Source organism: Miniopterus natalensis, chromosome 4 (assembly GCF_054644295.1).
Source record: "Miniopterus natalensis isolate mMinNat1 chromosome 4, mMinNat1.hap1, whole genome shotgun sequence".
NCBI lineage: Eukaryota > Metazoa > Chordata > Mammalia > Chiroptera > Miniopteridae > Miniopterus > Miniopterus natalensis.
In genome coordinates, this window is record NC_142084.1 from 77,686,618 (window position 1) to 77,746,717 (window position 60,100).

Sequence of the window (60,100 nt, forward strand, 5' to 3'; positions counted from 1 at the left end):
GGTAGGGGCACGTGCAAGGGTCAACCAATGAATGCAAGGATGGGTGGAACAACCGATAGCTGTCTCCCTCTCTCAAGTCAATCAATAAATTTTTCTTTAAAAATATTTTTTCCTGGCGAGAGTGCTCAGTGGTTGAGTATCAATCCATGAGAGAAGAGAAAGAAGGGGAGAGAGAAACACTGATTGGTTGCCGACCCTATGTAGCCCCAGCCCCATGGGGGATCAAACCCAAAACCTGGATATGTGTCCTGACCGGGAATCAAACCAGTGACCTTTCCGTGCATGGGATGACACTCAACCAACTGAGCCACACTGGCCAGGGCAATAAATAAAATTTTTAAATTTTTTTCTTTTTAAATATATATATTTTTAAAATATATCTTTATTGATTTCAGAGAGAGTAAGGGGGAAGGAGCGAGAGAAACATCAATGATGGGTCATTGATCAGCTGCTTCCTGCTCGCCCCCGACTAGAGATTGAGCCGGCAACCCGCGCAGGTGCCCTCACCGGGAATCGAACCGCGAGTTCCTGGATCCTACGTCCACGCTCAACCGCTGAGCCACGCCACGCCAGGCTTAAAAAAAATTTTGACGACCATTGCCTGTTTCTTTCCAAAGAGGGTGCCCACTCAACACGACCTCTTCAAAAAGAAGCGTTGTTTACCGCCTTTCGAGGGCTGGTGACGGGACGGAATGGGATGAAGATACCCATTTTGCAGACGAATACACAGGCCAGGGAAGATTTTAACCCCGGATCTTAACGCACAGACTGCTAAAACTGCCCTCAGTTTGCAATTCCGCCACCAGGTCTATTCTGCTGTCCAAGACCGCCACAGATCGCAGGCCCCGCCCCCTCACTGAGCGCCGGGCGAGGTCCCGCCCGCGCTCTCGCGAGAGCTCGGAGGCGGAAAATGGCGCCGACGTGAGCGCGAGACTGCGGCCGCCCAGGGAATCGCCGCAGCCTCAGCTGGAGCCGCGGGAGCTGCGAGAACAAGAGGCCTAGCCAGGCCGAGGATGGTGAGCGCGGCGCTGGGGTCGCGGGTGCGGCGAGCCAGCGGGGACTGGCGGGGAGCGGTCCTGTCGCGCACACACCCTCCGGCCGACCCCGCCCCCACATCCGGGCACTGGCCCCGCCACTAGTTGTCATTCCGCGAGCGCCCTACCCCCTACTTCCGGGCCTGGATTCGACTGGGCCACCCCCGCTGGGCTCGGGCTCCGCCCCTGGGCTTTATACTGCCGGGCCCCCAGCACTTCCAACTTCGCCTGCGTTGCTCCAGCGCGGAGTGTAGATACACATCTACGTCCTCAAACAATCCACTTTGCCACTTCCGGCCCCACCAGCATCTTTCTAGCCCGGCTTTGTTCAGAGCCCCGCCTTCATACCCTTTGCCCCGCCCACTCCCTCTAGGCCACGCCCCTGCAGCATAGGGGGCCTCCAACCTTCCCAAGTTGGAGAGGAGGGAATGCAGTTTTGATATGAGCAATTCCTGTCAGATGTCCACTGCTGCTCTGGAACACTTTTCTGCTAGCTCCCTTCCTGGGCATGGAGACAAGAGGCAGGAGCTCAATCCACCCTCATCCCTTGCCCTCCCTCGATGGTAACTCCTTAGGAGGGGGCTAACTGGATATTGTCTCGGGCCATTAACTGTTTCAGGAATGCAAAACGGTCTTTGGGGGGGAGGGTTACCCTGGCTGACCCCAGCGGACCGTGGGCCCAGAGGGGTTTTTCCCACTTCTTTTTTCCACCAGGAGGAGGAACCCTCTGGGCTCAGCCCAGACATGCTGGTCACTGCAGAGCCCCGCTCCAGTGAGACCCACCAGGAAGTGGTGTCCCCAGGTGTGGCTGCTGCAGCCACGTCTTTCTCCATGGGGGAGGAGTCAGGTCCTGACCAGACAGCCACACCCCCAGTGTGGGAATGTGGAGGTCCTGGAGGGGCCCAGCAGGGTGTTTCCTCAGCCCCAGACAGTGGCCAACCTGGCCCTGGACCCAGCCTTGGCTCAACCAGCACAGTATCCGGGACCAGTGAGGACCTTCGGCCACCCAGGCGACGCCCACCACCAGGTGACCTGTGATGGGGCCTTCTGTGGGGTCACAGGCCCTGGAACAATAGGAGTGAGGAGTGCAGAGTATCTCCATACTTGGGGGTTACCTAGAGAGAATCACCATTTACTGAGCACCACGCCTGTGCCAGGCTGTGGCTACAATGATGAGCCAGACCAACTCAGCCCCTGCTCTCTGGCAGCTCAGTTGATGAAGGAGGCAGATGGTAAAGGCCCCAGTAGGAAACCATAGGGTAATTCCAGCCTCGGATATGCCTTCCTGGGGCAGAGCCCTGGTCCTCATGGTGGGAGAGAGAGATGGGTGACCCCGCTGTGTACATCCTACAGGAAAGCAGATACTCTGCTCCAGCCCTGGCTGCTGCCTCAGTTTCCCAAGCGTTCGTGACTTGGCACAGCATCTGCGTACCCATTGCCCACCCACACAGTCCCTGGAAGGTAGGGCCAGGGTAGGTGGTGGGAGGCAGGCAGAGTTCCCAAGTTGACCCTTGGCCACCCTACTCTACTCCTCTGTCCTCCACCCCTGCCCTGCCAGGCAAGCTCTTCCACTGTTCCGCCCTGAACTGCACGGAGACCTTCCCCAGCATGCAGGAACTGGTGGCACACGGCAAGCTGCACTACAAACCCAATCGCTACTTCAAGTGAGACCCTGACGACCCCAGTCTCCTTTGGTCCTCGGTGACCAGTCCCCAGGCTGCTCCTCCTGCTCCTGGTGTGGTAGCCAGAACCTGGGGTTCAGGCCTTTCCACTTCTTAGTCAGGGGTCGGGTGGGGGAGGGGGTTGGGTCTGGAAGTGGGTGTGGCTTCGGGCAAGCGCTACCCTAGAGAGACTGGTACCTGGAGCTAGTCCCAGGGACCCGAAGGGGTGGGGCTCACATGGGTATGGCCCTGCCCAGCCTCATTACCTCCCAAGAGGAAAGCTGATCAAGATTGAGACCCCTTACTCGTTTTCCCAGGGCTCCGACCTGGAGGGGTCTGGAAGGGTCACGGTCACAGTAGGGGGCTCTTAGGGCAAGCTTCTACCCCGAAGGTGGGATCTGTGATTTGGGTCTGGGCTCCCTTACCATGCTACCGATAGGCCCCACCCTGGTCCCCCAGGAAACCGAGCCAGCCCTGTGCCTGCCCCCAGGTGTGAGAACTGCCTCCTGCGCTTCCGCACGCACCGCTCGCTCTTCAAGCATCTGCATGTTTGCGCCGAGCATGCGCAGAGCCCAGCCCCGCCGCCACCCCCTGCCCTCGACAAGGAGCCGTCCGCGCCCGAGCGCCCCACGGAGTCTGACCCGGAGTCAGCGCCAAGCTTGCAGTTCCCGCTACTCGAGCCCTTTACGACCCCCGCCCCTGCCCCCACCGGGCCCTTCCTGCCCTACTTGAACCCCGCATCCTTTGGCCTAAGCCCCCCGCGCCTGCGCCCCTTCCTGGCCGCCGCGCCTGGACTGTCAGCCTCCAGCACCGCCATCTGGAAAAAGAGTCAAGGTGAGTGTAGGGGCAGGGCCGCCATAAGGGTGGGCTGGGCAACTCGGATTTCTGACCTTGACCTGCCCATTTACCGCAGGTGCCGGTGGCAGCCCTCGAAGACCCCAGGGCGGCTCCGATGCGCCCTCAGGTGCGTGCAGGTGACCACCAGGGCGGGATGGAGGGGGTTTCTGTCCTGCGCCCTGCCAAGCCCAGGAGATTCTAGGAGGCAGCAGTGCCAGCCCCGAAATACAGGATTTTTGCCTTAAAAATTACCGGCCCCCGCGCCTTCATCTACACCGGCGTTTCCGTGTAAAGCTCGCGCTCTGCGGGGGTTCTGGGGATGGGGAACACAGAAGTTAAGTTCAATGCCCCCAATTTCAGCGGGGTACACACCTGGGGCAAATGGATCAGCCAGGCCAGACCCTCGGCACCCGCGAGCTGATGGGGAGTGGAGAAAGGTCCGAAACGCCCTGTCCTTTGACTACCGTCCTCCGGGGTAGACCGGCTGGGGCCCGGACTGACAGGGTCCCGCCTGCCCGCAGGGCACGCGGCTCCAGGCCGCATCGTGTGGGAGCACACGCGTGGCCGCTACTCGTGCATGCAGTGCGCCTTCTCCACGGCCTCTCGGCCCGCCATGACCTTACACCTGGAGGACCACCGCCCCATCGCCCCCGAGGCCCGGGGGCCCGGGCCACGCCCCGATGCCCCGGCGGGTAAGGCCCAGATGCTCGGGGGTGGGGAGGATCCCCACCCTCCTTTCCCTTCAGGCGAGGGGAGGGGCAGGGCGTAGGCTCAGCCACCTCCTCCTCTGCCCCACCTAGACCTGGCCCCGCTTGCACCCAAGGTGTCGCTGCTGCTGTCAGAGGGAGAGTGTCCAGTTTTCTCGCCGCTCTGAACCCTGCATAGAGGATGGGTCATGAGGTGTGGGTAATTTTAGGGGGCAATGGATGGGGGGGGCAATAAAAGAGGCGCGATGAACTGGCCTATGCTGTGTTTGGGTCCCTTACCCTCTGATGCACAGCGGCCTGTCTAGCAGTCTTGGGCGTCCCCCATTTGGGGAGGGGCAGGCCTCCCCTCACCACCCACTTGTATCCCACATTCCCTGTCACCTCAACACTGGGACCCAGTCTCCAGCTCAGTATTGCCACTGCCCACGGTCCTGTTCTATCACTTCCAGAAACCGGATGGGATGGGAGTTTCCAGTTTTATTTACTTAATAAAAATTTTTAAATATTTTTATTGATTTCAGAGAGAGGGAGAGAGAAACATCAGTGAGAATCATCCATCACCTGCCTCCTGCAGTGCCCCCTACTGGGGATTGGTCCAAAACCCTAGGCATGTGCCCAGACTGGGAATGAAGTGTGAGCTCCTGGTTCATGGGTCACTGCTCAACCACTGAGCCACACCAGTGGGGCAATTTACTTACTTAAGTCTTGGGAGTCAGTGAGAAGGACAGGGAGGCTGGTCCTGAGAAAGTGCTGAGACTGGCCCAGCTGGAACCCTCCAGGTCCTTAGGCCAGTGATAACTCACAGGGAGGTGACAGGATGGAGGGCAGTGCCAGGTCCCCCAGAGCTGGGTGCTTTTTGGCAGGCTGGGACTTGGGCCTCATCCTTGTCCTCCTGGATTCTCCCTCTGCCCCAGCTCTGAGAGTAGGTCAAGGTCAGCCCTGGAGAGCCTGAGCTCCCTTCCCTCATCCCAACGCCATCCTGGTCCTCCTCTTCCCTTTCTTCATGGGAAGTCAGGTCTGGGCCAGGGTTCAAACTGGTTCCACACTGCTGTCTCAGCCCTGCTGTCACCAAAACCTTGTGGGCCAAGCCTCCTGGTACAGAAGTCCATGTGTTATTGACAGCCACCCCTCAGGCTGATTTTACCTCCTGCATCTTGCTCCCTTCCAGCCCCATGGTACTCCTGGCCCAGGCTTCAACCCTCTACTCTTCCTGGGACACCCAAAGCAATTCTTCCCACCCTTCCCCCAGCCCGAACATCCCTGAAAAAGGATCTCTTCTGATTGTGACCCTCCCTTTCTTATACCCTTCAGTGGCTCCCCACAGTTCTCTAGATGAAGATCCTGTTCTCCTAGTAGCCCACAAGGTGCTATTTTGAACCTCCCATTCCCTCCCAGGGCCACTCAAACCATCTCCTCCCTTCCCCTCCTCCTCTTCCTCTATGGGGACACACATCCCCTGAGGGAGCACCTGAGAGAACACCTCCAGGCCCCTGCTCAGGTGGTTGTTACTCAGCACCCGCTGTGGGGTTAGATGGGCCATCAGGGGATGGGGCTCCAGGGCCCCCTGAGCTTCCCCCTTCTCAGCTAGAAGCCTTGTAGCCATGGCTGTGTAGCCTTGGAGAAGACTCAGCTTCCCTACATCTCACTTGTGTAGTCCTTAAAATGAGTGTCTTTATGCTCATCCCTGGAGTCCTTAGGATTCAAAGAGGGAATGAGAAGGGAGAGGTGGAGGGAACTTGTGAAATGTTTGCAAGTAATTCGCATCCCTTCAGCCACCAAGCCCATGGCTACCTGGACCTTTTCAAGAACCTGGGGAGGAGGTAGGGCAGGGTCAAGGGGCCCATTTTACAGATAGAGAAGATGAGGCTAGGGGGGTAAGCTGACTGATCCCTGACTCTAGTGAAGCCCAGCTGCAGGTCACTGATTCTGCACCATTCTGGGAGCTGGGCACAGTTACTACCCAGGCATTCTCCCCTTTTCCCACGTTCCCAAGGCCCATAGATACCCTGAGAAATCTGGCCCTAGTCCCAGGCTTTCCTGCATCTCCAGGGAACAGGACTTAGTGGTTCCTGTTCCCCAGGCTCCCAACTCATCCCCAGTGTACCAGTTTTCCCCAGCCCCCAGTGGTTTTCCTTCCTCATCAAGTCATTCATCCACCCCCCAAGTCCAGGTTATACCACTCCCCAGTCTGTCAGGACTTTTCCAGAGAGACCCAGAGCAAATATCTTGGTCCACATACACCCCCACACCCATCCCTCCCTTGAGTACAAAGGGCCCACAGATCCTGCCACCCTCTGGAGGCAGTGGGAACTCTGCCCTGAGGTCTAGGCAGCTGAGTCACCACCTGGCCTGGGCACCCTGGTCCCTCCAAACCTCCTCCCTCACCCTCTCCCAACTCATATACAACCTTTTGTCTGCTTGCATGAGAAGCATTACTGCTCCCAGTGTCCCTTCTAGGCTCCAGAAGCCCCTGCCCTCCCTCTGGCTAACCTTTGACCCCACAGAGTCCCCCTACCCCACCTCAACTCCAGAATGCCAGAAAGGTGAGTCCTCTTAGGGCCTGGGCAAGCCCAGCAGAGGGCGCCCAGGAGTGTCAGTCTGAAGGAGAATGCCTGGAACCTGCAAATCCAGGCCAGCACCCGCACCCTGCTTTTGCGGCTGCCCCAACACTGGCAGGTGGGCCAGACACTGCAGGTTCATGTTGAACAGGCTGAGCCACTCCAGACGGCTTAAGCCCCCATGAGGCCAGCCAAGTGCCTGTCCACCACCTGGCAGTTGTCCAGTACCAGCTCAGTCGCCGGTGGGTTCCTGCTCGGTTACTCTCACCCAAGACTGGACAAGGGGAAGTGAAGGATCCTGACCCAGGTACAAACGCCCATCCTGGCCTCCTCATTCCTCCACTGCCCACGTGCTCAGTCCTTCCTCTTCTATGTGGCTGCACCAGCTGCTGTGCCCCCATCCTCCCCACCTGCATTAGGGAAGCTAGGTACACTGCTCCTGGCTCTTGCAAAGGAATCAAGCACACCAGCTTCAGTTCCCCGTGTATGCTCAGAACCTTGGCAGTTCCCCTCCCTAGCCCGCAGAGTTCCACACACTTGTCCCGATGAACCCTTACTAACACCTTCAACTCCCCAAGGCAGATGCTGGACCATGCTCACTTCTCCTGGCTTCTTGTTCCACAGCTCCAAGTGCAGCCACAGGTCCACATTCACAGCTTCGGCTTCGTGCCTCCAGAAAGGTGCCAAACACACAAAGAGTGGGGGTCTGTTCCTGGAATGCGCTCTTCCCGCAGGGGCTTAGCCAGGGAGGGACCCTCCAAACTCCAGAGTTCTGAGCTGGAGGTGTCCACACCCAGTAGCCTTCCCAGAGCCTGGGGAGTCACTGGCTGTCATTCATTAAGACCTTCAGCTTACCTTGTATGCTCTCAGCCAATCACTCCTTGTTCTTTCATTCATCATTCTTTCCCTTACCAAACACTTGTGAGGGTCAGGCAGTCTGTGATCAGCCTGTATTGGCTGGTCTTGGAGACCCAGAGAGGACTCAAACCTCAACACCCCTGGCTTTCTGAGACCCCTGTTCAGAGGGGAACCCATATCTGGAAATGTGACTGAGGGTGCATGTCCATGTGCAGGGACCGGAATGCACAGGTCCAGAGGTTCCAGAATCCTCAGGCTGTGCTCTTAAAGCAGACATACAGGTAGTCATGTCCAACAGTGCTTCCTGTGGCCTTCATGGCAGAGCAGGCAAAAAAAGAGCTCCTACTGGTAATTCAAGTCCTCAAGACAGAAAGAGCCGCCTTCCCTGTCTCAACTGGCTCTTTCTGGATCCTTTCAAAACTTGTATGTCCTTGCTACGCCTGGTGTGATCCTAAACCAGCAGCATGGGCATCACCTGGGATGTTGCAGAATCTGAGACTCCATCACTGACTGGAGGCAGACCCTGCATTTTAGCAATGGGGACTGCAGGTGACTGATGGGCACCGGTACTTCTCAATTAGCTGCACATTAGAACCACGCAGCAAGTGTCTAGGAGTAGCCACACCCAGACCAATTAAGTCAGTCTCTGGGAGCTTCTATCTCTTTGTAAATTCCTCAAGCAATCCCAATGCATGGCCAAACAGAACCAGGGCTCTGCACTCTCCCAATAGATTGACCTCCTGGGGACCTTATCTGGCTGGGTCTCACATCCTAACTGCACCAGTCTTGCCTCCTCTTCATTGGCCTCCCAGCTGTCTTGATTTTCCTCCCATCCTCTGTCCACTGGGAACATGGGGTGTCCTCAGACTCCTTCCCCAGCGCCAAAGCCTTGGATACTACCTGCCCCAAATGTGCCATCGCAGTGAGCCATCCACAGCCCCATGTGACATCTGCCCCTGCAACAGGGAAGTCCTGCTTAGAGCTGGAAAGTGGACCACAGGGAAGTGTTAAAATGAGGAAGGCAGATGAGGTAATGAGCAAAAAGGCCTCACCCATCACACTCACTGGACTCTTGGATCTCCCACCCAAAGCAGACTATGCCCCCTCTCCCTGGCTGAAATTAGGCTTTCGCCTGCCTCTGTTGGCAGGAGGTCGTCAGGGTCTGGCACCAAGTCCTCCATGGACCCCAGAGGTTAGCAGGGCATGTGGTGGGACTGAGAGGGAGGGAGACAGTAGAGAGCCAAGAAACTAGTGACTGTTAATGTGCTGACCTCCAGTGCATGAAGTGCAGAGACAGTAGCAGGCAGGTCAGGAACTCAAGAAGTGCCGGACAGGATCTAGGGACATGCGCGCACTGTCCCCGCCTCCTTTCCTTCCTTCTCTGCCCTCCACCCATATGGCCTTGTGGAGCAGAAGCCACAGTCACTTCCTGAGAGCAAAAGCCCCAGCTCAGTTCCCACTCTCACCGTGACCCCATCACCTGCCTGCTGTCATGGTGAGTCTCCAAGCCCTGGGAAAGCCCCCACTAGTTGGAGGCAAGGGGTGCCATGGGAGGAAATTGGAGGGGGGGGGGCATATTCCAATCCAAGAGTAGAGTGGCAGAGAAAAGCCACCTGAGAAACAGGTCTGACCAACACAGAGGCCCAGAGATGGGAAGCAGCCCGGGACACACTACTGGGACAGTCCAAGTTCCAAGGGGCCTGTGCCTGTGCAGGCTGTGACTGCACTAAAAGGGGGACTGGTGAGACTGCTCAGACTACTCCCTTCCCCCCAGGTCAGCATGAACAGCAACCTAGTAAGGGACAGCCAGGGTGAGCACAGGGTTACAAATTGGGTCAGAGACCCACTGCCTGCCCCCACCCTGGCCAGTTACCTCAGGGTGTGACCTTCTGGCCCTGTGGGTCATGTAGGATCCCTTGCTCCAACCCACCAGGAAGGGGTCCTTTCACAGAGGCATTTTAAACAAGAGCTGCAGTCTTTTCTCACATTCTCTGGATAGGAAAGTGAAACACAACCTGAGGGAGAGGCCATGCGTTTCTGACCTTCCCTTCCCTTCCCTTCCCTCCCCCAATGTCCTTGACCCCCGGTGAAGCCAGGCTTGGGGGCCTGTAGCAGGGCCACCTCTGGGGAACTTGTCATTAGAGCAGGCGTGACCTAGTTTGTGCATCTGCCTGTGCATAACCAGTGGTGCAGGATGGTCAGCACTGTACCTGGGACAGACGTGTGCCATAGATGGCACAGTGCCCAACTGTGCCTGTGCTTGGGGGCCTGCTTACCATTTCTCATAGGCATTCTTGACTGTGAATGTCCCCAACCTTCAGCATGGGCATCTGGGACTGTGAGAAACTATACACCCACATTTGCCTCCAGGTCCCTACGTGTCTCTGCATCTATCTATGTGAGTCTATGACCGTCAGACTGGATGTGGCTGAGTATATGCCAGACTTTGTGCCCTCTATGTTCTTTATTTCAACAAATAGTTACTGAATACCTACTGTGTGCCAGGCACTAGGAGGCCAGCAATGAATGAGCCAAGTCACTGCTCACGTATTTAAAAAACAATGTAAGTGCATGGCCAATGTGGCTAAGTGGTTGAGTGTCAACCCATGAACCAATAGGTCCCTGGTTCGATTCCCAGTCAGGGCACATGCCCAGGTTGCAGGCTTGATCCCCAGTGAGAGGCATGCAGGAGGCAGCTGATCGATGCCTCTCTCTCATTGATGTTTCTCTCTATATATATACTTCTCCTTTCTTCTCTCTCTAAAATCAATAAAAATATATTTTTAAAAAAACAATACAAGTGATGTAAATATGATACATGGTGGCAGATACTAAAAGAAAAATCTTGCAGGTTGGGGACTCAGGGTTAACAGGCTTCCTCTGGCTGCTGTGGGGTACTAATGAGAGATGCGGATGGGCAGGAGTCCAGGAAGGAGGCAACCGGAAGGTGTGTCTGGTGGGTGACAGTACTGCAGGCAGTGAGAAGTGGTTGGATTATGGATGTAATTTGCAGTTAAAACAGAAGGGACTGGAGACATGGAGGTGAAAGGACAAGAGGGAAGGTGTGGTGTGTGTCTGTGACCATGTCCATGTGTCTCCATGTCTGTCTCTCCACAACTCCTGTGTGTTCCAGTCCCTGACTGACTGTGTCCCCTAGGGAAGCCATCAGGACTTTCGGAACCTTCAGGCAAAATTCCAGGCCTCTCAGCCTGAGACCAGCGAACTCCCCCCCAAATCCCCAAAGCCTGAGTTCAAGAAACTCCTCAAGAAGTTTCCACAGCCTGAGCCCAGTGAGCACTCCAAGAAGCCTCTGCAGCTTGAGTTCAGGAAGCCACCACAGCCTGAGTTCGCTGATCTCCCAAAGAAGCCCCCACAGCCCGAGTTCAGTGCAGTCCCCAGGAAGCCCCCACAGCCGGAATTCACTGATCTGCCCAAGAAGCCCCCACAGCCTGAATTCACTGATCTGCCCAAGAAGCCCCCACAGCCTGAATTCACTGATCTGCCCAAGAAGCCCCCACAGCCTGAATTCACTGATCTGCCCAAGAAGCCCCCACAGCCCGAGTTCAGTGCAGTGCCCAGGAAGCCCCCACAGCCTGAATTCACTAATCTGCCCAAGAAGCCCCCACAGCCCGAGTTCAGTGCAGTGCCCAGGAAGCCTCTGCAGCCCGAGTTCACTGATCTGCCCAAGAAACCCTCCAAATCTGAGTTCAGTGAACTCTACAATAAGTTCCCACAGCTTGAGGCCACTGTGTTCCCCAGGAAGCCCCTGGAGCCTGAGGTTAGTGAGGCCCCTCAGAAGGCCTTACCGCTGGAGCCCAGTGCACTTTCCCAGAAGCCCCCACAGCCTAACCTAAGCAACCCCACCAGACCCCCCACAGAACCCAAATTCAGTACATTCCCTAGAAAGTTTTGGCAGCCTGAACCCAATGAGGCCATCCTGAAGCCCTCTCAGCCAGAGTTCAGTAACTTTCCAAAGAAGCCCCCACACCCTGAGTTCAGAAAGCCCCAGCAGCCTCAGATGCCCCCCTTGAAGCCTGAGCCCAGTGAACCCCACCCCAACTTCTCACAGCCTGACTTGAGTGCCTTTCCAAAAAAGACCCCATCGCCTCAGCTGAGTAACCTCCCGAAGAAGCCCTTGCAGCCTGAGTCTGGTGACCTCACCAGGACGTCCTCAGAGCCCGAGGTCTGTGTGTTTCCCAAGAGGCCACGGCAGTCTGAATCCAAAGCACTTTCTAAGCCCCCGAAGCCCAAGGGAGGCAGCTTCCCAAGGACATCCTCAGAGCCCGAGGTCAGCCTACACACCAGGAAATTTACACAACCTGAGGGCCAGGGGACCCCCCGCAAGTTCTCACAGCCGGAGCCCAGTGCTCTGCCCAAGAAGCCCCTGCAGGCGTTCTTTGGGGATCCCTCTAGAAAGCCTCCACTGCCTGGCTCCGTATCAGAGAGCTCACTGCCCATGGCTGTTGCGGGCTCTAGCCCCAGATTCCCACTCAGCCCAGGGTTTGGAGCCAGGCAGCAGAGGTCAGGAGTTCTCACTCACAGTGGAGCATCAAGGCTGGGCCTCAAACTCAGCCACCCACCCCAGCGGAGGCCTCTGCCTCCGGTCAGCAGCCTAGGACCCCCTCCAGCCAAACCCCCGCTGCCCCCAGTCTTCAAGGATGTCCAGAGCTTTCAGAGACCCTCAGCAGCAGCCACAGGTGGGTCAGGGCACCCCAGGACGAAAGGGGGGCAAAGGCTCCCTGGCTGTGCCTGCCTCCCTCCCACTCATCTTTCCACAGATCTGCGGCGGACTCGCTCTTCTGCTGGAATCCACTTCCAGGCCCAACAGCCTAAGGCTATCCTGAAGTGAGTGTGGGGAGTAAGGGGACATAGGTGTGGGTCATGAGCCTGAAAGAGGCCCTCATCTCAGGTATCCCTACAGGGACCCAGAGGAGATCTATGAGCTGTACGATGATGTGGAGCCCACAGACTCCAGCCCCAGCCCCAAGGGCAAAGGTTTGTTGGCAGTGGGCTGGACCCAGCCAGCTTGGGCACCTGGGATACATCTGCTGCAAGGGCATTTTCTGCCACACTGCTCCCAGACCATGCAGGGGAGAAAGTAAAAGGAAGAGGAAGAGGGGCCTTTTAAAAAAGTCTTACCAGTTCCCAATGGGCAGAACAGTATAGTAAAGGGGGCAGCATAGAGGCCAAGAGCCAGTGAGCATGATGTAGCCAGGGCATCCTCGGATGGTGGCCCAGCATGCTGAGAGTGGAACAGTCAGGTAAAAAGCAGCAAGAGGATTTGGGGTTGTACTATACAGGGGCAAGAGGGAGTGAGGGAGCTTGCCTTGCACCTCAGTACAGAGTGAAGCCATCTGGGGACAAGAAAGGTGTCAGGTTCCCTCACAGAACTGTTGTGTTGGAGGTGCCTGAGGACTTGGGCCTGGACACAGGGTGTGTCCCTGGCACCTCTCTCCGTGCTCTGGGGTTCCAAAGGACCCTTGCTTCTTCCTTCTTCCAAGTCTCTGCTTCTGGAGAGCAGGATGCTGGCCTAGCAGGCCCACACCTCCAGCCTAGCCCAGGTTAATGCCTTCATCAAGCTTGAGTAAAAACAAAAATGGCTTCCACATAAGCACTTTACATGCGTGTCACCGAATCTGCACAGCTCCCTATCCAAGGCGTTGTCATGCCCACTTTACAAATGTGGAAGCTTGAGGACCTGAGGGGTGACTTGTCCCAGTTCACACAGCCAGTACACAGAAACCTGGGCCTTTTGCTTCCAGACTGCTTCCCTGCCCTGGCTTTGGAAGAACCTCCTGCAGGAGAACCTTCCATCAGGGGTGTCTTTAGGATGCTACCTCTCCCTCCCCATTAGTACCCCTCACCCAGGTCTGCTGCTTCTGTGGCTGCTTCTCATGAGCTTTCCCCAGGGGCTGCTTGCAACAGCCCTCTGTTAGCAGTTAGCACAGAGCTTCCTGACAGGGCCCCTCCTGCTTCCGCTCCAATGAGCCTGTGGCTAGGCTCTGGGGGATCACTGTTGGGGACATGGACAGGGGCAGGGAATGCCTGTGGCCACTCCACTTCCAGCAGCCTTGCAGACATGGCCCACACCTCCCCCTTTCCCATCCCTACCATGCCAGACACATCCCCACCTCTGCTCACTGTCCCTGCACTGAATCATACTTCAAGATTCTGATAAAATATCACAATTCCCTGGATCTTTCCCTTCTTAAGACAGTGTGGGGCTCACTGTCAGTATGGACTGTCCCAAAGGCCACTTTGTCCTTTTCAAGTCTATTCTCCTCCTCTCTGCCTCACCCAGAGCAATAACTGCTCCACTCAAGGTTCTCTGCACAGCTGGAGGCCAGGCCCAGCTCTTTCCCAGGATCCAAGCAGGCAATCCACAGAAGCCTGACTTCCCCGTGGGGCCTGCTCAGGGTCACATTGCCAGGAAGCTTAGGCCACAGGTGCACCAGGTCCATCCCACACCCCAGGGCCCAGTGGTGTGCTCTGCACTGCAATGGGTTTGTGGACTGCACCCAGTTGGGTGCCCGTCCCTGGTCTGAGCAGCCTCTGGAAGAAATAGAAGCAGCTACAAGGAGTATTCTGGGTGGGACCATGGATGGCACCATCATCTGAGCATCAGGATAAGGCTGGAGGCAAGCTCAGTATCTTAAGGGGTGAGAGCACCAAGCAAAGAGAGGATAGTAAAAAGCTGGGGCTTCAGTTGCTGGAGCCTTCACTCACCTGTTTATGAGGCTCTCACTGTAAGCCAACTCCATGACCAGCAGCCTCCTACTGGGAAGGCCGGTCACTTGCCAGAAAATCTGCCTCACCCTGGGAGACGTCTCACAATCCAGTCTCATCATCAGGCCAGTCCAAGGAACCCTACCCCATCAGCCCCTTAGAAGCTGACTTAGTTTGCCTCCAGGAAATGCTTTTGCCTCACTTCTGACCCAAATCTCTTAATTCCCACAACCCAACCTGCTCTAGGCACCAGACATGAAATGGCCTCCAAAGTGTACAAATAAGTCCTGCCTCTCTACCACTTACCACCTGGGTGACCTTGGACAGGTTACTTTCTCTCTGAGCCTTTATACATCATCAAGTTGGAAATGACAGTACTGCTTACTGTCATGAGTAAGGTTGTTGTGAGGGTTGGAATGAAGCAGTGAACAGTTTCTGCCATGCCTAGGGCGTAGCATGAGTTAAGAAAATGGAAGGCAATCCACTAGAACTCACAACCCAGGACAAAGGACTGGGGAAAGGATGTGCAAGTGAGTAGGACAGGGATGAAGCCAGAATAGGGAGATGTCCTGAGAACTGATAGAGGGAAGGCTCACTCAAGATCAAGCCACCAGGGTCAAGAGAGGCCAAGGCGATAGTCCCTGCCCTAATTTGGTGTTCTGTCACAGATGAAGTGCCACCTATCCACCAACCCCCCAGGAAGTCACCACAAGACCCTAAGCTCAGGTACCACAGGGCAAAGCAGGGAGGGGCTAAGCTGTGGAAGGGGACCCCTGAGCAGTACATCTTGCTCATAAGCACCTAATTCCTTGGGGGATTCAGGAAGAATGCCCCTCAGCCACAGCAGTTGCTGCCTGTGGACCCTAAGGCCCTGAAGCAAATCCGGAAGGCGGAGAAAGCTGAGAGGGAGTTTCGGAAGAAGTTCAAGGTGTGGACACCAAGCTAAGCAAGAGCCCTGGGAGGGCTGGGCTCAATCCAGTGGACCCTCTGGGGTGGGTGGAGGGGTCAGCACAGCCAGAGCTCTAATGTGTCCCTCCCCAGTTTGAGGGGGAGATTGTGATTCAGACAAGAATGATGATTGACCCCAATGCCAAGACACGTCGTGGGGGTGGAAAGCACCTAGGGATCCGGCGTGGGGAGATCCTGGAGGTGATCGAATTCACCAACAAGGAGGAGATGCTGTGCCGGGACACCAAGGGCAAGTGTGAGTGAGCTGGGCTGGCAGCCCTGGGGAGACAGGTCCTGTATCACCAGGCCAAGAACTCACCCATCCCCGCTCTTTTTGCAGATGGTTATGTGCCCAGAACAGCATTGCTGCCCTTGTGAGTGCTGCTGTGATTGGGGGTGGGGTGGGTGTTGTTTGGCCCAGGGGTGACCTCTGCTGACCCAACTGTGCTCTCCACCAGGGAAACAGAGGTGTACGATGACGTTGGCTTCTAGGGTATGTAGATGTTCCGGGCAGGTTGGAGGGGACCGGAGCGCCTCAGGAAGGGGTAAGCCCCCACCCTACTCCCCCAGGAGCTGCATATGAGGGGGTCACTGGAAGTTACCCTTCCTCCTCTGCAGACCCTCTAGAAAGCCAATCATTCCCCTGAGGACAATACGGCCTGCAGGTGTGGGGACCCAGGACAACTCGCCAGCCAAACCACACACTAACACAGGAATCCTGAATCCCAGCTTGGAGGTCACAGAATTGCCAAGGCTCACGCCTGACCATGTGTATGGCCCACATAAAGCCATTCTTTGAAATTATCACCACTGCTTGTCTTTTCTTTCCCTTCAGACTGGCACACACAGTGTAAAGCCATGATCAAACAGTTGGGGGTTTGTGGGGCTGACCCCCTCCTTCATGTTCTCACCTCTCAGGGATAGAAGGAGAAAAGTGTGGCAAAGAGAAGGTGGCAAGGGAACTAGTCCCCTGCTGGAATTCAAAGTTTGAGTCACCGTGATTGGATCCCCGTCAGTTGCCAGCAACAATGGAGAAATGGGCAGGACATATCCAATACTGTGACCTCTCCACATGCAGACAGGACAAGCAGGAACTGCTGCTGCTTACAGGCTACAAACAGCTGTCTAGCCCAAGTGGACCTATGTATGAGGTCACATTTTGGTGGTGGTAATGACAGTGGGGACCCAGTTCTGACAGAGCCCAAGTATCAAGTTCAGCCTGAACCTCTACAGGACTAAACATGCTCAGAAATTCACACCCTGCTAGGTCGGTTTTAGCAAAGAGAAGCTGCTGTGGACTGAATATTTGCCCTCCCACCCCTAATTCAAGAGGCAATTAGGTATATTAGGGCCCTTATAAAAGAGGCCTAAGAAAGCTCTTTTGTCCTTTCCACCGTGAGATAACATCTAGAAGGCACTATGAACCCAGGATCTGGTCCTCACCAGGCACTGAATCTGCTGGCATCTTGGACGTCCCAGGCTCCAGACTGAGAAATCAATTTCTGTTATTTATAAACCACCCAGCTTACGGTATTTTTGTTATAGCAGCCACAGCAGACTAAGACAAAAGCTAAACTGGAAATGAATGTGATGCAGTGTCTGTACCCCTCCCAGAAACTGCACAGAAGGGAGACAGGACAGCTTTTACAACAGCTAAGAGCCACATCTCCATTACCAACACAAGGGAATTAAAGTCCACTCAGGATATAGTTTCCATAAAGAGTTAGTTCCTAAAGTGGCAGGGTCCACAGACAAGCAAGAATGGGTATGAGACTCCTGGTGTTCACAGCTCCAAGGGTACAATGGAGACTGAGGGGGTTCCTGCTCCCCAAATGTCAGGTGATGGCCCCACAACACACACAAAAGAGCAAGCAGCTTTCAGGAACTGGTATTTATTATCAAAGTCATATTTGATGTCAACAAGATGCCACAACTACAAAAAAAATTGCGCACATTGCAATCTCAATGCAAACAGTCAAATGGAACCCCAGTCATTAAAAAAGTAATTCAAATTACCCCAAAAAGCAACTGAATTTTTTAAACATCTTTATACACCCAGCCAACAAATTAAAATGGTTAACAAGAAAAAATACAAATTCAGAGGTCTGGTATCGATGTTTAAAAAAGGCAACTGCTTAAGCATTTCTATCGATTCGAACATCAATCTCTCGGCCACTCAGCTTCATCCCATTCATCATCCGGCAGGCTCTCTCAGCCACCTCTGGCGACTCAAACTTAACCACACCGCACCCCTTGGACTTCCCATTCTCCATCTTGATGTCAGCATACAGCACGTGGCCTGGGCACAGGGAGGGAAGAAGAGATCACAACTCATCAGGCAAACCAGAGCTCAGCCTCAGTTTGGGCTCCATTCAGTCCAAATCACCTGTGAATTTCGGTCATCTGAGTCAAAAGGGAGAGCAGAATGGCCCCTGAACCTGGTGCATGAATGCCTAGAACACAGTGGCTGGGATCCAACTACTATAGTCCTCAGCCCAATTCCCATTCTTCTGCCAAAAGGAAAATAATCTGACCGGCCCCGCAATAAGCCTTCCTGGCAGCCTCAAATTCAGGCCTTTATACTTTGAAGAGAACCAAAAAAGGAGGGGCGTCCATGAAACCAACTTTATAGGCAAATTTTACAGAGGCTTTGTTTTTCAATACACCACACCATCACATTTACAAGGCCATCACCAATATGATGGATGCTTTTGCACTGTCCAAATATAAGCTGTGTTAATAATTAGCAGTTTTCACATATTCATTCAAGCACTAATTAAGCATCCAGGTATGTGTCAAGCACCGTGGAAACAAGTGCACAGGAGAAAAGCCATAGAAACACAGGGCTCTACTTCAGTGACTGCCCAGGACATGATAGTGTAGCCAGTGCTAAGAGACAACTCTAGAGCCATTAACTCTGAGAAGGGGTCAACAGGAAGGCTTTCTCATGAGAAAGTTCTGAAATAGAGTTAAGTTCACCAGAGGAAGACTTGCTGATAATAGCTCTCAACAGAGTACTTCTGGAGAACAGCACTTGCAACTCAGGGTTCAAGGAGGGAGATGAAAGAGGAAGGGACCAAGTTGTACAGGAGCTTTTGAGTTTGGACTTTTCTCTTGTAGGCCAAGGATCACCTCCAGGTATCCGAGGCCAGGGGGAGTTGCATGACCCAATCTGACTTTTCAGAAATCTACGACAGTGTGGAAACTAAGGAGTGGGGACAGAGGGCAAGAAGGCAGACTATGGCTCAACAGCTGACCTGAGAGAAGAACCAGGAGAAGCAGCAATCATGGTGAAATCTAAGTCACTACTGAAACAGGAAATGAGAACAGAGGAAGCTTCTGTCTAGCAAGCCACCCAGACTCTGGCTTAGGGCTAGGCCTCCATTTGACATGATTAAAATAACAGAAGTGGCCTGGCTGAATGGCTCAGTTGGTTTAAGTGTCAGTACACAAAAAAGATGGCGCGTTTGATTCCTGGTCAGGGTACATAACTAGGTTGCAGGGTCAATCCCCAGTTGAAGTGCGTACGGGAGGCAACTGATAGATGTTTCTCTCTCAACATATCCTCAAGGTATTTAAAAAAAAAAAAAAATGGTGGGTATGAGAGACAGTGGCTCACTCACAGACAACTTAACTTACTATCAGCCAAAAAGTGAGCCTCCCAGAATGGTTGCATGGTGTGTCAGAAAACAACAATTACAGACCCTCCGCCTCATCCACACAAAGCTACGTAGCCAGAGCCAGGTAAAATCTCACCCACAGGACTTGCCGGGCAAGAGCTCTTTGAGGCACAACCCAAGTAGGTACTGTGGTAGAAAGAGACCTTGTCTCAGATGTATTCACTTTATTTAGGTCTGTTACTTAAAAGCCATGTGACCTTGCGAACATGACTACGCCTGACTCATCCATAAAATGGGGACAATGCTATCTCTATTCAAAAACTGTAAAAGGAGAGAAAAGATTAAGGATGAAATGAAAACAGGTGTAAAGTGTCTGACACATAACAGGAAACTCAACAACCTGCTTGAATATTTGCATAGGCAGAAAAATGGCAAGTCCCATCAGCCCTCTAGAATAAATGGAAAGTGGCTTTTAAGACTAGGATGGAAGGTTCACTGCCATGACTCAAATGCACCACCAACAAGCTAAGATTTCTGAAGCCACAACATATGAAAGCACCTAGAAAACCTTTCTCAAACACTTACCACATTCGTTGAATTTGTCCTTTAGCATCTTCCATGTAAAATCAAATGGGAGCTGAGGGGGGAAAAAGAACAGACTGATGAGTGATTCAACCAAATCCTAATGTATGAACATCCCCACTGTCTCTGAGGGCAATTTAAACGATTTCCTATTACAAAGAGAAACTGGCTGACCTTCCAACTGAGACGATCAACAAGAGAACAAGTTCTCTGGAATGAGGTTCTAAACTAGCACACCCTTGTGGCTTTCTCTGTCCGTGGGAGCATGATAGAGAGGGAGCAGAACGCACAGCTGCCTGTGGTTCAGGCACAGAAACTGAATAGTAGCTAAGACCGGGCAATTTTGTACAGATAATTTAGATACAGCTATTTTTTCCTCTCTATTGTCAAGCCAAGATTTAGTGCTTCTTCAAGGCAAGGGATCAGGAAACTAGAGTTCTTCATCTCACTATTCCACCTAGTACTCAGAGAAGCCCAGTGGGTTCACAGAAACCACTATTCTTGCTGCATAGAGTATTGTAAGCCGTCATTCCCTCCTCATTCTACCAGCACCAAACTTTGGGGACAGTGATAAGGTGGTCTTGCATGCTACTCAGTTCCCTTTCTGAGGACATGACCTGACTTTGACGTGCCATCAGTCCTGCGGATGTCCTGTCTCCTCCCTTTCCTTTGTGCATACCACCGAGGTTCCTGAAGATCCACTTACATTTCTCACAAATATCTGGCAGGCCTTCCTGGCCACCCCAGGAGCATGGCCTCCAGCTCCACCAAAGGAACCAGCGAAGCTTCCTCCAAAGTTGCCACGCTCCATCTCAATGGCACGGTCAAAGCTGGCACTGCCACCGCCACCCATGGCCAGGCCCATGCGCTCAATGCCTGCGCCCAGGGCTGGGCCCATGGCTGGACCCATGCGCTCGAGACTGTTGGCGCCCATTCTCTCCAGGCCCATGCGCTCGAGACTGTTGGCGCCCATTCTCTCCAGGCCCATGCGCTCCAGGTTGTTGGCGCCCATGCGCTCCAGGCCGGTGGCCATGCGATCCATCACGGGGCCCATGCGCTCCAGGCCTGCCCCCATGCCTGCGGGCACCATGCGCTCCATGCTCAGGCCCATGCGCTCAATGGCAGGGCCCATACGCTCCACACCAGAGCCCATGCGCTCAATGGTCTGGCCCACACGATCGATGGGTGCGGCCATGCGCTCGAGGCCAAAGCCCATGCCGGCACCCATGCGTTCCACGCCAGACCCGATGCGCTCCATGGTCTGGCCCATGCGTTCAATGCTGGAGGCCATGTGGTCGATGCCCAGTGGGCCCATGCGCTCGATGCCAGAGCCCATGCGGTCGACGGAGCCCATGCGGTCCATGACCAGGCCCATGCGCTCAATCTCAGAGCCCACACGATCCATGCCATGGCCCAGGCCTGCGCCCATGCGCTCCATGCCAGCACCCCCAATGCGGTCAATGCCAGGGCCCATCCTCTCGATCCCAGGGACACTGCCTCCACCACCACCTGAAAGGGGGACACAAAACAAAGGCAGATGTCAAGGACTTGTGCCAGGAGGGTGGAATGGGCACAGAGGTCTGGCACTTCACAAGTTTACCCACAATTCAGAAACTAAGTCCCACAATAATTTATCATTTTAGATATCCCTCAAATGATGACAACTATTAAAGCTGAGTAGTAAAAACATCATTCTTCCTACTTCTGTGCCATATCTGAAATTTCCATAATAAATATTTAAAAAGGAAAAAACCCACCCTGAAGGATCTGTGTTGACAATGCTGTTCATGTTACTTTGGAAATGCTAGTACTTATAACAAGCTTTGTGAGACGTGACTGTAAATTCCTGAGAACTCTGTTTTCCCACCACCAGAGACCAAGAAATGCTCTTAAGGGGGAGGCTCAGAAATCCCACCTTCAGATGCTCACTTGGTGTAATGGATTACATGGTGACGATTCAAAATCACTCACCACCTTTATCCTCTCCCAACTTGTCCCTCTACGATGCCCTGCTATTGGCAAATCTGGCTGCATTTCCTTAGCATCTCCAAGGCAGAGAGAAGCTATTATACAGCCATATAAGCAAGAGGAGGTAAAGAAAACAAACACCAACATAGATCCTCTGTATATAAATGAACATAAGACAACCACTTCCAGGGAACCTTAACTCTGTCAGGGAAACCACCAACCGACTTGTGTGTAACTTTGCTGGCTTTGGAGGAAAAGAAGCTGATGGCACCACAGAGTGTACTCTGGAAGAGGCCTAGGATCCATCCCTCACAGTCACACTTCAGCTGGACACATGCTTGGCAGGTCAGCAGTGCACAGTGAACCTGTGCCGCTTGCAACTCTGGACAAGGAGGGTCTGGTTCCACCACTAAGACCACTACCCTCTACTTTTCCACAAGCAGAGCCCTTGGGGCCCTTCTCACTCAAGCTTCACCACCACCACTACCAGCCTCTGAAAACGGGCAGTTGAGCCTGCAAGCCCAGTCTAAGATGAGAATTAAGAGAAAACTTAGCAGTTTCTATAACTCATTCCCTGAACAATATCATGACCTGGCATGAGTCATTCCCCTTCTCCGTACCTATTTCCTTGGGTGAATAACAGAACACCAACTGGCAAAATATATGCACAATTTTAATATTAGACTTTCAGAGTAGAAATTTCTCAGAAACTATAAGGAAGGTGAGAGACTCTGAGAGGGGAGGTTGCGTGCCAAGAGCATCAGAAATGAGGCTGACCCCCCTCCCTCGACACCAACAGCAGCAGAGAACTAGGAAGAAATGGTGCCCACACACAGTTCTAGAATCAGCCCACCACAGAAAGTGCCAGCAAGTGGAGTCACCAAGGAAATGCCAAGACACTCAGAGCCGTGAGGACAAATCGGGCTGAAAAAAGTATATTTAATTTTAAGTACCCATTTTAAAAAGTCTATTAATGGAAAGATATTAAAAAATGTTTACAGCATTCATCACTGGGCAGAGAGATTTCAGATATTTACTTTCTCCAAAATTTTCAGAGTTTTTACGAGTATATGCATATATTTTATTAAGTCATTTTATGTATTAGGTGGCATGTTTTTATAATCAGGTAAAATATTTACTTTTAGGAATCGACAATTTCATAGTATTGAAAACAAAAGTCCCCCAAGTATGTGAACACATTATAATAATGACAATGGCTTAAGTAAATACTCTTTTACAAGTATTAACTCATACACTCTTCACAATAATCCTATGAGGTAGTAGGTACTATTATAGCCACATTTTATAGTATAAAAATCAGAGAGGTTAGGTAACTTGCCAAATGTCACACAGCTACACAGAAGCTGGTTCCCACCCCAGGCAGTCTAGTTTAGAGCCCATGCTTTTCACCACCACACTACTATAGCTGGTAATAACAGCCTATTCTAAAAATCAAAACAGCAAAACTAAGCGTTTCCTACCTCCTCCCTGCTTTGCAATGATCTCTCCTCTCTTCAGTGCATTACTTAGGATTTCTGAGGAAATCAGGAAGAAAAAAAAATTAGCCAAATTTCTCTATGGTAATAAAAATTTATTACAGATTTCAGAGGAATATTACTAATTAAGAAATTTAAAAAGTAGGGGGTTGGGGGATTGAGAAATACACACATAGACAAGATCATTTTACTGGAAAACTGCAGAATCCTTGATGATGAGTCATGACGTAAGGAGCCCACGTAGCTCAAGTTGGTAGGGCCATCTGGAAATGCGCCCGGCAGAGACAGTGTACACCCACGAACTAACTTTAGAAAGTCAGAGCAAGAACGGGGCCAATAGCAATTTTTCTAAAAGCTGGTCCAGACCCTTAGCACTCATAGACTAAAGTCTGCACTCACCCACAGATCCAATCAATACTTTACCATTATCCCATAACAAAACTAAAGCTGTAACTACATTTACAGCCCGAACCCTGCAAAACAGCAGCAACTACATGCAGTGCTGGAAATGTGACCTAGTTAACAAGCTGTGAATGGAAGGACTTCAGCAAGTTGAGCCCACCAGCCCTGCCTGAAGGAGCTGGGTGTGATGAAAACATGACAAAGCCTCAGGAAAATAAAAACCCCAACAAACTCAGCTGCCCAAGACAGAAAACACTGGTGTTTGCTAACAGTTCATCCAAACCTCTTTAGTTTGTCTAGTGCTATCATTAGTAATAACTTTTGAAAGTTTCTTCTCAGACTTTCATTATGTAGAGGAACTTGGACTGTGCCACACCCAACCTTGTCTTGAAGTGTGCTCAGTAACATGGAAAATAGCCACAGGTCACCTCGAGTATTACGGCCATGACCACGAAAAGATTAAACCCTACCCCACAACTGTTTCTAGTACTGCAACTACCTGCTGAAGGAAGGAGGTAAGAAAGTACACCAAGAAATAATAGGCCTCCATCCTGCCTGCAAGCCCACTACAGGGCTTATTCTTCCTTAAAGTCTATGATCCTGCTCAGCAGGCCCAGGCCTAGTTTCACTTTCCTAAAACAGTGCTTAAATCAAACCATTCCTGGCATAAGAAATGGTTCCACCACCAATTTAAAGAGAAAGGCCAGCCTGGCTGGCATGGCTCAACGGTTGACCATCAACCTATGATCCAGGAGATCCTGGTTCAATTCCAGGTCAGGGCACATGCCCCGGCTGCAGGCTCAATCCCCAGTGGGGGCATTGCAGGAGACAGCCAATCAATGGCTGTCTCATCATTGATGTTTCTCCCTCTCCCTTCTTCTCTCTGAAATCAATAAAGATACATATTTTTTAAATTAAAATGATTAAAAAAAATAAAGAGAAAGGCCAAATTCTTTTCATGGGCAGTGATACACAGGCCTCCCTGCTATGACTCCCAATTTGAATCTGTTCTTCCCGTCCCAAGTAGACCCTCACCTCCAAGCCTCTGCACCTGACACTGCCCAGCCCTGTCAGCACACCCTCTACCTATGCTGAACCCTCGTGGACACCAGCTGCTTCAGCTTAAACCATATCTTCTGCTCAGATCCAGGACTCTCTCAGCAGCATGCTTCTATTAGCCATCTAGGGCAGTGCTTTTTAAAATCTGAACACAGAGAAAACCATCACCTTTGTGTGGTGCTTATATGGCTGCCTAGGGCCCAGGAATCAACTCCATCAGTTGCTTACTAGGCCACTTTGATGTACTGACCTCCAGTACTACCCAGAGGCACTCTTAGCATTGTCTCCTCAGCTGCACCATGTTCTGAATAAAGGTCAAGGACCCCATATTTATCTATATCCCTGTAGCACCAAGTACAATTGTTTGCACAAAGAAGCGCAAAGATCTACTGCCTTGACAGGTTTGAAAAAGAACACTGAGTAATGAGGTGCTACAGAAAGTAGCACCAAAATGATCAAACTGTCAAACACAGAATATAAAATCAAGAACTCAATCTGGAAAACTAATCCAGGTAACTACTAAAAACCTACAAGTATTTCATCTGGTACAAAGACCTTTTTACTAACTTAGGTCTGATGACAAGTAGCAGCAGGGAATTCCAAAACAAAGCCTCTTCTTCTTGCCCATGGTCACTTTGGGAGGCTTCAGGACAGACAACAAAATCAATCAGAGAGAAAGTGCCAAAGTAGCAGGAGAGCACCAGGCCTGTAGATGATATTTTTATTCAGGTCAGAATAGGACGAGTTTCCTGTTGCCACACGAAGTAACCTCACCATATCCACTGTGCCACTGCAGGAACCGGGTGGAAGCCAACAGCGTCATCACAGAGAGGCACCAGAGAGCAGCAAAAAGGATTAAGGGCTCAGAGCAGAAAAAAGTGGCTATGGGGGCAGTCATGTGCCACCTTGTTCTTAAAACGTTTTTTAAAACACTCTACCACCCAGCCAGCGTGGCTCAGCAGCTGAGCATCGATCTATAATGCAGGAGACTGCAGTTCAATTCCTGGTCAGGGAACATGCCCAGGTTGCAGGCTAGATCCACAGTGGGGGACGTGTAGAAGGCAGCCGATCAATGACTGCCTCATCATTAATGTTTCTCCCCGCCCCATTCCTCTCTCTGAAATCAATAAAGACATATTAAAAATAATAAAAATACTCTACCACTTCATGCCCGGACGGTGTGGCTAAATGGTTGAGCCGTGACCTATGCACCAAGAGGTCGACAGTTCAATTCCCAGTCGGGGCACATGCCAAGGTTTTGGGAGCTCATTCCCCAGTACAGGGCATGCAGGAGGCAGCCGGTCAATGTTTCTCTCTCATCGATGTTCTCTCTCTCCCTCCCCCTTCCTCTCTCTCTAGAAATCAATACAAACATATTTTTTAAAAATAAAAAATAAAATCATTATAAAAACACTCTACCATTCCAAACACAAAAACAAAGCCAATCATGGCAAAAAGAAACTTTTTACTGACCTAGTTACATACAAATTATAAACTCACTCCCAAATTCTAAAGCTTTGGAACAACCTAGAATAAAGCTGGTAATATCAAGCAAGTACAGGAAAAATAAAAAGGTAAATCTTCACTACCAACCTAGAAAAATACAAGGAAGTCATTCAAGTCACCTAACCACAGTCAGTAAAAATGTGAAACAATAGTCTCCACCAGCCCAGCCGGAAGTGGCTCAGCGGTTGAGCACTGACCTGGGATCCAGGCAATTGGGGTTCGATTACTGGTCAGGGCACATGTCTGGGTTGCAGGCTTGATCCCCAGTCAGGGGCGTGCAGGAGGCAGCCGATCAATGACTCTCTCATCATTGATGTTTCTATCTCTCTCTCTCCCTCTCCTCTCTCTGAAATCAATACAGATATATTAAAAAAAAAAAAAAGTCTCCACTAACAACACTGTCTGCTCCAAGGGAGTTTCTAGTAGTTCCTGATCTTCACGAAGAACACAAAGAAGTCGGGGTCCTAGAGATAGTGTGCACAATTAAGAATCCTGTCTTACTAATGAGGTGAATGGTGACTCTTTCTAGGGCCTCCATAAATTCTAATACGGCTCAGCTCTTACAAAATTAGACCCAAAAAGCTTAAAATCCTCACACCCAGCCCACAGTGTCCCATAAAGACAGAGGCTGGGCACTCTGAGGCTATAACCTAGCAGCTTATCTGCACAGGGTGAGAAGCAGATGAAAATGAGGGACAGACAGGGCACAGGGCAGGAGGAAATCCATGCTCTAAACCACCTTTGAGAGAAACAAACTTCTGAGCCCAGGGATAGATAATCTCCTTGCAGCATACTAATAAAGAAGAATTAAGCTGAAAGTCACAGAAAAACCTAAACTCAAAACAGGGAAAGGTGTCCATGTAAAAGTAAAGAAGAAACTGCTTTGCAATCTAACACTAAAAAGAGTTTCTCTGCATTTAGACATGCTCAATACTCAAGGCCTTCCAATGTTAGAAAACTTCTCTAATTCACCAAGCTCTCTCCTTCAAAAGGCATCAGCAAGCACACCAGGCCATCCTTGTTGACTGGAACAGCATCCTGGACTAAAGAGACCCACACCCCTACTTGGCAGGATTTTGACAATCTCTACCAGGAATAGAGAGCCAGAGTTATGTAAGTGCAGCAGTTTCAACTCCCATAGCCAGCAAATATCTCATACCAATGTGGACAAGAAGCTACCAGAAAAGACCAAAAGTAGTGCTATAGATAGCAATAAAAAAATTCAAGGACCAAAAAGTTTTTTATCTAGGTCTAGAAAACAAACAATTTTTTGAAAGACTAAGGAAAACCAGTGGACTCTGCCTAAGAAAGAATCTCTGACATCAGAGTGCTCCTGCACCCCCAGGAGGCGGACCCTGCCACCACGGGGCCCACGGGGCCTTCTTACCCATTCCTCTGCCAAGGGGCTCTCCAAAGCTTCGAGACATTCCCATCTCGTTTCTGGCAAAGTCTCTCTCAAATCCTCCACCCATGCCACGCTCCATCTCTGTGGAAAAAAATATTACCCTAGGCCTTTCCAGGAATACCATTATATTTTAGACATTAACAAAACAAAAAACTCTTATAGAAACAACGGCAGCCACCACAAAGTCAGCATGTTTAGTTTTTCTATATGAAACCAACATTCAACCTTTATTCCTAAAAAAATAAAGTCACCTCAAGTGAATCTCTGAAAACAACCTACCTTACTCCATGAAGGACTAATTTACAACTTCCATTACAGCCACACAATGGACACACCAAGCACCTGCTACTAGTAACTGACATAGGGGACTGCAGAGCATGTTGAGTCAAAGGTAGGCTGCAAGAGAACCTGCTTATGTACCACCAGCAGCAGGTACCATCTCTGGGGCACTTGCCACATGCCCTGCCCTGCCAGGGGCTTTATGTGTGCTACTATTTCAAGGAATCCTCACAACCAGCCCACACACGCACCTATAATACCCTCCACCGCTGCTGCCCCTTTACAAAGAAACTGAGGCTCAAATGACTTCATAACTTGACCAAGGTCACATGCCTGGTAAGGGGTGAGGTGAAGGTTAAAACCTAAACCTAATAAAAGCCCATGCTCTATCTAATACACAAGCACAGCCATTTGAATATACATATAGAAATATGCCCACGTGTACCGGAACTTCTCTACCGACAACTGAAGTGGTTCCATCTACATAATGGAGCTTGGGTAACTTCATCATTTTTTCCCATGCTGGCAGGAGTATGTGTTATTTTTACAATGTCTTTTAAAAACAAGGTCTTACTGCCTCAAACTCCACCCTCTGGGAATGGAAACCAATGTCCCTGGTAATTGCTGTCAGTGTGGACACTGAGTTAGTTGTATATTTTAAAGGAATAGAAGGACAGTTCTCTGAGAAAGGGTTGTTATCTCTGCAGGAGCAACAGTGGCCTTGCTTCTAGACGGTCTTCACCTTGTGTTTTAAAACAATAAAAACAACAGAAAACTCTTTTGACTTGTAACTTAAAGACCTCAACTTTAGCCCAATTGGGCATAGCTCAGCAGTTGAGCATCGACCTAGGATCCAGGGATCAAGGTTCGATTCCTGGTCAGGGCACATGCCCAGGTTGTGGGCTCAATCCCCAGTCATGGGTGTGCAGGAGGCAGCTGATCAATGACAACTCTCTCATCATTGATGGTTCTCTCCCTCTCCCTTCCTCTCTCTGAAATCAATAAAGATATATTTTTAAAAAAACCTCTAAACTTTGGGCAAAAAATAATAAAAATACAAAAATAAAAACAAAGGTCCTAGCTTCTGTGTAGAAAAGCCCTGCCACAGATGTTGCCTGCTTGAGAAAGCCTTCTGACTCCTAACACTGGCTACTTTTCTTCTTATATTCAGCTAAAGCAAGACTTAAAATGCATATCACACCTTTTTTCCTTCACATATTGAGAGGTTCTAGAAATATCTAGTTTGTTAATCTTGCTCCTTAGAAATATCAGGTAAATAGATGCTATATAATGGACACCTTTTATTGCACAACTACAAAAAATGGTTATGTCCCTATGATTTCAATTGGAAAAAGGCTAGCATTAATGAGGCTAGAATATGGAAATGCAGTTTTTGGCAATGGTGGACTTTACATTCATAGTTTGAATCAACCAAATTGAATCCCATGGATTGGTGACATGCTATTCTGCTAGAAATGTAGGTAACTTGTGCAAGCCTGTGTCTGGTAGGCAGACCAAAAAAATTCCAAAGTGGCAGATGGAGCTCTGCTGCACTCTTTAATCCTTATCATAAGCCTGTGAAGAACACAGCATCCATCCCTCTTCAGATAAGAAAGTCATATACAGGCATTAATGCATTGGCAAAGGCCTCAGAACTAATCTTCCCACTGTCTACGGGCTGCAGAGTTCAGGAAATTCTATGTGAACTCCAATATACTCCAAAAAAAAAAAAAAAAAAGAGCGCACTTTTTCACTGCCAAATATTGCATCAAATCAGTCACTGTTTGATATGATGATCTTTTAATTAAAAAATTTACATCCATTCTACCAAGATTTGACATCTACTGACCGGTTGGCTGGCCCCAAGAACCTGATTAATTTCTAATCAGTCTAATACTATCAGCACCTGTGACCACAACTTACGCATATGGTCAACAACTAAACATTAAATTAAATCTGAAACATCTTCAATATTTTCCAGTGATTAAAGCTTTCCTTGGATCAAGCAACCAACAGCTTTAGAGTTCACACCATTCAATTAGAAAACAGTTCAAGTATAACAAAGTCCCTGTTCACTACTGTAGAGAGCAGAGAAAAACTCTAAGTACCTATGTCTCAAGAATACCTAAGGACACAACCTAAGAACACATCCCCCACTGTAACTCTGAGAATCAGCACTTTAAACCTTTAATCACCAGGCTCAAAATCTGTAACTGCTGCACTCCAGCTGCCAGGTCACTAAGGACTTTGTCCATCTGGCTCAGCAAAGCCCGGACCCTGTTCCCATCTACTTCTAAATCACAGCAGTCCACTCAGAGTAACAACCCAAATCCCCTTTCTAACGGTTCATCTGTTCTGAGTAAACAGTTTATCAAGCCAAATTTCTCCAACTTCCATTTTTATTAAAAATCCCATGCACACACAAACCATAGGATCACCCTGAGAGCACACTGGCAACACAGACCTTTGTTCATTCCTAAATCATGGTGAGGACCTTCCTACATCTTCTTCTCATCATCTAGAACAAGGCACCTCATGAAGAACAGTTTATTCATCAGGAACATCTTTTTCCAGTTGACAGCTGAAATATCAAGTCTATCCTAGTAAAGTATTATTGCTCTATACTATCTCCCTATCATCCATTCCTATGGACCAGCAAAAAAAGGTTTAACCCCAAATCCTTTATGACTTTCCATTCTAAAGAAGTTTGTATATACAAAGGAAGCAGTGTTCCCACAGGTGGGGTCAGAGTCCACCAATATACCGAGGATTTTAGAAAGACAGACTGCAGGTTTCTCACGGCACACTCAACAGCCATGCTGGTGAGGAGGGCTGACTAATGCCAGTGTAGAAGCAATTCTAAAAGGCAGGATTGCAGCACATTAAGAGCCAGACTGTGGAGACAGACAGCCTGGATCCATATCACACCATTACTAGCCAGGTGACCTTAGGCAAGTCACACTCTGGGCCTCAGTTTCTGATGAAATGGGGATAACAGTACCTACACACCATGTGGTTCTTGCAAGGGCTAAATGAAATAACATTGTCATTATAATTAGTATTATCATTATATCTGTTAGGAGGTTGGAAAAGCTGTAAGATTTGACTGATAGTGCACAAAAATTTGTGTTATGCAAAAACTAAATTAATGTTTCTGCTCACAACTCAAGAATCATCAGATCAGCTGATCAAGAATTCATCAGTCCAGCACTACAGGGGAGACATGAACTTCATCAAAAACACTGAAGAAACTAATCTCTTACACTTGGAGACCATTTTAAAGCGTGCAAAACATAAGCACAGGTGCCTACATGATGCTTGCTAGTGTTACAGGCAGTAAGATAGCTTTACATTTTTACTGGACTATTAATGGGGGAAGATTCAGAACACAGGACATCTCAAGAGTTTAATGACTAAGAGAATAAACACTTACCTACCATTAAGTCTAGTGTCTAAAACATAAACCTATGATTTTATTTATATTTAAGGCAATTTGAAGACATCTGATTCAGCGGAAGGGAGAATCATTTATTAAAAATGGGTCTACTGCCTGACCGGTGTGGCGCAGTGGTTGAGCAAAGACCCATGTACCAAGAGATCACTGGTTTGATTCCTATTCAGGGCACATGAGAGGAAGCCAATTGATGTTTCTCTCTTTCTCCCTTCCTATCTGCCTAAAATCAATGAAAACATGTATTTTTAAAAATGGGTCTACTGCCTAAAGGTCACCCAAGACCCAATAACCAGCAAAGAGGAAGAGCAAGCAGGAAGGCAACATTTGTCTTACCATTTATTCTGCCCATGTTCATCCCAGATCCAAATCGACCCATGTTTTCCATACCACCACCAAAGGGTCCCTCCATGCCTGAAAAAGAATTCACATTTCAGCACTATCCCTACAAGACTGCTTAGACTGATCAGGAAAAGAAAACTGTTTTCCCAGCCAAGTTTCATTTTAGGCATATTTCATTTCCTGCCAGGAACTTACTTACCAAGTTTATGGACTTTTAGAAAAAACAAAAGCAAATGCTAATGCCCCTTGTTTAAAAATCAGCTCACAAGGCTGATCTCATCCATCCCCTTCATGAATAGACAAGCAAAGAGAGGCCCAGAGAGATGAAGTGATTTGCCCAAGGTCACAGAGCCAGTGAGAAAGCCAGAACCAAAACCGAAGACACCTGCCCAGCTAGTGTGGCTCCATGGTTGAGCATCAACTCATGCACCAAGAGGTAACCGGTTTGATTCCCAACCTGATGCCCAGGTTGCTGGCTCGATCCCCAGTAAAGGGTGTGCAGAAGGCAGCCAACTGATGTTCTCACTCATTGATGTTTCTCTCTCTCTCCCTTTCCCTTCCTCTCTCTGAAATCAATAAAAACATTATTTTAAAAAAACTTTAGCCCGGCCAGGCGTGGCTCAGCGGCTGAGCGTCGACCTGGGATCCAGGCGATCAGGGTTCGATTCCTGGTCAGGGCACATGCCCGAGTTGCAGGCTCGATCAATGACTCTCTCATCATTGATGTTTCTATCTCTCTCTCTCCCTCTCCTTTCCTTTCTCTGAAATCAATAAAGATATATTTTAAAAAAACAAAAAAACTTTAAAAAGCAAAAGGCCAAGACACCCACTGGAAGGATCAACAGATTAATTTCGAGACTCAAACTTTCTGGAACTCAAAGTGAGAATTTCATGCAGGGCTTAAGAGAAGAGAAAGAGGAAAAAAAGAGAGAAAACCACACCTAAAAGCGATTATATTTGTGCATTTCAAATATCTTACCTCCCATTTTATTTATTCCAAATCCTATGCCTTCCATTCCCATTCCTTAAAAAGAAAAAGTCAATGCAAACTAAAATTATGTCAAAGCAGTAACATCTGAACTTAAAAAAAAAAAACAAACACAAGACATTCTAAACAGGCAAATGCAATCTCTGATTACTAATATATTTTAATTGTCAAGAAGAGGGGTGGACACACACACACGACTCTACTATTTTAACTGTCAAACCATCACATTTCCAAGAAAGTATTTAAACCTTTAGCAAAATAATCACCATGTGACTCAAAATTCTGTAGGGTTCACATAGGTTAATTAAATGACTAAGGCAGATAGTTTTAAACATGAAATCTAATTATCAGGTAACAAACTAGGAAACATTCATTAGTAGCTTATTTTAGGAGAAGTGTATTTAAAAATCCCTTTGAAAGGTAAAATTCTCTAAGTAAAAAGCAGTTTCTAAAAACACTAAGGCTTCCCTCCCCCACCCCAGCCTTTCCTCTTAGGTGTCAGGCAGGAGGGTATGGTGGTCAGATTAATAGAGCCAGTTGAGGGGATTGCCCAGGCCTTTGAGGTAGGCCCCCAGAGTTTAAACTGAGAGGAAGACAAGGGATATACAGAACTGATTAACAGCAGGGTGGAGGGGCACCCATCTTGAAATTCAAAGGATTTCAAGAAAGACAGGCTTTCTTTCTTAAGTCTGAAATCATAAAAATAAAATATTTCTTAATAGTATATAAATGCCTCACTGCACAGAAATGAAAATGCTAAACAGCAAAGTTTAAAGTTTATTCTACAGGTCCATGCTTCATTCATTAGCTATTTCTTTTCTACAAAAACATGTCCTGTGGCTTACAACATCTATGCTGTCATGTAATGAGGCCCCCCCCATGCCTTTTGGCATCCATCAATGCTCCTACCTCTAGAAGCCATGTCAACATCAAGGCCTGAGCCCAAGAGGGTATGGGTAACAGACTGTGACAGTGTTGTGGTCCCATGGTCTGGAGACCTATAGTCTCTATCACTAACTGATAGTGTGACCTTGAGCAAGACCAATTCTCTGGCTTACCTCCTTTTACCGAATGGCTTAACTATCTCTGCTCAGAAGGTCATGCAAGGATAAAGTGCTAAGGGGTATGATGGCTTTAGGGGGAAAAAAGGATCCAATTCAGGAAAAATACAAAAAAGGAGGGAATTTTGTCTCAATTAAATCTTTATTTCTTCTAAATTCTTCAATGTCCAGTTATCCCAATAATTAATAATTTTAATTATATAATGTTAGTAATTTATAACTTCCCTAAGTTCCCAATCAAGATACACTGTAATTAATTCTCACCTGCGGGTCCTATGTTTCCCATGCCGATGCCTTTATTCAGGTGATTGGCATCGATAGGCTGCCCTCCTGGTCCTAACCCCATGCCAATACCACCAAGTCCATCTGAAAGGAAAAGAAAAAGTCAAAAGTATAGCCCGGCCAGGCGTGGCTGAACGGTTGAGCGTCGACCTAAGATCCAGGTGATCGGGGTTCGATTCCCGGTCAGGGCACATGCCCGGGTTGCGGGCTCGATCCCATTGGGGGCGTGCAGGAGGCAGCCGATCAATGACTCTCTCATCATTGATGTTTCTCTTCCCCTCTCTCCCTTCCTCTCTCTGAAATAAAAAAGTATAAATTCCACTAACTTAGAATAAACCGCGACACTAAAAGGAAAAAAGAGTCATAACTGTCAAGCTCCATTCCCACCCCCCACCTCTGAAAACAAACCCAGGGTCTAATTTGTAACTCAATAGTGGTACATTTAGGAGCTGTCCTTTTTAAGGTATAACTTTTTATATATCATTACAGATTAGAGTTGGTGATATGTATAAGAGGGCACCTAAAAATCAGTTCACCTGAAAGTTACAAATAACTGAACACAATAAAAATGGTAAGCACCTATTTGTTTCCCTAAATGGTGAACTGAGCAATGTTTGATCAAAAAAAGTAACTCAAGTCCTGGCCAGTGTGGCTCAGTGGTTAGTCGCCCCATGCACCAAAAGGTCGCAGGTTCGATTCCTGGTCAAGGGCAGGCACCCAGGTTGCAGGTTTGACCACAGTCCCTCAGTGAGGGCACGTTTGGGAGGCAACCAATTCATGTGTCTCTCTCACATCAATGTTTCTCCCCCTCTCCCCACTCTCTCTAAAAACCAATGGAAAAATTACCCTCAGGTGAGTATTAGCAAACAACAAAAAGAGGCAACTCAGGACATCAGGTGGGAAGCATAAACAAATATGCCCACCTCTACCTCCCAATTAAGTTAGTGGGATCACAGAATCCACCCTCTACTCACAAAGCTTCCTAACCCATAGACAGATACCCAGCCCACCTTCAACTCCACACTCCACAAAGAGAAACCCAAGAATACAGACTGGTCTCAAAATAGCCAACAAGGCTTGCCCTGGCTGGGTTGCTTAGCTGGTTGACCATGATTGGCATGGTCATCTCATACACCAAAAGGTTGCGGTTTTGATTCCAGGTCAGGGCACACAGCTACACTGCGGGCCCAATCCTCAACTGGGGCACATACAGGAGGGAACCAATCAATGTTTTCTCTCTCACACTGATGTTTGCCTGTTTCTTTCTCTAGTATCAATAAAAACAGCCGTGCCAGTGCGGCTCAGTATTGTCCCATGCAGTAAGAGGTCACTGGTTTGACTACCAGTCAAGGCACATGCCCAGGTTGTGGGCTCAACCCCCAGTAGGGGGCGTGCAGGAGGCAGCTGATTGATGTTTCTCTCTCATCGATGTTTCTATCTCTATCAATCAATCTCCCTTCCTCTCTTAAAAAATCAATAAAAACATGTTTAATAATAAAATCAAAAATTTAAAAGTATCCAACAAGGCCTGAGATAGTGTAAGACACTTGCAATGCTCTAGGTCACCATGGTCTGAGGCTTAAACCAAGACCAGGTAACTTTTTTAAATGGAAAAAAGTTCATTAGAAACAGAGATAGAAGAGGGTGTGGGGAATAAATAGCAATGGAAGACTTGACTGGGGTGGTGAACACACATAATATACAGATGATATACTACAGAACTGTACACTTGACGCCTATATCATTTTATTAATCATTGTCACACACACATCCCCAAAGACCCCAACAGAGTTCCCAAGTATTTAATCTGATTAACATCCCTGTTTTTGAATTGCATAGAAACAACAGCAAGAAACCACCAAGGTTACTTAACTCTCCAGCGCACTGAACACTTCAAGTCAGCCCTCTGAAATGTGATCAGAGACCAAAAGCCATGGATAATGGGCTCCCTGGGGCCCCATGTGTGCCTGCCAAAGTTGCCAAGCAGCACCCCACCCCACCAAAAGTCAACAAAAGCTATCACCCTGAACCTGGACGATCACTGCAAGTGATCCCATTGATTATGACAGAGAAATGCGGTCCTTCAATAAATGTTAACTTTCAATAGATAAGCCCATCTCCTATGCCTGAAGCCATCGACCTTCCCTCAGTATGTGCCTCTATTATGCTTCTATAACCCTAATCTGCAAAGGCCCTCAAGAGTTAGTGTTCTAGTCTCTGAGGGCTGAGCTCCATACTTAAGTCACTGCTCCAGAATGGAGGCACTGACTAGCCTTCCAAAATGCCCCGCCCCAACTGCCTTACCTAGTGGGAAGTCCTCACTAACACAGAACAAGCAGTTCCCACCCCCACCCACCCCATCCTCCCCACAGTCTACCTCCTACACGCTAGCCTGGCCAGCACTGCTGATTCTCCAACCCCCATGCTACAACAGGACTTCACTCCCACTACCGTCTGTGCTCAGGTTCAGCTTACCCCTGATGAACTTGCCAGATGGAGTGCCGGACTTCACTAATGTGTACTATTTCTATCTATGTAGCCTATTAACTAGCCTTCCCTGTTACAGCAGATTTGCACCTGGATATTGCAAATAACCCTATATAAAAAATTTGATTGCTGCACTTCACACACTAAAAGAGTCACCCATTTAAAGTGTACAGCTCAGTTATTTTTAGTATATTCAGAGTTAAGCAATCACCACCACCATCTAAATCCAGAACATTTTCATCACCCCAAAAAGAAACCCCATCCCATTAGCAGACACTCTCCACTTATCCCTCTCCCCAGTCCTTGGCAACCACTAATCTACTTTCTGCCTACAGAGTCACCTGTTCTGGATGTTTCCTATAGATGGAATCAAGTCTCATCCATGCTGTAACACATATAGGTACTTTTCTTTTAATGGCTGAGTAATGTTCCACTGTATGGATTTACCACATTGTATTTATCTACTCATCTACTGAAATCATGCTGCTATGAATTTTCGTGTGGATGAAAGTTTTTAGTTCTCTCATAGTGTACCTAGGAGTGGAAATGCTAGGCCCTATGATGATAACCTATCTCTTCTGGACTCAAGTGCAGCCTAGCTTTAATTCCCTTTGCAGTTTTGGGTTCTTCCTTCCCGAAACCCCAGGACACTCTTCAAAATGCCCAAATACATTCTCTCTATCCTGGGTGGCTAGCCTGTCTCACCACAAACCAATCCTAACAATCCTTGCTAAGCTGTGAATCTGCTCAATTTTCACCCTAAAATATTCTACAGAAAAAAACCCCTTTTTGAATTTTTTCCTCAAGAACCACCCAGAGTACTGCAGAATAACATAGCACAAGTTCAAGGGCAACTGTAGTTTTCTGGTTAGTATAAAATCAAATCCAAAATCTCAGCCATAATAATTGAGACACTTACGGGGAAGCTGTTGTGGACGCTCAGGAGGGAAAAAATCTCCCTTTGGTAAGGCCCTCTCATCCTGAAAAAGAACGTGAATAAATCTCAGTATTCCTAGAAGACTGTTGGCAACAGCAAAAGATGGAAACAATTCCCATCAACAGAGGACTAGTTTGATAATTATACACCCTCACCACAGAATATCACACAAGTATCAAAAGGAGTACAGAGCCCTGGCCAGGTAGCTCAGTTTAGTTAAGAAGGGCGTTGTCCCAATAAGCCAAGGTTGCAGGTTTGATCCCCCAGTCAGGGCACATACAAGAATCAACCAATAAATGCATAAATAAGTGAACCAACAAACTGTTTCTCTAAATAAATAAATAAATAAATAAATTCCAAAATAATCTTCAAAAAAAAGGGAGTATACCTTGCTAACTTTTGTGTAAAGGGGAAGGATTAAAATATACACTTATGTATATATTGTGGGGCATGGACAGGACCTGGGTACAAAGCAAGAGCAAGACTCTCACATTATCTTTTTCATGCTTTTTGAGTTTTCAATCACATGAAGCAATTACCTATTTCTACAAAACTAAACTAAACGTTTCAAGTAATTTAACAAACTCCTTTACAGTTCCTCTTACTTTATTTCTGAATTTGAGTGCTAACTACCTTGCCCTCACCACATTCCAATGGAAACCCACGGTATATAATCGTTCTTTGAAATTGATCATTTGCTCAAGCAGAATACTCAATTGGCCTCACCATGCCAATCAGCCAACTGTGCAAAGAAAAATATATCTGAAGTGAGAGCTGCATGAACAAAGGTTATTTTTATCATAAATATGCTCACCATACCACTCCGTATTTAACTTAGACCACTGATTTTCAACCTTTTTCATCTCAAGGCACACATAAACTAATTGCTAAAATTCTGCGGCACACTAAAATCTCTCTCTCTTGCCCGGCCGGGCATGGCTCAGCGGTTGAGTGTCGACCTAGGATCCAGGCAATTGGGGTTCGATTCCTGGTCAGGGCACATGCTCAAGTTGAGGGCTCCATCCCCAGTCGGGGGCACGCAGTAGGCAGTGATCAATGACTCTTTCATCACTGATGTTTCTATCTCTCTCTCTCCCCCTCTCCTTTCCTCTCTCTGAAATCAATAAAGATATTTTAAAAAATAAAAAATAAATCTCCCTTGACAATTTGACAAAAAAATAGATATACTTTTGATTCATTCACACCAGATGGTTACTGTTGTGTTGGCTGTTTGTCATTTTATTTGACGATCTAAGGGAAGAGGTCAGTGTCCCTGACTAAACAGTCAAGTATTAGAGGATATATTATAGAATTACACACCTGAAACCTACATAATTTAATTAACCAATGTCACCCCAATAAATTCAATAAAAATAAAGAGTCAGGTATTGCATGTTTTAAAAATTCTTACGGCACACTGGTTGAAAATCGCTGTATGTGCACTTTTAACAATTCCATGTTCTTGCTAGATGTACTTGAATGTATTATGAAGAGATCCTATTAACTTACCATTTTCACGTGCATTGGTCTATCAAATAGCAGTTGGCCATTAAACATAGCTGATATTAAAATTAAGGCAATTTCTTACAATTCTAAAAACATGCACAGCAGGAGAGAAATAGACAAAATAATTTAAATTGTGTGATGAATTTCTGAGCAATTTTGATTCCTCATCATACTTTCAAGTAATTGTGTTTGGTTCTCAAGTCAGCATAAAAGGAACAATAAATAAAGCTCAAGGAGGAAGTAAGTAAACCTCAGCTTACAACTTAGGTGCAGAGCTTCATTCATACCACCTTATACTTCTCACCAAACCATCCTCTTAAGCACTGGCATCAGTTTTCTATACGTGTCCAACAGGCCAGGTATCCTAACATTTTTTAAGTACCATGTTTTCTGGGCAAAATACTCAATGACAATCTTGCCTGAATTCAGTAACTGTGTTCTGTGTGGTATTCTACATTGCGGCTACAAAAATGTAATTCTAAGGTAATCAGCCTGGGGTAAGAGAGAAGTGCTTCTTTCAGAATGATGTCAATCCATTGGAGAGATAGGGCCCTGCAAAGGCTTATATATGAACTAACCGATTTTTTTTCTCCAGTGACACATTCATTGGACTCCCCATTTCAAACCAGACTCCTCTAAAAAGAAATCATTGGAAAAGACCACCACCCATAAGAATGTGCCTCCTTTCTAACCAGCCCTTCTATCTACACAGGACTAAATTAATTCCATCATGGAGAACTTTTCAAATTCCACAGTAATGCATTCCCTCCTCACTCAGAAAATAGAGATACAAAGTTACCACTTCCCCACACAAACCTGTATTACTAAAATAACATTTAGACAAACTGTTCCCCAAGACTTCAATTCCAGTAAAAGGATACATATAGCTTGCACAGCTTCAATGGACTGTTCAAAAGTAACAGTGCCTATTCCACGACTTTTTCCATCTTTATCCTCAAGAATGTCTGCCCGGACCACCACACCAGCCATACTAAAAACTTCCTTCAGTTTCTTCCAGCCAACTTTATAATCCAGCTAATCAAGAGAAGGGGGAAGAAAATCTCAATCTTAAGAAAAACAACATTTTTATTACATGCATGCAACGTGCTTTGTTTGGAAGCAAGCATTAGAAAAATATATCACAAAAACTATGTACTGCAGTTGTATTTTCCAAATAGGACTATAAAGCCTGGCCTTAACTGCCATTTACCGTCTCTTTTCTCTGAAATAACAGCTAAGTCACCTCAATCATTTCAAAGTAATGTTTATAATTAAACATTAAAAAAAATTGCTTCCCCAGAGTATATCATCTTCTCCTACCCATTTCTTTTTAAAAAACATTTCCCTTTGCAAATGACAAAGGCATTACCATTTATCCCAGACCCAAGAAGGGAGAAGGGTCAGTACATAATCTCTGCTCAGAAATTTTTTTACCCTGCACCTAAATAAACTCACCAAGAATGCAGACTCAGCAGCTACTTTTATAAACACCAACAAAAACACCAGTAAACACAACCCCCAAGGGACCACAGTCAAACCTATAACTTATGACCGCAGTGGTCATTAGGGAACAAAGCCTAACCAAGGCTAATTTTTTAAAGTAGATCAAGAAGATAACATAACCCTCTCTTAAGTTTTTCTTCTCAAACATCAAACCTACTTTTTATGACACATTGATAAGATTGTTTCATAAAGTTCTGATTTTTTTTCTACTTCAGACACTGTTTCGTTTACTTACATTTGCTACAAATACTGTGCTTCCAAGTCTTCCAGCCTGTAATGCATGGATAATCTCATTTGGGATGTTAGGATTATTTAGGATACTGGGTGGGATATTAATCATTCCTGGGCCACCTGGTCCCATACCCATCCCACCAGTCGTAGCCATCACCTTTTGCATTGCTCTCCTGGCATGTTCACCATCAGGATCCTAAAATGAGCACAAAAGTGTTACATTTAACCGACCCAGTAAGTGATAGCCCCAAATTTTCAGAAATTGAGAGATTGTTTGGAAAGCATTTCTCATAATCTGTAATAAAAAATTCAAATGAACTAAAACCACCAGGCCAGGAAGAATACCAACCAAAGGACCAAGGAAGGAAGGGTGTAAAACTTAGGTCTCAACTGAACTAAGTAAAAAAATAAAGGGGGGTGGGTTGAGTTTTTTGACATAATTAGTTGACACAACACATAACTTCCAGGTTGAAATAAGATCTTCATGGGCTTGGCATAGTTGACTCTTACTTATTCAATGGGGTTTTGTAATTCCTGCAAACCCAATCAGTGATTTTCCCAAAGGTTTGAAAAAACAGTTCTAGATCACTAAGGTACTCCATCCTTCACATTATTCAGGCATCTGACTCCCATGTAGTCTGGACAGGTCTGTGAAGTTCTGGTATTGACACTATTCTTAAACTCTCTGCCCTTTTGTGTATCACCTTCGACACACAAGAGAACTTAAACCCTACCACACTTTCCTCCTTGAGCTCTGAATATACCGATCTTCCTCCAAGAACAACAGACAAAGTAAGTCAATGAGCATCCCGGCCAGTGTGGCTCAGTTGGCTGGAGCATCATCCTGTACACCGAAAGGTCAAGGGTTCGATTCCCAGTCAGGGTACATACCTAGATTGCAGGTTCATTCCTTGGTTGGGGTGAGTGAGAGGCAATCAATCAATGTTTCTCTTACATCAATGTTTCTCTCCCTCTCTCTTTCTCCCCCCTCCTCTCTCTCAAATCAATAAACATATCCCGAGGTGAAGATTGGGGGAAAAAAGGCCAAGGAGGGTCTGAATCAATAAAAAAAACCTCCCTCTTCCTTGAGGGAGAGAAGGTATTTGATTTGGATTAGATATGAAAGAGGATTTGAGTCATGACAAACTCAACATAAAAAAGAAAAAAGGAGCCTGTCCAGCATGGCTCCGTGGTTGAACATAGGCCTACTGAACCAGGAGGTCAAGGTCTGATTCCTGGTCAGGGCACATGAGTGGGTTGCTGACTCAATCCCCAGTAGGGGGCGTGCAGGAGGTAGCTGATCAATGACTCTCTCCCAATGATGTTTCTCTCTCTCTCTCCCTCTCCCTTTCTCTCTGAAATCAATAAAAACATTTAAAAAAAGGAAAAAGGAGGGCCAAGAATAGGGGTCAAACTGTTAAGTATAGAATCCTTTAAAAAACCACCACAGGCTCAATGTGAATGACTCTGAGAAAACAAGGCAGGCTGGTTAAGATCACAGATGTTAGGAAGGCAGGCAGTAGTCACTCAGGATGTACTCAGCCACTAATTCAAAGTTCTTACAGAAGTGACTACAGAACCCTGTGACTGACCCTCTTCATTAAAAACAGGTGGGTACACTCCATAAAACATAGTCCAGGACTACTTTTGTCTTTTCCTAACTCCAAATAGGACTTGACAATTACAAACTACATCTAGTGTTTCAAGAGCTTACTTCTTTGACTTTCAGTGGTCTTCCACTCAGACTATGCTTGTTTAGAACTTCAGCAGCTTTTTTCATGCTCTCTTCCATCTTGAATTCAACAACACTAGGAAGAGTCAAAAGGAAATGAGTGAAACCAGTCCTGCAACTTAGAAGGCTCAATTGCCAATAAGTAACTAGACAATACTTACGCACATCCCTTTGGAAGAAGCCACAGACCAATCAGAAGAGCAAGGAAAGAGGGGAAAAAAAGGGAAAAAAAAGTAAATATCAATGAGTTATAAAAATGATTTATGTAACAAAGTTAGGTTTGTTTTTTTAAATTAACCCTTCTAAGAGGAAGCTGACAGAAGTGTCTTGCCTAGCCTTCCTTATTAAAAGCTGCACTCCTTATTACCTCCTTTCCCTGCACATTACCAGCATTGCACTATAATTGCTGAAGTTATAATAAGCAGACCTAAATTCAGGTTCTCCAAGAAATCACACAAACTTTTTAGATCTGCTTCCCTTTGTACTCAATCAATTCCTTATCATACTCCTCCTAAATCCATCCCTTCCATAAATTGAGCTCATCCTTTGGATTATTCTAAGCCATTCTATTGCACGACAGAAAATAGTTTATTTTCTCTTTAAACTAGGCCAATTTTAAACGTTCAGATTTTAAATATTTGTTTTACAATTTACTGGCACAAAGGCAACTTTTCGGAACCTTTGGTTCACACAACTTTCAAATTCAGCAACCAACCAAGAGTATCATTTTCTAGACAAGAACACGCGTTTTACATTAATATACCACCGCTAAAATTCCATGCATAATTCACACACAGCCAATTCCTCTGTTAACAAAAAGACAATGCTACAATTGGTCCCCAGTTATCAAAATTGGGCATCCAAACAGAATACCAAAAAGCTCTTTGGCCAGCCATTTGGAAAAGCAGGACTCCCGTTTACAAATCCCTTCCCACCCCACTCAAATGTTTGGCAAAATCAAACATGGCTACTATAACATGAGCACTCACTGCCTTCCTGATTTCATTCGATTCCACGCCACCATACAGTTACATTTTTCATTTGGTAAATCCACAGAAGAAATTCTCTCAAGACACTTACCCTTGACTTTCCTTCAGCGTCCATTAAGAGCTCCACGTATGTTACCTCACCAACTACAAATCAGTTTCCAGACGACACATAAACCAAGGGAGAAAAGCCAAGAAAACAATGGGAATTTAGAACAATCATCAGCAACCTTGTATGGAGCCTCTGCCTTATAAGAAAGCCCAGAAACACTCCATATTCTCTAAACCACAGAACTAGGCATTACAGGTGTGCAGTAAAGGTATGTGAAACTCATTAACAATGTCCTTGATGTTCCTCCCACCATAAACAAGCTATTTCCACATCAATTTCCCTGTCTGGACTCTCAATCATGACTAGAGGCAATCCAAATCTATAGGAAAGAAGTCTGCGTGACTCACTTTTTTGGGTAAGGGAGGAAGTTTTACACATGCACTCTTACTGGTGAAAGCACATAAACAGCACACAAATTACAATGCCACTAGGCTGAACTCAAATGCTATATCAAGGATGTGTATATGCTCAAAGGCATACACATGGTGTTGCAGGATACAAGGGTGGGCAACCTGCATAATCTAGGGCCCTGCACTCAGGAGGGCCACATACCTAGTTTTCTGCTATTGCTGTGGTCTTGAAATCCTAATTTTTAAACAAGGGGCCCTGTACTTTCATTATGCACTACACTCCACAAATTCTGTAACTTCACCCAGGCTTTATTCTTGCTTTCTCAACCTCCTCATTAAAGGGCACAGATAAATGCAAATTTAGAACTCGGTTTGCATCTAAACAGACTCACTTGATTCTAATCTACACAAAGGGGGAAGGGGGAAAACAAAGCATTTCAAAAGATTCTGCAGATTTTCCTCAAGGTTTGGATTGCCAATTCATGATGTTAAAACCCATCAAGTCAACCACTAAAATGTCTGCTGAGCTTGAAGACGGCACACAGAAAACAGAAATTTAAAGCTTAGTTTGGAGAAAACAATCTCTAAATAGGCTATTTTTTAAAGGATTATTTTTATGATGGTAAAGCCTTCTCCAACTCAGTTTTCAAGTTTGGTTTAGCGCTACAAGGATAAAATAACCCTCCTTAATGGCCTCAACAAGTCCTGCCTATTCTAACTCCTTTGTTCAAAGGACATTAAAATTATTACAGGATTTTTAAATCACTATTGCAAGGAGATATTTAAATATAAAACTTTTTAAAAATAAAATTAACAATTTGGAAGGCATATTTATTAATAATGCATTTGCCTGGCAGTTGAAAGCAAGAAAGCCAAGTGTTCAAAGTTTAAATCTACAGCCTTGGCTTCCTTGTCCTTTCCTGAAATGTTAACCAAACCAGCACTTTACACAAAAACAGCAAGGAGAATCAGTGCAGAGATAAAAAAAGGAAATAGGTGCAACTGGTAAGTTTAACATGTGGAGTATGTACTCCTGATGGGGCAAACTGAAAAATGATCAGACAAGGGACAATCATACAAATTGGCTTTATTTTACCCATACAAAAGTAAAGCAATTCCAAAAAAGTTGTGGCCTTTCCTGAAGCCACGTTAAGAGCCATTTATTTCAACAGCAGCAGGCATTTCAAGACCAGCAGCTCGTCTCCACTTAAATGAAAATGCCAGGTACTGTGTCAAGACAGTGAAGAGAGAACCCAAGTTTCCTTCCTTCCTATGAGATGTGACTGTGACTACTGCCTAATAACCTTAAAAATAAATAAAAGAAACACACTATCTCAACGACAGCTGTAACTATGTTGTCAAAATTAAAATACTGTGGTATTTGGATAGTGTCTAGTCTGTGCCCATAAAGACACTTTATCAAAAAGATGTTATTGCAACCTGGAAACCAAGCAAGTCCCAATCAAACTTTTTTCCATGGTCATAATCACTTCAGCAAAAGCTAGGTTTAGAAATTAGGACTTTTCACACTTAACATTCTAGTGATGGAACAAGCCCAGCCTTCAATCCTTTGCACATGGAAACTGCTTAAAATGTTCCCTCTCTTTTCCCCCCCAAATGGTATAGTTTAGTGAAAACAAAAAAAAGAACCCTCCCTCCTCTCAGTTTAGCAGTAAGTGAGGCCATCACTGTGGCTCTAGCATGAGTAGTGTTGTTCCCAAGGATCAATAATAACCATGCTCTCCTCATAAATCCTGATCTCAACCCTGACAGACCTCATCAATTGAGAGCTGTGAGCAAACTGGTACCACAGGCTCTGCAACAGTTGCTGATTTATACTTCCCAACAGGAAGATAATAATAAAGCCTGTAAGAGACTACCATCTTTTAGCTCTTAACTATTAAATAAAGCAAGACCTGTTCGGTAGAATCAGTACATCAACAAAACTTGGAAGGCAAAATTGGTCAACTATCAATCTGGTCATATTCAATGAAATAAAGTTTAAAAGGGCCAACCAACCAGAGCAGATCAGTTAGAACTGAGAGGTAAAGTTCACAAATTGGCAATAGCAACAGTATCAAAGAAATGGAATTCGCAGGTATTAATAAAAATTACTGCTGCTCCTCACTCCTCATTGAACATGAATGAAATCCCAAGAGGAGGTTGCTGAGACAAATTCTACTGCAGCTTAAACATCAAAGTATCTACAGGAAAAACCTAAGACTCTGAAAAGTCTAATAATGCCACATGTTATCACCTACCTTTATTTTTAAAGTGCTCCAAGGAATAATTTTTAACCAACATTTTGGTGGATTATTAAAAATACTGCCTCAAGAAGAGAGAGAAAAGAAAAAAGTGACAAAAACAAAAAATATATATATTGCCTCAAGAATAAAAGGCACCAGGAGGTTAAGTAGATGAGCAAACCAAAAATAATTCAGGCAGTCCTTGGAGCTATTCTGATTTAACATTTCTGCACGTATTTTTACCATAAAGAGTATTTATTTCTGTGTTCTCATTTACTACTCAAGTATGAAATGGACACACACACACAAAAAAGAGAGTACAGTCGCTGACAAGAATTCATATGTGAAAAGGCCTGTATTATTAAAGGAAGGGGGAAACAGGGCATGTTATCAAACATTTTCATCTCATAATAAGGTAGCCACTCTAATGGAGCGGTGCATAGAATAAATGCATATTTGAATTTGGAACGTGTGATTAATATATAGACATATATGTAGGTTTATATATAGCTTGTTTCTCATATATATGGCAAAATAATTATTCTACACAGTGATTACTTAATTTACAGCCAAGTTAGAAACTGATTGAACCCATTCTTGCTTCTCAACCTGCGGGGACAGAACAACACTACCTCTCTAACTAGACCAAAGGCCACCAAGGAAGCCAGGGAGGCTCCACTGTTGGGGTTTAACCCAAATACCCACAGAGACAAAAGCTTCAGCATAACAGCCTTTCCAAAATGCAGGCTCAATTTCCAACAAAGGAAAATCTGAAGGAGCCAAAGAGATTGGGTAGGGATTTTTCTGAAACTTAAAATTTAAGTTCTGCTCCACAGACCCACCATGAAGATTATTTCCAAGAGCCACTGGACAACTTCCACTGGACTACACATGCCCTCTGGGCCTTGGTTTTCTGTCAGCTAGAATTTGAAATTTACTTGAAGTGATGCATTAAATAAAAACAGAAGGATTAAGTGCTTAAAGAAATCATTGCTTATACAAGTTAAACTGACTGCTGCTAAACTTAGGATTGATTGAGAATAAACTACATCACTGACCTTCCTTTCTTCCTCACACTCTGCTCCGTGTTTACTAACTGCTGCTGCAGCTCAGTCCTGCCTCAGTGCTGCCGGCTCCCAGGTTAGGCCAGGAGAACAAGCAGCCCCATGCCAAGCTTCCTTCATCCACACACGAGGACTTCCCAGTAATATAACACAACACTATTTAAGTTTAAAATAACCAAGCCACCTTTTGCTCACAGAAATCTTACTTTTTTGCCCAATCCTTATCCCGATCCAGCCAGAGTGGCTCAGTAGTTGAGCATCAACCTATGATACAGGCAGTTTGATTCCCGGTCAGGGCATGTGCCTGGGTTGTGGGCTCCATCCCCAGTGGGGGCATGGAGGAGGCAGCTCATCAGTGACTATCACTGATGTTTCTCTCTCTCTCTCTCCCTTTCTCTCTCAAAAATCAATAAAGACATCTTTTAAAAAGATATGTATCCCCAACAGCTGTTAACTGATGAAAATTAGGTAGCTGTTAGGTCATTAATTCACTCTCAAACTTGGTTTGGCAATCTCCAAATTTCGTATTACATTGGCTCTCAATGTTTGTTTGTTTTTCAACCCAGCAACAATTTGGTCTTCAAAGCTGCCATTTTTTCCACGCAATATCTCCGTTAAAAAAAAAATAAGCACAGTCAAAAGGAAGGACGACAGAAACCTTTCCCTTGTCCCATCGGGAAACAGAGCAGGAAAGGGAAAGCTCAGGGAAAGAGGGCATTCAATTCTAAGGGCTGTGAAACTGTTTAATTCCTGTCCCTAACTGATATTATGGGGGTGAGCAAAAAAGCAGGCTGGCTCAGAACACAGCAAAGCTCTGAATACATACTTCTTTAAAAAATCAGTAATGTTGATTTCATGATAGTGCCTCCAAAAAAAATCTGGGCACCAAACAAGCTTTGTGATCCTATTCAGGGTTTTGAAAAAACCAGGGGAAAAGTGGTCAGTTTCACATAATACATGAATTATTAGTAGGATCTCCCAGAATGCTGTTAAATGCTAAAATTCAAGACAAACACTATAAAACACACTTGGGTATCCAAGGACGGTGAATTAGGGAGTGGTGCATGAGGCAATCTCAGGCATGATCAATGATTAGCCTTAGAAAAGCTCCTGTCCTGCCATTTCAGAGCTACTACCTTAATTCTGAGAGGTGGCAATTAGACAGTGCGGCAATGATATAACATTATTCAGATCTTTAAGCTGAGGACAAATTATTCCACTATTTTTCTGAAAAAGGACGATTTAATCAGGGACAGGCTCTTAAAATGCAGACTGATAAAGAGTGGTTGGATTAAGACAGCCCAAATCTCTGCTTTGTCCATCCTAAAGATTACCTTGAGACCAATGCTTTCAGGGTATAAGTGCCTCTATCTGTGGTTTTCTTCCCCCTGTGCAATAACAAGTCTTCAAAAACCTTAAAACTTATTTGCAACAGATTTCAAGTAAATATTTCAGATTTCAAATAACTTTACATTATTTTTGGTATACCAAGGCATGAATAAAAATGTCTTTTGAAAACCTCATAATAAAAAGAATAAAAACATTTCTTAAGGAGTCACGTAGGTAAACAGTAAATTATTTTAGATTTCACATACTGAATATAACCATTACCATAAAAAAGATTACCTTTCTCTTATGAATCTCTTTACCCACAATCTAACATGGCTAATAATAAAACAGAAAAGTAATTTAACTTGTACAGGGGAGTTCTAAGCAAGAACATTTTAAGGTCTGTTAAAAATAACTGATTTACTGCACACCTGTAATTCTAAATTACACCACCAAAATACACTGAAAGGGCTGAGCCAGGGCATTCATAGCAGTATGCCAGGGGAATATGAGAACCAGTTTGGAAGTACCCGAATAAACCACCAGGCTGGCTCCACACTTAATACAGTTCAATAGGAAATTGAGGTGAACTGCTTCTACATCCAGAAACGTCATGGCTGCTGCTGCTGCTACCAGCTTTAAGGCTTCCAAAACTGAATTACTGAATGGTAAAGCAGTAAAAATGTCACCTACTTTATCCATCATGTCCCAAAACTGGTTCACACACTCCTAAAAATGAAAAAATAATTTGGCCTGCAATCTCTTACAAAATTCTGCATTTTCAAAGCCACATTCCTGGTTCTTGGAACTACTATACCTTATTATCAATGGAAGTATCAATTCAGTGATTCAACCAAATCACAAAAACACAAATTTGGGGGTTATTCCAAAAACTAATTCGAATGAGACCCAACTTTACTGTACAGAAATTCTAAGCTTGTATTGAAGCAGCAGTCCCAAAAACCAAGAACACTGCATCTGGGATGCCACATGACACGCCCTTCAGACAAAAAGAAGAAACTTCACTCTTGCCCTAGGAGCATTGGCAGGAATGATTTTGCTGATCAAGGCAGGAAAACAAATCTCACACCCAAACATTTTCCATCCATGTTATCTGGAGAAATACTACATGGGAGCACCATACATAACTGTACAGAGAGGTTCACGGTGCCTAGTGCTTCAGCATGTCATGGTCAAATCAAGAGATGGGACAATGATGGCAGTGGGCCATTTATATTTTCAAAACCCAATGCTGGGAGCACCAGTACACATACAAAAATGGCCTATCCAAGTGGCATCTCTGTCACTGAAATGTTAATCATTTGACAAATCAAGCTCAAATCTCTTTTCATTATGAATGCTCCAAAAAACCAGTACCTTTCAGTCCTTCAAAAAGACTCCATTTGAGAGTAATTTGAGTCTAAGTTTCCCTTAGGGGGTGGAGGTGAGGGGAGACCCCAAGGCATTAGACAAATTGTTCTCTATAAGCAGGGCTGAGCAATCTCTTTAGCCCTGAGTGCCACCAGCAGGGCCAAGAATCAGGAAAGAAAGGAAGACAGAAGAAACAGAACAAGAGTATGGGAAAGAAAGGACACACCTGGTGTGCACATGGGGTAAGGCAGAGGACTATGGAGACAACCGACCTCCTCGGACGTCTTGGTGGCAGTAGAGCTTCCACTGCTTCCCCTGCCCTAAGCAGGAATTTGGACGCCTGAGCTGTGACTAATGTGCACCAGAAGGCACTACATTACACAGGACAGGCCTTATTTTGAGCTCTCCAATTGCCAATCTAAGTGTTCCCCGGCCCCCCCCAGGGGGGGGTGCCTAACAATTTAAGCACAAGCTAATGTTTTATAATTTAGAATCTGAACAGCACAAGTTCCAGCTACCAAATTTTGATCCCAGAAAGACATCCACAAAATTTAAACAAACTACCTTCCCAAAGGAATTTAAAAGCTTTAAAAAAAAAAAGAGCGACAGAAAAGATAAAACCTCTCCTACCTATTATGAAAAAAAAATCAAAAAATTTCCTTAACACAAAGAGGCTCCCCTCAAACTTAATTGAAGTCCTATTACTATATTAAGCCAGTAAAATATTTATAGGCCAAAGGATCATCAAACCACCCTATCAGACACACAGGTGCACAACCACAAAAAAAAAAGTAGGGTGGTAGGAGGGCTTAACTCTCAAGCCTGACAGAACACATGCTCTACCCAGAACAGCTTCCACTGACAAAAAATAACCAAGGAATCAGCCACAGAAAAGATGACACACCAACCTTCTTACCCTACTCAACCACCAGTACCATTACCTTTTTCTTTAACCAGGTCTTTAAGTGACTGCCATTTCACATCAAAAGGTATGTTTGTAATGAAGGCTCTGTATCTTTTGGTTGGATTGGCATATGGCTCAAAGCGATTGCCTCCTCTTTTTATGTTTTTCTCCTTTCTCTTCTCATTCTGAGTAGGTCGTTCTCCTTCACTGAATTCAAAAGATGGGGAAAAAAGGGTCCATATGTTAGCACAATTTGAAAGATAGTATTTCACTTGCCAGGTTTACAATTCCATACAAAGTTACATATAACACAAGACTAATACTGACTTTGATGAGACATTCAAACTAAAGCGCTTCCATAGAGCAGAAAACTGCAATAGTGCACTCCTTAAACCCACCTATCAAGAACCCGGTCCCAAGAAAGTGTGTTCTTCTAGGCCTTCACACACTCCTATGGCATAACAGAAATGGGAGTGAGAGGCCAACTCCCCGCCTGAAGTGCTTTAATTCCAAAACAGAAAGAGGAAAAGAGAAAAAGATTTACAAGACCTTGGCAGGCACAGCTCAGTAGGTTGGGCACTGTCCTGTGCCCCAAAAGATTGCTGGTTCAATTCCAGGTCAGGGCACATACCCAGGTTGTGGGCTCAATCCCCGGTACGGAGTGTAGGAGGCAGCCAACCTGATGTTCTGCTCTCACATTGGTATTTCTCTGCCCCCCTCTCAAAAAAAAAAAAAAAAAAATCTTTAAAAAAGTTTTTTACAAGATTTCATGGAACAGAAATGAGGTGGTGCACAGTCCCAACCAATTTTAGCTTCACAAATAAAAGTGCCTTTTGTTGTGTTTTTTAAAAAATTGTTTTAAGTGGGAATGTAAAATGGTGCAGCTGCTACATAAAAGTGTGGCAGTTACTCAAAATGTTAAAACATATAATCACTATATGACCCAGCAATTCCACTCCTAGGTATATAGCCCAGGGAAGTGAAAGCAAAGATCAAATACTTATACACCAATAGCAGCATTATTCCCAATAGCCTAAAGGTGGAAACAACCTAAGTATTCACCAACAGACGAATGGAATGAACAAAATGTGGTATATAAATACAATAGAATATTGTTCAACCATAAAAAGGAGTGAAGTGCTGATACATGTTGTAACACAGATGAACTTTGAAAACATGCTAAGTGAAACAAGCCAGTCTCTCTGTTTGGGACAATAAAAGCTCTGGAAATGGAAAGTGGATCGTGGTATAATATACAACATTGTACTTGATGCTACTAAATTGTACATGTAAAATGGTTAAAATGGCCTAGCCAAAGTGGCTCAGCGGTTGAGCATCAACCTATAATACAGAAGAATGAGGTTCAATTCAGGGTCAGGGCACATGCCGCGTTTCTGAGCTCAATGCCCAGCAGGGGGTGTGCAGAAGGCAGCCGATCAATGACGACTCTATCATCATTGATGTTTCAACTCTCTCCCCCCTCTCCCTTCCTCTCTCTGAAATCAATAGATATATTTTTTAAAATAATAAAAATTTTTAAAAATGGTTAAAATGGTAACTCTTACATATATTGTACCACAATAAAAAAATATTTAAGGGAAAGAAGCCATTCTCTACACAACCCCACTTTGACACTAGGAAAATCAAAGTCTAAGCAACCCTGGTACATAAAAGAGCACACAAACACTCCCAACTTTTGCAAAGAAGGGTGGATGCTTTTTGGCATGGCCTTTCCTGTAATACTTTTCACCTTGGTGTGTTAGGTTCTAAGCTCCATACAAACAAATTCAGCTTAAACTGGGACATGAAAAAAGCTTCATAAGAAATGCAGGCTTCCAAAGCACAGAACCAGACATCAGGCTCAACAGGCCATAGCCTAGGGACAACAGGACAGTGTGTGTGTAACCAGGGCAGCACCTATGCATTGGTCAAGTGAGGCTGATCCCTGAGCTGCCTGCTCAATTCAGCCCCCTTTGACCACAAGCAAACACCTCCAACACCTGTAAGCACTGACCAGAAACAGCTGGCAGCCATAGGGAGTTCTTCTCAGCGCACTTTCTGCTTCACTAGCCCTATTCTTCCACCAGTGAGAATCCTGCAACTCCCAAACCACAGATTCCAGCAAAGGCTTTGTAATCCACGGCACAAATGGAAAAAAACAAAAGCCAAGACTATGGTATTGATGATTTACAAAACTACCTTCACTTAATAAAAGGTCTGATCTTTATTCTAGGATTCTTCCTTGTGTGTGGGAGTAGTGTTCAAACAATGGGTGGTAGCTGGAGGACTTTAACATAATTTGGAAAAATTAGAAAGTTAGCAACTTTTTGTAGTCTCCAAAGTTTTGGGGTTTTTAAAAAATATATCTTTATTGATTTCAGAGAAAGGAAAGGAGAGGGAGAGAGATAGAAACATCAGTGATGAGAGAGTCATTGATCGGCTGCAGCCCGCAACCTGGGCATGTGCCCCAACCAGGAATCGAACCCCGATTGCCTGGATTCTAGGTAGACGCTCAACTGTTGAGCCACGCCCAGCTGGGCCAAAGTTTTTTTTAACTGGTCCCTCATACACAAGGGTGCCAAGTGGTAACCCAATGAAGGTATATCATCCTAGGCAAAACTAAGGAAAGCCGCTTCCTACGTGATCTTAACTATATCAACATGCAACAGACTTCCAGCTGACAGATGTGGAAGGTACGGCCACTGGAGTTCTTGGATCCCCAGAACTCTTTACTCTGTCCACCCAGGTTCACAACAGACCTTCCTCAGGCTAGGCTGCACACCACAAACAGATCTCAGAAGGAACCTGCCTACGCCACATGAAGTCCTGCACCAAAATCTGCCAAACAGCATATTTGCCAATTGTTTACTCTTGGCAGATGAGGAAAATAGTATAAGTTCATAAAATGTACATCTAATCTATATTTCATAAACCTACCTACAGAGGGTCTGTAGATAGAAATGTATATGACTTGTTTCTTTTGAAACCCAAATATCCTATGATTTGCCACAAAAAAAAAAAATTCTGACTTAGGGTCCATGACACTAATAGTGCCAGTCTGTTTTCAGGCTGCTGAGGTCACCTATTAATTATAAAATGTGTAAATAACTAATTACAGCCAAAGTATGTAGGCTATACTCTGCCCATGCATTATTAGGGCTAAGAATAAACTACCTGCCCTGGTGCATGTGGTTTAGTTGGTTGGGTGCTGTATTGTGCACTCAAAGGCTGCCAGTTCGATTCCCAGTCAGGGCACATCCCTGGGTTACAGGTATGGTCTCCCTGGTCAGGGAAGCCGATCGATCGATGTTTCCCTCTCACATTGGTGTTTCTCCCCCTAACTAGAAATCAACAAAATCTTAAAAAAATAAGATTTTTAAAAAAATAAACTACCCAATCTAACCAAAGAAACTGGATTATTTGGTTTAGGGTTAATCCACATCACATGGCTCAGCATTGAGAAAGCAGCTCATATGGATTATGCCCAAGGTGTGAGCACAATACCACTGCACCCAAATTCTTCTCTGGGCAATCACTTCCTCTCTCTGAAAAGCCTCCTCAGAAAGTCATTTCCAGCTTCTTAAAAAATTGACCTTTTCTTAAATCTAATGATCACCATGAACTCTATTCTTGACAGAATTAGGAGAAAACCACCCTCAAAGAAATCTCCCTCAAGACATATATTCAATTACAGATGATGTGATAGTTTAAGAGTGGTGTCCTGAAAAGTCCATTTTTAAAATGCCCGATCCAATTTTCTCCCATCTTCAGAATAAAATGAGGCAAATTTTCTCTAGTCCTAAACTATAGGGTGTCCCCAAACAATGTACGTACGTGTACACACACACACACACACACACACACACACTTTGAATAATTATAAAGGCAGTGTTCATTAAAATACATTTCATTTTCAAAACTGAGCTATCAGCTGTTAAAGTGCATATACATTTTTTTGCGACACCCTATATATGCAACACTTATGAATAAACAAATTGCAGTATATTCATACATGGAAATACTACTCAACAAAAAGTAATGTACTACAAACAACATGAATGAATCTCAAAATATTTATACTAAAAAAAAAAAAAAAAGACCAAAAAAGGGTATTCAGAAAATCTATTCTAGCAAACTAATCTACAGCAGGGTTTCTCAACCTCAGCACTATTGACATCTTAGGCCAGATAATCCTGTGTTGTGGGGGACTTCCCTGTGCACTATACAGTATTCAGCAGCATTCCCTGACCTCTACTCAAGGATGCCAGTAGCAACTCCATCCCTCTGTCTTGAAGGTGAAGATCAAAAATGTCTCCAAAACATTTCCAAATGTCCCCTAGAGGGAAGAAATCACCCAGTTGAGAACCAATGATGCATACTGATGGAAAGCAGACCCATGATAACCTAGGGGTGGAGAGAAGAGAGGCTCAGAGTATTACAAAGGGGTGAGAAAATGTAGTGATATATTTATCTTGATTCAATGAGGGTTTTATATACTGACACACACCAAACTACATTTCCAATATGTTTATTGTGCCTATTACACAACATTGTTTTTAAAAGTTTCTTCTCATATTTATTACATTTTAAACCTAATCCCAATAACTTGACTTGTAACTCCAACATAAAGTAACAGATTTGTAATCTTTCAAAGAAACTTACTGTGAAGCCACAGTAAGTGGTCTACCTAGGCCAGCTAAATGTCTTATCAATCAATATTCTGATATTGCCAATTGCCCATGATTCTGATTCCATCTGATTCTGCCACCCAGTCACCTACCAAAGTTCTAAATAGAAACAGTAAAACCGAAACTTTCCCTGAACTTCTATAAACCTATTTCATAATACATAAAGACAAGCCTAAAATATCTGAAACTACCTTCCAAATCATTCAAATAAGTTTAATTATGTTTAATATGGCTTTGGAATTGTTTTGCTGACTATATTCATTGAAAATTGGTAATTTATCATGTCACTGCTCCATAACACTAGAATTATACTATACATAAAGACCACAACTAAAAAAAAATTTTAAGTGCCTACTCCAGGAAGGACTGCTACATTCAGTTTAAATGAGTGAATCCCTACCCTCTCATGCCTCCATGGCATTCCCATGTATAATACTATTACTTGCAGAGTTCTTCAAGCAAGAGTGTAGTCTGAAATGGCAACCCAATACCCTGAAATCCTGAACACTTCTGAGGGAAAAAGAATTCCCACCCACCCCCACCCTCGTATCCCCTTGTATCATCCTTTATGCAAAATGATTCTTCACAGAAACCCTTTCAACTCTGAGTTCCTCTAATGCATTTAAGATGTGGAGAGCTCGGTTCATAGCACTGTTCTAGCTCCAGGTCCACCACTTAACCACCCACATGATTCTAGGTCTTTTCCTCTTGGTTGTTTACCAGCAAAACCAGCATAGCCTGGATCCACCTAGCTCACAGGGGTGTTGTGAGAAATCAACAAATAGCCTAACAAAAAACAACTTGGTAAATGTTAAGCGCAACATTAAGAGAGCAATAATACAGGTGACTAACAGGTAGGGTCGCACCACCAAAGCTTAAACCTCAATGTCACCTTTGCTAAGCCTCAGTTCCTTCATTTGTAAAAGGTTTAAAGGAGAGACCTGGCACATAAGTGACTTTAGCAGTGATATATTTTCCTACCAATAATTTTCTTGAAAGCAGTAGAGAGACCTTCTACCATTGAATATACCAGATTAGGCTTTAAAACAAGCTCACCAGGGCAATGGCTGAGGAAACCTAGGCATTGTACTTACAGACTACTGAAGAAACAATTCAGCCTTCAACTCTGACTGCAAAACACTGTAATGAGAGAACCCACCTGAGAACCCTGAAAAGAAACAAGCAACCTAATGTTTGCAGACTGCTATCGCTTGCATAACCATGAATAAAATCACAGAGCAAAGTGAAAGCAAAGAGTTGGCTGCAGGCATTCAAACAATCCAGAGCCCCCTATTCTAATCCTGAGCTCAGAATATAACGTACCTCAAAAATTATTTTATTGCCCGGCCGGGCATGGCTCAGCAGTTGAGCGTCAACCTAGGATCCAGACGACTGGGGTTCAATTCCCAGTCAGGGCACGTGCCCAGGTTGTGGGCTTGATCAATGACTTTCTCATCATTGATGTTTCTCTTTCTCTCTCTCCCTCTCTCTCTCCTTTCCTCTCTCTGAAATCAATACAGATATATATATTTTTTAATTATTTTTATCAAGTATAGAAACACTTTTTAAAGTACAGTGCAAAAATAACAAAAAAACTGACTCAAGTCATTATTATTTAAATAATAAACTTCCAGTGACTGTATTTAGTGAGAGGTTACCAAAACAGTGTTGTGTAAGCCCCCAAGGCCTTTAAGTAAAGATGGCCTCCCCTAAACTCTTTGGGTCAATTACCTTAACCTGAGTTTTCTCAGTGGTTAAAAAAAATTTTTTTCTTGATTGCAAAACAGACTTAACACAAACATTACCTTCCCAGTAATCTAAACTAAATATAGGTTTTTATTTTTATTTAACAAGGAGAAGCTTTATTTGTTTTTGTCCACCTGTTCCAAAATGGCACATAGGCCAGAGGCCAGCTGCAGAGAATTCCATGTAAATTTTTATTCTTAATAGTCTATGCTACATTTGTCAAATGAATCAGTCACAAAATGACTATTTGAAAACGAAGAGTGGAAAATGGGAAATTTAAATAAGTACCCCAGACGCTATACAATCCATAACTAATTCAACTTCTCACCTAATTCAACTTCTCACCTAGCCCGATTCTAACAGCACTCCATCCTGTGATTAAGTGCTTTGAAAGAAAAAATACACCATATAAATATATCTTAAAAGCCTCCAAATATGGCTCTCAGAAATCCAACCAGGTTCCCCAAAACAGACGCTGAAAAAACTCTAAAATGAACACATCCCTTTCGAGAGTTTTCAATAATAAAGTGTTGAGAATATTTCCAAAATGTCTCTGTTGATTTCCAAGGACCAATAACCAGCGCATATTCTCCTCCTCACCTAAGTTTAACATAGCTAGGATTTAGTAAATGCTCATTAACATAAAGTGCTTTAACTACATTCACTTTTAATCCCCACAAATTGTAATTATGCACTTTAAAAATGTTGTGGGAAGGAAAATTCTTGACAATGTATAACTGAGGTAACAAGGAGATGGGGAGAATGGTAAGTTACTGATTAGTGGTTACAGTTTGACATGTTGAAAAAGTTCTGGACATGGATGGTGGTGATGGCGGCACAACACTGCACTTAATAACAACGATTCTCACATTTCAAATAGTTAAAATTGTAAATTCCATACTGTGTATACGTTACCACAATTTTTTAAAATTTGTGGGAAATCAAATGTGTGCCCAGCCTTCCCCTCTCCTCTCCCCACAAGGTGCTGGTCAGAGCAAAAACGTTTTTCTTTCAGGTAACTGTAAGCAAAATAAGTGGGTTTCACGGGGGACACAAGATCATGCGTTAAGGGAATTTTAAAAACCAAAGACCCGAGACAGAGCCGCAAGCAGGACTCAAAAAGGTGACGGAGTTTGGAAGTGGGCAGCCAGCCGAATGATGGAAAACCTTCCCCTAGAACACGGAAGAGGATGTTTTCTCCTTCTTTCCTGTTTGTTTGTAAGGGTGAACATGGAGCAGAAGGCCCGATAGCTCTATGAATACCTACTGCACACCTGGGGAAGAAGTGAGGGACCTCAGCGAGGTACTTGAGCCAGAGAGTGGGGCGAAGGGCGGTTCCGACCAAGGCACTCGGCGAGGGGCGGGAGAGGGGGAGCGGCCCGCGCCGAAGGGGGGAGGGGAAGAGGGGGCGGCCGGAGCCGTCCTCGCGGTCCCTGCCTACACCTACCCGCCTCCGCTACCGTTTACCGGGGCCGACCGCGTGCCAAGTCCTGCACGCTCTTTCCCCTCCCCCCATTTGACCAATAGGGAAACTGAGACCCCTGGCAAGAGGGAAAATGTGAAACCCCGCGCCCAAGGTCACCGGACTGGGAAGCCGGCCACGCACTCCGGGACTCGCCGGCCCTGGGGCCCGCGCCATCATCCCCGCGCCCAGAGGCCTGGCCTGAGGCCTCGGAGTCGGACCGGACCTAGAGACCGGAAGAGTGGAGGCCCGAGGCCTGGGACATAAGAGCAACCTTTGAGGTGCTCCGGGGGGCCGCCTGGCAGCATTCCTGACAGCCTTGGCCGCCCCTACCTTTAGCAGGCCCCGGGGGGAGGCCTGGGCCGAGGAGGCGCCAGGGGGAGGCGGCCAACAGACCTAACGGGAGTCGGGGCCGCGAAATGTCTGGCCCGGGACACGAAGCCGTGGAATACTCACCCTTTCGGACCCGGAACCCCGTTGCCGCTCGGCGCGCCGGGCGCGCCGCTCTCCCCCTCCATCTTGGGCTCCGTCGCCGCCACCTCGGCAGCCGCTTCGACCCCTGCCGCCATTTTCTCCGCGTCTGGGCTTTGTGTGATGGAGAGGGCTGCACGGTGCTGCGCCTGCGCGCTCACGTGACCCGGCACGACCAGTAACGCCTGCGCGCGCCGCAGCCGGCTCCCGCCCGGTTCCGTCCAGCCCCGCGCCACGCCCCCGCTCCAGGCCACGCCCCCGCCGCGCACCGGCGCTGACCCTCAGCAAACTCTTGTTAGGCTCGTCTGCTGGGTCATCCACCCACTGTTGAGCTTTATTAGGAAAAGGCATCTCCTCACCTCCACCCGGACGTAGTCACTTCCATAATCAGGTGGAACAGAGGGGCAGCGAAAGTTTTGTTTGCCGGAATGTAAAGAAACCAGCCAAGGGCAGAACACCGAAGGGCCAGGTTGTGGGACTGGCGTGCAAAGTGCTGTGTCTCTAAGCAAGTATCATCCTGCGCCAAGAATATCTAGGCTCTGACCCTAGCCGGTTTGGCTCAGTGGTTAGAGCCTCAGCACCCCGACTGAAGGGCCCCTGTTCGATGGGGGCCAAGGGCAGGCACCTCCGTTGCAGGCTCCATCCCCAGCCCCCCCACCCTTAGGGCCCCTGCAGGAGGCAACCAGTGATGTGTCTCTCTCACATTGATGTTTATCTCTCTCTCTGCCTCGGTCTCTCTCCCTTCCAAGCTCTCTGAAAAGCAATGGGAAAAAAATACTCATATGAGGATAAAAAGAAAGAATATCTACTCTCTGTCTGGTCATCTCCCCACCACCTCGTGAAGAGCTTATAGCCTAAGTCTTTTCACTGAACCCATCAGGCAACAGCCAAAACGCATAGCTGGGGACTTAGTAAGTGCTCATGGATGTTTCTTGAGTGAATGAACAAGCAAAAAGCCAAATGTGATAAGAGAAATAAGCTGTAGGCCAAAAGATCCCATTAACTTTAACTGTGTCCCTCTGCCCTGAGGGCTTGTTCCTGCTCCCATCTGGGTTTTTAGGTCTGTTACAGGCTGTCTTGGGGAAGAGGCCAGAGTCCAGGGGAGTGTTTAGAGGTTCGGGGTTTTTCCCCAGCAGCTCCCCATCTCTCTGGTGTCTCTGGAACTTTGAAATGCTTCACTGAATCTTGCTCAGGTTCCCATCTAA

The 60,100-nt window shown here is 46.1% G+C and overlaps 3 protein-coding genes across 7 annotated transcripts; 2 read left to right on the plus strand and 1 right to left on the minus strand.

The window, feature by feature from the left end:
• Window positions 1-898: 898 nt before the first annotated feature.
• On the plus strand, window positions 899-4,406 carry ZNF414 (zinc finger protein 414). Its single transcript, XM_016203473.2, is given in 7 exon segments — window positions 899-1,016; window positions 1,749-2,061; window positions 2,388-2,495; window positions 2,593-2,698; window positions 3,186-3,529; window positions 3,609-3,659; window positions 4,054-4,406. Coding segments are annotated over 7 exon segments (1,278 nt in total). The 5' UTR covers window positions 899-1,013.
• Window positions 4,353-16,127, plus strand: PRAM1 (PML-RARA regulated adaptor molecule 1). The gene is made up of 10 exons (XM_087816870.1): window positions 4,353-4,432; window positions 10,813-12,352; window positions 12,434-12,500; window positions 12,577-12,650; window positions 15,050-15,107; window positions 15,204-15,309; window positions 15,423-15,585; window positions 15,670-15,703; window positions 15,788-15,826; window positions 15,857-16,127. Exons 1-9 carry the CDS (start codon window positions 4,421-4,423, stop codon window positions 15,819-15,821), a joined length of 2,088 nt encoding a protein of 695 aa, XP_087672996.1. The 5' UTR covers window positions 4,353-4,420; the 3' UTR covers window positions 15,822-15,826; window positions 15,857-16,127.
• A 1,078-nt stretch (window positions 16,128-17,205) lies between these two features.
• HNRNPM (heterogeneous nuclear ribonucleoprotein M) lies at window positions 17,206-58,999 on the minus strand. Of its 5 annotated transcripts, none has more exons than XM_016203472.2 (17): window positions 58,881-58,999; window positions 50,566-50,735; window positions 43,247-43,299; window positions 42,328-42,335; window positions 42,149-42,242; window positions 40,592-40,630; window positions 40,439-40,474; window positions 39,582-39,735; window positions 38,704-38,753; window positions 37,177-37,237; window positions 33,753-33,854; window positions 32,419-32,463; window positions 31,434-31,511; window positions 22,981-23,034; window positions 20,238-21,040; window positions 19,535-19,586; window positions 17,206-17,628 (listed from the first exon to the last, which is right to left on the minus strand). In XM_016203472.2, the coding sequence occupies exons 1-17, from the start codon at window positions 58,991-58,993 to the stop codon at window positions 17,465-17,467; spliced, it is 2,076 nt and encodes a 691-aa protein (XP_016058958.2). In that variant the 5' UTR covers window positions 58,994-58,999; the 3' UTR covers window positions 17,206-17,464. The 5 variants fall into 5 exon arrangements, with proteins under 5 accessions (XP_016058958.2, XP_016058954.2, XP_016058955.2 ...); XM_016203468.2 differs by adding an exon at window positions 27,350-27,448 and having other exon boundaries at window positions 40,439-40,630; window positions 58,881-58,993; XM_016203469.2 differs by having other exon boundaries at window positions 40,439-40,630; window positions 58,881-58,993.
• Between the last annotated feature and the right edge of the window lie 1,101 nt (window positions 59,000-60,100).

Excerpts from the sequence above, each read along its gene's own strand:
- HNRNPM (XM_016203468.2), bottom strand. The coding sequence starts at position 58,993 with ATGGCGGCAGGGGTCGAAGCGGCTGCCGAGGTGGCGGCGACGGAGCCC. Across the intron at positions 19,587-20,237 it reads GCCAGATATTTGTGAGAAAT|CTCCCATTTGATTTTACATG; the intron begins GTAAGTGGATCT and ends TTCCCCCCTCAG. Across the intron at positions 17,629-19,534 it reads GGACAAATTCAACGAATGTG|GCCACGTGCTGTATGCTGAC; the intron begins GTAAGTGTTTGA and ends CCCTGTGCCCAG.
- PRAM1 (XM_087816870.1), top strand. Across the intron at positions 12,353-12,433 it reads ACCCTCAGCAGCAGCCACAG|ATCTGCGGCGGACTCGCTCT; the intron begins GTGGGTCAGGGC and ends ATCTTTCCACAG. Across the intron at positions 12,651-15,049 it reads CCCCAGCCCCAAGGGCAAAG|ATGAAGTGCCACCTATCCAC; the intron begins GTTTGTTGGCAG and ends GTTCTGTCACAG.